Source organism: Mytilus galloprovincialis, chromosome 7 (assembly GCF_965363235.1).
Source record: "Mytilus galloprovincialis chromosome 7, xbMytGall1.hap1.1, whole genome shotgun sequence".
In the NCBI taxonomy this organism is placed as follows: domain Eukaryota; kingdom Metazoa; phylum Mollusca; class Bivalvia; order Mytilida; family Mytilidae; genus Mytilus; species Mytilus galloprovincialis.
This window is the reverse complement of record NC_134844.1, coordinates 32998009-33058870: the sequence shown is the minus strand read 5'-3', so window position 1 is coordinate 33058870 and position 60862 is coordinate 32998009. Positions and strand designations below refer to the sequence as shown.

General features: G+C 31.7%; 1 protein-coding gene and 5 long non-coding RNA genes across 6 annotated transcripts; 3 read left to right on the top strand and 3 right to left on the bottom strand.

Annotated features, from left to right (window-relative positions):
- Positions 1–4827: 4827 nt before the first annotated feature.
- Positions 4828–9294, bottom strand: LOC143082801 (uncharacterized). Its single transcript, XR_012980476.1, has 3 exons — positions 9093–9294; positions 5906–5993; positions 4828–5032 (listed from the first exon to the last, which is right to left on the bottom strand). It is a non-coding gene; the product is annotated as an uncharacterized LOC143082801 (long non-coding RNA).
- Positions 9295–10252: 958 nt separating this feature from the next.
- Positions 10253–11362, top strand: LOC143081641 (uncharacterized). Its single transcript, XR_012980004.1, has 2 exons — positions 10253–10498; positions 11242–11362. It is a non-coding gene; the product is annotated as an uncharacterized LOC143081641 (long non-coding RNA).
- A 7053-nt stretch (positions 11363–18415) lies between these two features.
- On the top strand, positions 18416–19528 carry LOC143082799 (uncharacterized). Its single transcript, XR_012980474.1, has 2 exons — positions 18416–18664; positions 19408–19528. It is a non-coding gene; the product is annotated as an uncharacterized LOC143082799 (long non-coding RNA).
- A 2540-nt stretch (positions 19529–22068) lies between these two features.
- On the top strand, positions 22069–26153 carry LOC143082800 (uncharacterized). The gene is made up of 3 exons (XR_012980475.1): positions 22069–22189; positions 24194–24392; positions 25764–26153. It is a non-coding gene; the product is annotated as an uncharacterized LOC143082800 (long non-coding RNA).
- A 5330-nt stretch (positions 26154–31483) lies between these two features.
- LOC143082798 (uncharacterized) lies at positions 31484–39048 on the bottom strand. Its single transcript, XR_012980473.1, has 4 exons — positions 38942–39048; positions 34774–34851; positions 33816–33929; positions 31484–31641 (listed from the first exon to the last, which is right to left on the bottom strand). It is a non-coding gene; the product is annotated as an uncharacterized LOC143082798 (long non-coding RNA).
- A 5359-nt stretch (positions 39049–44407) lies between these two features.
- LOC143084184 (excitatory amino acid transporter 1-like) lies at positions 44408–54488 on the bottom strand. The gene is made up of 9 exons (XM_076260595.1): positions 54479–54488; positions 53594–53672; positions 52046–52088; positions 50329–50455; positions 49739–49865; positions 48847–49080; positions 46175–46369; positions 45822–45956; positions 44408–45292 (listed from the first exon to the last, which is right to left on the bottom strand). Exons 1-9 carry the CDS (start codon positions 54486–54488, stop codon positions 45085–45087), a joined length of 1158 nt encoding a protein of 385 aa, XP_076116710.1. The 3' UTR covers positions 44408–45084.
- Positions 54489–60862: the final 6374 nt, after the last annotated feature.

Sequence of the window (60862 nt, the reverse complement as noted above, 5' to 3'; positions counted from 1 at the left end):
TATTATTTATATAAAGCTCTCCAACAAATGGGCGGTCCCTAATGACGTTAATTTATTTACTGAATTTACCCCTATAAGAGGATGTGGTATGAATGCCAATGAAACAACTCTCCATTCAAGTCATAATTTGTAGAAGTAAACCATTATAGGTCAAAGTACGCTCTTCAACACTGAACCTTGTCTCATACCGAACAGCAAGCTATGAAGGGCTAAAATGACTTTGTGTTAGACCATTCAAACTGGAAAATCAATGGTCTGATCTATGTAAAAAAAAACAAGAAACGTTTATGAGCTTCATCAACATCCAACAGGTTCAATTTCAGGTGTTTATTTTTTTAAAAACGTATTGATGTATTTTTTTTGTGTTTTTCTGTCGATTTGAGCATACAATCCATTTCTCACTGATTTTATAGTTTGTTCTGAAGTTATTCTGTCACACAGGCTGTTGAAAAGTTTGGGGATTTTGTAGCGCTCACAGACATGTTTAACCCAGCCTTATTCGGAATGCCTATAGATTAGATTTTATTTTATTTAAAGTGCAACCTGATACAATATACATGAAATTACAATTACATTTCAATACATTAGCAATAGTATACCATATCAGCCAGCCTTTAGAGGCTTATGAAGCACTAACAATATTCATACAAGATTATAAACATACAAAGAATATATATTAACTCGATTATTCATTCTGAGATCTGAGGTTGTTTTAAGTTTTTATAAAAATATTTCTCTCTTTTTAGTGTTTGTTCTTTTACATCATTGCATAAGTGGTGGTTTTAATATGTTAATTGTGAAATTCTCATTTAAAATAGATCTGTAATATAAATATGTATAATTTGAAAACATTTTAAGCTGGAATTGCTTCCCTTAAAATCAAGAGCAAAAATAATTTAGATGATGAATTCAATTAAAGTATGCATAAAATTTTTCTGTATGTGTTCAGTACTAGCTGCTGTTTGCACCTATATTGCAGTACTTGTTAATTTCTGTTTGTTAGGTCTGAATTTCCCTGTATAAATAGTGTTTTATTATAAATTAAGCCGTTGTTTTTTTTTTGCTTTAATCGAATCTCTTTTTGCCATTTCGACTTGGGCCTTTTAATTATTGTTGTGGGACGTATGCTGACGTATAATTATATGCTTAAATCCCAGCCGTTCCCCTCTGTTGAAAAATTGTCTCATGTCCTCTCATTGGTTCCCCTCTGATAAAAAGTTGTCTCATGTCCTCTCATTGGTTCCCTTCTGTTGAAAACTTGTCTCGTAATCTCTCATTGGTTTCCCTCTGTTGAAAAGTTGTCGCATGTCCTCTCATTGGCTCATTGCCAATCACACTTCATACCTTGAATAAGAATCATGTGCGAAATTGTAGTGTCAGCGATCATAATCTGCATATTATTATATCATCAAACCTTTCATAATTAAAAAAAAAAAAATGCCGACGATTCGTGTTTGTTTGGAATGCATTGGTCATATTTTTGTTATCGTTTACATATGAACAAAATATTGCATTTTTATGAGAAATAGAACAAGTACTGACAGTCGTATGGAAGGATATCTCGATAGTTTCAAAATGGATATCTGCTTTTCAGAGTTGCCGCCCCTAGCACACATACAGTATCATTAAGGAGCAGTGATTTTGATCAGTAACAAATTTCAATCGATATTGCAGTGTGTTTAAAGACAACAGGAAACTATTTGATAAATAATTATTTTCGCAACCTTTCATTGTTGTGGGTAAACAATAGTGTTCTAATTCATTTTGTGTTGTTGAATGTTACGTAACCTTACGTTGAGTTTCGTTTAATTACATTTCATGTGGGTTCGATTTATCTCCTTTATCCGTTATAAAAAAGAACATTTTTTTTTGTATTCAAATCGTTGTTTAAAAAAAAACCCAAACTGACACGAACTTATTATTGACTTCTGTTTTACCCGAAGTTGATTTGATTGACAAAAGCTATAAACATTCTTTTCTCATTCAGGTTTATAAATGTACATATGTAAACATGAATGTGTAAAGCACCGTTGATAAACATTTATACTAATGACAAATTGCTTCGCTGAGCGCAGCTAGATACGACAGCAGATGTCCAACCATGAAAAGTTGGAGCCAAAATGGACACAATATTCACTCTTGATACAGGTCTGAATTTGGATTGTAATTAAAGTTTTGACACATAATAGGTTTCTGACTCAGAATAACTGTAGTCAAAGGACTTTAAATTGGTTATATGATTTGAATTTATATTATTTTTTTTTGCCTTTTGTGCAATACACTATGCTGATGAATATTACCCCCCTCCCAAAAAAAAAAAAAAAAAAAAAAATATTTGAAGAAATTTTCTTATAATTTCTGAAATCAAAAATGGGATAAATTGTCCCCCTCTAATATCTTTTAACTCCCCGTTTCCCTTATCCCCCCAAAAAATTAACCCTTTCCTTCAAGTCATGGTCAGTATATCAATTCGAATTTATTATGGAGTTTGCAACCATAATTATGGTACCCATATGAATACATCATAAAGTTTTGAAATATTAAATGACATACATAGTCGTGGCTAAAACTATAATTAATTAATAGTAACTGCTAAAAATAAATTGACAGCTAATCACCTCAAGACAATCATCATTTCTTAATACATAATTTACAAGAAGTGTAAGGGAGGATTAAAACATTGTTCTTTAAATTGATTTGGATTAGCTCCCTTACACTGCTTTTAAATTGTCTCAATTGTCCTTTTTTCCCTCTTTTTTTGCCCCTAATTCCTAAATGGCTTGATCCATAACCACCCAAAGTCAATCCTAACCATCCCTTTGTAGTATAGAAACTTGTGGTATAATTCCAGAGAGATTCATACAATTTAACACAAGTTACTGTCTGGAAACTACAAAATGCTGATTTGGGCCCCCTTTTTGGTCCCTAATTCCTAAACATTTGGGACCATAACCCCAAAAATCAATTCTAACCTTCCTTTAGTGGTTATCACTCCTTACAGTAAGATAAGTCTTGTGCTTACTGGTATACACATGTCGTTACCACAACTATTTATTCAATTTTTAAAATGTTTTTGAGTATTATTTGATTTAATCAGGTGAAAAATAGTCTATATGGAAATTTTTAGAAAAATGTAAATACGGGATCAAAACTGTATCGTATGCCCTTAAATGTCTATAACAAGTACGATATGACAAGTGGGCATAACAGACGAACGTTCACCTAATCTAACCACGTCAATGATAACCTGAATGAGTCTAGACATGGTCTTGTCTACGCTGTTATGAATATGATTCTAATGTCCATGAAAAAAACAAAAATAAAATAAAACAATAAAAAACTAATCATAACTGAATATCTTTTTAAAATATTATTTTAATATTTCCCTTTATTTATCTTCTTGAGTTACAGTATAAAAGTATATAGCTAGAACACAAATCAGTTATAATCTTTTCAGGTGAAGAAGTGATAACTTGGTTTTTAGGGGCTGGGGACCACGAAGTTATCTAGAACCCGACGATATTTTTGTTTAATTTAAAAACTATTTTTTTCCTATAGGATCCTATAGGCGTTTCTCCTAGATTTGTTTACCTCATTTTACCGGAAACACTGGACACTTTTAATTTGCAAAACACTCATTTGCAAATCCGCCGCCGCCTCAAACAAGAGCTACAATATCATGTATATAACCAAAATGTGCGGAATTACATGGGATTCAATAATTTCATTGGTTTTATACTGTTACTTTCATATTTATTTTGCAATTTGAATTATAAAAACATGGGATTTTCAATATCCCATGGGACAGGGCAAAATCCCATGGGATTTACCATTATCCCATGGGATTTTGGTTAAATCCCATGGGATTTTTTTTTGGTCCCATGGGATTATTGTAAATCCCATGGGATTATTGTAGTCCCATGGGATATTTGTTGTCCCATGGGACAAAAAAAATCCCATGGGACTATAATTATCCCATGGGATTTTTAATATCCCATGGGACACAAAATAAAATCCTATGGGATTAAAATTATAAATATATATATATATATAAATATAAAGTTATGTGTATGTTACAATGAATGCTGTTTGGTAGTAAAATGTTTTAAATGTATACGAGTTTTTTTTATATTTTTTATATATACATATATATAATTTTTTTTAAATTTTGTCACAAACATGTTTTTTATTTGTTTATATGACAATAAAGATTATTCTTATTTTGGAATGTATAATAATAATATTTTACAGTCAAAGAATAAAGTCCTTTCACTGAAACAAAATGATGAAATTTCTAAATAAATGAAAAAATATTGTTTTGAAATCTTTGTCTTGTTTATTCTATTATGAAAAATAGAACTGAAAAAATATTTCATATTCTGACTGAATAGTTCACTCTTTTCATGAGATAAGATTTTCTTTGTTATAGGTTCATTGCAATACTTGTATAGGCAAACGATTTGAATTATAATATATAACTTTGTGGTGTACATAATAGTATGCTTATATTTGCAAATTTATAATATAAACACTTTTTGTTAAAGTTTTTGCTTTCTTTATTCACAACTTGCTATGTACAATTATTCAGTCCACTATATAAGAGTGAAGTCAATAAATAATTTCATTCACTAGAATATTCCTGCAATTCTTAGACAAAACATTTTTTCAATCTGTTCTTCAAAGATCTTCCTCTGTACATCTTTATTGAATCGAGAGATTCAAATGAGAAGACAAAGCAAGTTTATTTGGACAACAACATTCTAATAACTTGTTCATTCGTTCCATCTTTCAATTGATAATTACATTGTTGTATTTATATGATCAAGTTCTTGTGCATAAATGATCGTGATGATATGACTCCTTTTTGTTTATAGTCATCATGTTGAAATTTCCTCTTTCAAATAAATGTAGGAAAAAACATGTTCCATTTCAAATTAATAAAAAAGTCGCACTATGGAGAAAAATATCAGCTTTAAGTTTTCCGTTCAGTATTGATCTGTGAATGATGACCATGAAAATCCAGATTTCTGACCTACAAATACACAAACTCAAAAATTATCAGTGAAGAGATCAATAAAATGGCTATTTTATCATGTTTATGATTAATATGATAAACTTTCATTTAAATATTCAAGTACTGAATTACAGAAATCGCTTAAATTTTATAATAGTTTAGTTAAAGTACAGCTTATTTAAAATTATAATAAAAAATATAGGCCACCGTTGAGTTAAATAAGATATTACATTTTTAATGCCAAAAAATGGCATTTTTGCACCAAAGGGAGATAATTTGGAGCTTTTTCAATGATATATGCATTTTAAAAGTCATCTGGGGCCAAACCGAATTGATTGTTTTGAATGATTTGGTGTACCATATGATAAAGATATAGATAAATTGAGTAATGAAAAAAAAATATTAAAACATTTTTCTGAAATTGTTATACCCTAGAGCCTCCTTAAATGTCATTTGATCTCTATTGGAGAAATGTCTCATTGGAAATCAGACTGCTAAGTGTTTCTTATTTTTATATCAACCCAGCCATATTATACCTGTCTAATATCAGGAGCTTGTACATAGTTCAGTGGTTGTTGTTGGTTCATACCGTCATTTTTATTTTTCATAATTTTTTGTTTTTATAAATTAGTCTGGTATATTTGACGTTTGAATTGATGCTCTGTTTCAAATTTGGTTAGTGTTGACTTTTATAGATTACTATAACATGTATAGGGTATGGGTTTTCTCATTACTTACAGGTCATCAATGGCCTCTAATAAGTAATTACAATGCTTACATCCACTAAATTGAACTCTGATGGATAGTTTTCTCTTTAATCATACCACATCTTATTTTAATAAATATTTAATTATTATTCAAGGACAAAATTTTTTATAACAGTGGACTTACCATTTAGGCTTTGTTGACCTCTGTAAATCTTATTTTGTTGATAATTTCTTCTGTTTATAGTTTCCCCTTTATCTTTCATGTTCTTGCCCTACACATAAAAGGGTAAACATCATTTAATGACAAAAATAACTACTACATGTATTACATAATTAGTAGGCAACTGAAAATTTTGTCTTATTTGTATATAACATCAACTTACTAATCATTCTTGCTGTTCAATATCATGAATATTATCATTATTCTATGAATATGAGGTCACAGTAAAATTAACCTTGGCAGGCAGACATCTTTTTTTATTTGATACCTTGTAGTCATTCCATACAACAAGTAGACCTATGCTTAAAAAATCTAAGGCCAAAATTAAAAATATGTTTGTTTCCCCTCCCCCCCACACGGGTCAAAAATAAGCGCCCGGGTCAAAAAATTATTTTCCACAAAAAAATCGAAATTATTTTTTTCCTGAAAATAATTTGTTTCCATTTTTGGAAAGTGCTTGAAAGCAGAAGGATTGATAATCTAAATAAATACACTCAAATTGAGCACAAACAACTGATAAGTGGCCTGGACTGGACAAGTCAAACCATTCATGTGACCATGCTATGACAATCACATCCAGTTAAAAAAAACTAGAGGCTCTCAAGAGCCTGTGTCGCTCACCTGTTAATGTGTTTACTGATGTCGGCCATCTTCGTTGGTAGGAGGGGTCATTAGACACTTTTTTTTAAATAGATACCCTAGTATTATGATTGTGGCCCAGTTTGGTTAAATTTGGCGAAGTAGTTTTAGAAATGATTTTTATACAAGTTACAAAAATGACGAAAAGTTGTTCAATATTGACTATAAAGGGCAATAACTCCTTAAGGGGTCCTCTAACAATTTTGATCATGCTGACTTATTTGTAGATCTTACTTTGCTGAACATTATTGCTGTCTACAGTTTATCTCTATCTATAATAGTATTCAAGATAATAACCAAAAACTGCAAAATTACCTTAAAATCACCAATTTTAGGGCAGCAACCCAACAACAGGTTGTCCAATTCAACTGAAAATTTGTGAGGGGATATATCTTATTATGATGGACATTTAAATCTTGAAAGATTTGCCCTAAATGTCTTAGTTTCAAAGATATAAAGCAAAACCTGCATTTTACCACTATGTTCTAATTTTAGCCATGTCGGCCATTTTGTTTGGTAGGCTGGGTCAGCGGACACATTTTTTAAACTACAAACCACAATGATAATTGTGGCCAAGTTTGGTTAAATTTGGCAAAGTAGTTTCAGAGAAGAAGATTTTTAAAAAAGTTACAAAAAATGATGAAAAGTTGTTAAAAATTGACTATAAAGGGCAATAACTCCTTAAGGGGTCGACTGACAATTTTGGTCATGTTGACTTATTTGTAGGTCTTACTTTGCTGAACATTCTTGCTTTTACAGTTTATCTCTATCTATAATAGTATTCAAGATAATAACCAAAAACTGCAAAATTTCCTTAAAATAACCATTTCACAGGCAGCAACCCATCAACAGGTTGTCCGATTCGTCTGAAAATTTCAGGGCAGATAGATCTTGACCTGATCAACAATTTTACCCCATGTCAGATTTGCTCTAAATGCTTTGGTTTTTGAGTTATAAGCCAAAAACTGCATTTTACCCCTATGTTCTATTTTTAGCCATGGCGGCCATCTTGGTTGGTTTGACAGGTCACGCCACACATTTTTTAAACTAGATACCCCAAGGATGATTGTGGCCAAGTTTGGTAGAATTTGGCCAAGTAGTTTCAGAGGAGAAGATTTTTGTAAAAGTTTACGGACGACGGACGCAGGACGACAGACGACGAACGCCAAGTGATGAGAAAAGCTCACTTGACCTTTCAGGTCAGAAGAGCTAAAAAAAAACCTGCCTTCCTGGTCTGTTTACAAAGGGTAGACCCGGGGGACGGGAAACAGACATTCTTTTAAATGTGGCCTGATAAAATGACAAAACCTAGAAAACTTATCATTGACCAAAGAACAATAAAATGCGGTCATGGTTTATATATGAATCTGCCATTCAGACATGCACACCTTACAATTGTTTCATATCTACCAAATATAATCTACCTGTAACTTTAAACATATGATAAACTGACAAAACAATGCAGTGTTTCATTGACCAATGAACCATGCATGAAAATGAGGTCAAGTTCATATAAAATATGACAGACAGCCAAGTGCATCTTACAATTATTTCATTCACTAAATAAAGGGGCCTTATTGCTTACAGTATCCAGAAAATAGACCAAACCACAAAAACTAAATATTTTCAAAGTTCCTTATACCCTGCCAATTTGTTATGGTTGTGCCTGTTCCAAGTCAGGATCCGATAATTCAGTGATTGTCGTTTGTTTATGTGTAACATATCTGTTTTTCAATTTTTTTGTACATAAATTAAAGCACAATACATTTGTACATGAAACACAAAGCTCATCACTGAGATAGTAGTCTCAGATAGCCTAGAGGGAGGCGGGGTCAACCAAACTCCCCTATTCAATCTGAATGCAGGACAGAAAGTCACAGTCAAAAAGTCACACACTGTCACAGGACAAAAAGTCACAATTTAGTTTTGAGATTATTTTTCTTTGAACAAGAAAACACTCTTTTTGTATTTTTCTTGAAGTTTTATACATGAACATGATGTAGCAACTTTTAAATTAAAATTTATTAAAAACAAATAAATAAGTTAATTAGGTTTGCACACATTACCATTACATTTGCACACAAAAATCATTACGTTTGTGTGCAGCTTTTGATTACGTTTGCACGCATTTTTTAACATGTAAATATAGAAAAAAGGTATAGTATGATTGCTTTTTACAGCTGACTATGCGGTATGGGCTTTACCTCAGGCGTTGCTCATTGTTGAAGGCTGTTTGGTGACCTATGGTTGTTAATGTCTGTGTCATTTTGGTCTCTTGTGGACAGTTGTCTCATTGGCAATCATACCACATCTTTTTTATATTATGAACAATTTCCTAAAATTAAAAATGAATATATGTAATAAAAAGAAGATATTTCAAAATCTTTTTTCATTTATATTCAATCAATTGTCAACAAATTGTTTGTGACTTTTTGTCCTATCAACTTTGTTACTTTATGCCTGAGTTTGACATGTGTTTGACTTTTTGTCCTGTGACTTTCTGTTCGTTTACCTTCCATCTAAATCAGTGAACTGAATAATTGTTTTTTGCAGAAGTCCGGGGAGTGTTAAAAAATCACATGTGCAAGTTGAGAGTCAACACTTACACAGGGACTACACAATACTTTTTCAGAATGTCAGCAAAAAAGAATCACTGGTGACAGGGGAGTGTAACCGATGAATTGATCCTGAATCAGATAAGATTTTCCCGGTACGTCTAAACACCGCTCAGGAGGACCTCCTGGGGGCACACATGCAGGACATACAAAGTGCACTCATGGCAGACCCTATATAGTCGCCGTCGTATCTGCACACATGATGGATGTATATATTCGTTATAGATCGTCAAACACTTCTCATTTTAGAGTTAAATTTGCAAGCAACCTCTTAAGATTTTAAAATAATAATGCTACTAAAAATATATTATTTCCCCCAATTTTCGCAATTTTTTCGCCATATAAAATATTTAGGCGACTGTGCTTTTAGTGAATATAAACGATTACGAGGCCTCACGAATAAATATTATAAATATGAAATAAACTGGAACATCGATTAGCATAGATCGAGCAGCAGAGTAAACTTCCACATAAATCTCGAAGTTATTTACGCCGGATAATATAGACTGTGCTCCTGAATAAAGTTGTCAAATACATTAATTTGTGTTTTTTACTTCTACAAGAAATTTGATTCAAATGCTAATTACGCACCATTTGCTGAGTAGAGAATCATTCTAAGCCAGGAACCGTCTATACTAACTGATAACAGTAAGAATAGAACTGAAGTCTCTGTAAAAAGGCAGTCAATCCTAACAGAACTGTATTAACTTAATGATACATGTACATCAAGTTCCAGCACCTCACCAAGCACCCTTGCCTTGCATACTGAGATGGCAAACTGGTGTGTGTCAGTATTTTATATAAAACTGCGTAGGTTCATATCGTTTGATTCAACGTTTGTTTGGTTATTTTTTAAGGATCGTTGTAAAATTATATCTAAATCTTTGTTAAAATACGATTTTAATTTGTTCAATTCTTTCTATTTCATAATTTTGTCAAAGTCTACTTTTTAAAGTTTTAAATTTTACAGAAAAAATGAATATTCCATTTTGATTTGAAGAAAATCTTTTTGAACTGTCATGACATGGTGTTGCAAAGCTGATTACAGGTAACTATAACCAGTCTGGGAATTCATGGCAAGCCATAACTCTACAATGTTATGGTAACCCATAACCTTTCAATGTTTTGAGATACCAATACCTAATCCTCTTTCATTTTATTACGGTGACGTCTTCATTGTCGCTTTCGATATATTCCGGATCTCAAACCGTTACCTCACCGAAGTCGGTATTTTGTTTACATTGACATCCGGGTCACTGTGTAAAAATGGACGAACAACAACCTTCGACATCGCATTCAAGGGGTACGTAAATACGCCGACTGCGGCAATATTATATGTTACACATGAATGAACTTGCATGTAGTGTTATACAAATGATTAATTTACATTTTGCAATACTCAAATACGCAATTACGCTTTTATTTAAAGAAATTACGCTTTTCCAAACTCGTTCAAAAAACAAAATATATACGAAAGTTATGGTTAACCCTAACTTTTTTCATCTGAATGGTTACGGTTTACCAAAACAAAAGAAAGGTTACGGATATCCGTAACTTTAATAGGGAGCAGTTGTTTATTTCATTGAACAAGCTGAACGAATAATTGACAAAATGATTGATACCCATAACAGATAAAGGCAGTTCTTGCAATGAAAAAAAGGGGGGTTGCCAACATGTAAATAAAATGAAATACAGCTCATGTTATATATCCATGGTATCTTGAAGAAGAGTAAAATTTCAAAGATATACTGGAGAACAGAAAAAGTTCAGACTAATAGTATTTTATTAGTTTTTAATTTTATTACTGTTAATTTTAGAATAAAATAGCCCTAGATAGACATCTTCATATATATAGCCTGGCATATTGCTCTCTTAACACGGTCAGCCATTTATCGTCCCCTTCTGACAGACTATCATCGTTATAATTTGTTTCAAAACTTTAAAGAGGAGGGGATGTACATGCTTTAGGCAACGTGAATTGTTCTCTATTAAAGGAATGTGCAAGAAGTTTATATATGAATATAAGATTATTTTTCTTTCTTTCAGAAGCATGGCACAGCAAGAAAAAGATATAAAGACACTACAAGACATTCCAAGTGATTTTGAATAAGACAATTGATTGACTTTTTCAATGTATTCTTAAATAAATCAAATAATTGATGTAAAATGGTGTTTTGTTCTCATTTAAGCCAATTATCAATGATTATTGACTTAAAATTTACCCCTTTTAGAAGTGTAACGTTTTAGTTTAGAAAGAGAAGTTGTATTGAAAAATCTGAATTTGGGACACAAGTTTTAGTCAATGTAATTTCAACTTATAATGTGTATAATGTTTGCATAATGTCCAATGGCAAATATGGCATGCATGTTCAGGTTGACATATGCATGTGTATAAGATAGGTAATAAAAGTTGAGAGTTAAAAACTAAACATTATACCATTGTGGTAGGAATGTGGGCTTTCTTGCGCTGTCCACCTATATTTGTTGATTTTGTCCAACAAATATTTTCATTACTGTTTTTCCCAAAACTGCTGATCAAGATGAGTTTATATTTGATAAGCTGCTTGATAGTGATAAACTGTGATGTGTGAACATTTTTGTATCTGGCACCTGTTTCCTGTTTGCTTATACATTGCATTTCAAAATGTTGAATATTCTCAAATTTTTCATTACTTTTATTAGTAATGCTGCTGAACATAATGACTTAATATTTGGTAAGTGGCTTGACCATGATGAGTTGTGTCTGCTATTTTGGATTAGTAAAAATTGATATTTCTTGTTTTTAGATTCTTTGAATTGTGAATTTTCATATGCTTAGCAAAACAACTGATTTATTCTTGTTTGTATATAGAATGAATCACTGTGTATAAATTAAACAAATGATTTGTTACTAAAAAAAGCAGGAAACTCAATCAAAAGTACAGAAATTTTTATATTGATATGATCTAGATATCAATCAAAAACATCTAAAAACATTTTGAAAACATTTTTATGGCACAGTCTCACTTGAAAGAAAACAAGTCGATTTTTTTGTGATATTTTCATGACATTAGACACAACATTTTAATAACATTTTAAAGATGTTTTGTGTTTGCTGGGTTTATACTCCAATCAAATTTTATAGGTCTAAAATTGAGAAGGGAAATGGGGAATGTGTCAAAGAGACAACAACCCGACCAAATAAAAAACAACAGCAGAGGGTCACCAACAGGTCTTCAATGTAGCGAGAAATTCCCGCACCCGGAGGCGTCCTTCAGCTGCTCCCTAAACAAATATATACTAGTCCAGTGATAATGAACGCCATACTAACTTCCAAATTGTACACAAGAAACTAAAATTAAAATAATACAAGACTAACAAAGGCTAGAGGCTCCTGACTTGGGACAGGCGCAAAAATGCGGCGGGGTTAAACATGTTTGTGATATCTCAACCCTCCCCCTATACCTCTAACCAATGTAGAAAATTAAACGCATAACAATACGCACATTAAAATGCAGTTCAAGAGAAGTCTGAGTCTGATGTCAGAAGATGTAACCAAAGAAAATAAACAAAATGACAATAATACACAAATAACAACAGACTACTAGCAGTTAACTGACATGCCAGCTCCAGACTTCAATTAAACTGACTGAAAGATTATGATTTCATCATATGAACATCAGGCACAATCCTTCCCGTTAGGGGTTTAGTATCATACCATCAGAACATATATGAGAAGAACATAACCCGTGTCATGCCAACAACTGTTTTTTGAATAAATGTGTTTAGTTCCGATGCAAAGACCTTATCAGTGACTCAATATTAACGCCAAAATATGCAATCTTTAATGGCTTGACAACAGTATCGTAATTATATCCCTTCTTAATAAGTCTATTCAAAGGTTTTGTAAGTTTCTGAGGTGAATACTGACATCTTTGTGCTTTATAAAGAATATTTCCATAAAAAATTGGATGTGAAATACCTGAACGTATTAGAAGTCTGCATGTTGAGCTATATTTACGAATGATGCGCATAGGCGGATCCAGGGGGGGCCTGGGGGGCCCGCCCCCCCCTTTCGTGGGAAAAATTTGGTTGATTATATAGGGAATCATTGAAGCATGACTGGAGCGGGCCCCCTCTTAGGTCAGTCAGCGGGCCCCCCCCTTAGGAAAAGTTCTGGATCCGCCACTGTCTGATGTCTTTATACCGAGGATAAAATTCTAACATTTATATTTTCTCTAATAATTGTATTGTATTCTGATATGGATGACATGATCAGCATGGATCAGGAAGACACGAAATACAGCCTTTTGTTTATGGTATGGACTACCAAAACCTTTTTATGACCGAAGGTTATGGTAAACCCTAACTAGAAAGGTAATGGATGCCCATAACCTTATCAAGATAAATGAAAAATAATTTCTCCCACCCTCAAAATGCACAGTTATGGATATCCATAACTATGAAGGTTATGGGTTACCATAACATTGTAGAGTTATGGCTTGCCATGAATTCCCAGACTGATAACATACAGTAATTTTCCATTTCGACAGTGCGTGTATTCTCGGGTGTGTATAACGTATAGTTTTCTAGAGAACATATCCTGTCTACGTGTAATACAGATTGATGACATTATACAACATTTCTTTGGTTAAATGTGATAAGGTATCTGTGTCCATTCCCTATTTCAACACCACTAATTTTTCGAAGAAAAAAAATTAAAAAAAAATTTATATGAAATTAAGAAGAAAAGTAGCAAATATAAACTTCAGTAATTGCGCATTGAGTAAACATAATTCCAATATTGCATGAACAAATCCGTGAGAAAACGTATATATACATGTATGAATAAAGATGTGTTTTAAAAGACCTATTGGCATTATTTCACACTAGGACCTAAGATAACTAGAACTAAGCAATGGTTGATCCAGAAATTTTCATAAGTGGGGACTCATTGACTGCCTTAGAGTGTTCACGTCCAGTCATGCTTCCGCGATTCCCTATATAATCTACCATTTGTTTCCAAAGATTTAGGAGGGGGGCTGGTACACACATATATATATAAATATACCTCTGCGGCGGAGCCAGCCATTTGAAAAGGAGGGGGGTCTCATTACCCAGGACAAAAGGGGGAGGGGGTGGTTCCAACCATATGTCCCCATTCAAATGCATTGATCGTTCAAAAAAAGGGGAGGTTCCAACCCCCGAAACCCTCCCCCTGGATCCGCCACTGATACCTAGTATGCATATAATTAAGAACAGCTTTGAATATATGCATATAAAATAATGGTACGTTTAAAAACCGTTCAGGATCTCCTGGTTGCACACAGGACATTAAGTAACTTAGGACATATATATATAATAGTAAGAGTTCAGGGTATACATTCGATAACTAACATATTTTATAATTTTGTTATTTTTGTTTTGATAAAATCAGAGACATATAATACATGTATTGAGACATATATAATACATGTGTCTCTGAAAAAATCAAACCATCTTTAAAGAAGTTATTTCAGTTTGAATCGACTGTCTTTTGCATTAGAATTCCAAAACGTTAATGTTATTTACAAATGCCTAAACCTGCAAGAAAGAAACATTTATATTCGGTGATTTTTACACTAAACGTTTTCGTAATTTGTTTTAAAAAATATTAAAAAGTACATGTACATCGTTTTTTTCAAGATTTGTATAGTAACTGGTTTAATTAAGTCCCCTTGATGAAATTTAAATTGCGAGACGCTAATTAATAAACTATGATCTATCTATCGGCATGCGTCGTTATTTGGGATACGTCACGGATGACCGATGATCATATTCAATACGATATACCAATCATCATTTGAATTTGGTCAATTGATCTTTAATAATTAGGACTAATTGGTGATGGCAGAGAATAAGTCGCTGGTGATGGTTAAAAACACATAGAAGTAAACTTTGCAAAAAAAAAGAGGTTTCCTCGGAAAAAATTATGAAAATATATGAATATGCTAAATATTTTTTTTTCCGAAATAATAATTAAAGACGTTTAGAAATAACAAATTTTCACAGTTGGGAAATTTTCAATTCAAGTTATTTCATTTTGAAAACGTTGAGAAATATAGATCTTATTATATGTTAAATGTGGGCCGCTTGGAGATCAACTTGTGAAACCCTGCATAATTAGGGTTTGTCTACTTTCGTCTTTTTCAATTGCCAAACATTCTATAATCAAGGATTTGTACAATGCCTTGTTATAATGAATATTATCGCCAATATCACCATAATTAAATAAAGAACAGATACAATATTCGCCTAAAGAGTTTGCCATCTAACAATTCAAAATGAAATGTTGAGTCGAAACTGAGGTACCAAATCTATAAAAAGAATCACTATTTTAGTCGAAATTACACTGTATATATTCTGTTTTTCAAAACTCCTGAAATAATATAACATTATCTATAGAGAGCTTACATATGCAAATCTGTTTAGAAGTATGTGAGCGTAAATAAAATTTGTTTATTACCCCCCCCTTTTTCCTTCTATAAAATTTAATTGTAAACAATTTTCGTTCTTAATTTGTGTTTGCTCATTAACTGGGGTTCATGCTGTCAAAAAACAAAAATGTCTCCTTGTGTAAAAGTTATTGAAAAAAAAAAATTGAAGCTTCCAGAAGAATAACGGTACGTCTAAACACCGCTTGAAGGACCTCCTGATTGCACTCATGACATAGGAAGTGCACTCAGGACCCTTTATAGTCATCGCACACAGGATGGATGCATATATTCTTTATACGCTTCTTATTTTAGAGTTAAATTTGGTAGAATTTGAAATCGAACTTAGATAGATATGTTACATTTGTAATTCTTAGAAAATAATAAGGGCACGTGTCACTGATTACACAACTACTGAGCCATGAATTATCCAATCAACAAAATTAATTGGATTATCTTTATTGTTGTTTTATACATTGTGTTGTTAGTACAGTGTGACCATGCGGGAAGTAATATTGTGACGTCTAGAATGAATATCACGATGTTTTAAGATTTTCGTCTTTTATTAAGATTTCGTTCCATAAATTTTTAAGTTTTATTCTTAATTTTATTATCATGTCCTGGACCAGTAATTAATTCTTTGCACGAGTTTGAAAAGGGAAATAAATGTTCATACTTTAAAAGAATTTATATTAATTAAAGTTTTGTGTATGGAATCCGCGTTCTAAACGGTAAAAGCCGTACTTTTCAAACAATCAAACTCATATACATGTAGTTAGATGTTATTTCTCATTTTTATCGAACTTGTCCAGGAATTTTATTTTTGAGTTATACGAATATTTTAAGAAATCCGTTTTTATTAAGTTTTTTTTCTCTAATTAAAGTCGTTTTGTCCAGTTTCACAAGCCTGAAACGAATTTCAATGCGAAAATAAATTCTGAAAATGAACTTGTCTCCGTTTTCGTCTCCGTTTTTTAAAAATTATGATATTTTGGGTATAATTATTTCTAAAAAAATATGTAAGTTAGATTGTAGTAGCGAGAAATTATAAAAAAAAGAAGATGTGGTATGATTGCTAATGAGACAACTATCCACAAAAGACCAAAATGACACAAACATTAACAAAGAAAGACTATTTCGAAGACAGTTTATTGACACGAAATCCGTTCAAACCACGACTAAGTCTTCGTGCACAGATTTCCGTTAAGGTTAAACTGAATATTGTACATAATTGTCTTCTCTTGTATAATGGTTTGTTGAGAATAAAGATATACAAATGTAATAAAATTTGATATTCAGTCAACATTGTGTTTGTTTAAAAACTTGATTTAGATAGAGAGAAAGAAAAGAATCACACTGAAAAACAAAAATCGAACTTGTTACAGAAAAAAAAAACTATAAAATAATTTTCTTTATTCGTGAACTGCAAAACACAACAAATTAATTTACCCGTCATCATGAAAAATAAACTGAAAAAGCACATCGAATGAGATATATATTTTATTTTTTTCTATATGCAAATTCATGTTAAAGGTAAAACTGAACTAAACAATACAATTCCTAAAAAAACAATAAAGATAATCCAATCAATTTTGTTGATTGGATAATTCATGGCTCAGTAGTTGTGTAATCAGTGACACGTGCCCTCATTATTTTATAAGAATTAACATATCTATCTAAGTTCGATTCAGGCGCGGATCCAGAGGGGGGAGGGGGTTCCGGGGGGGTGGGGTGGAACCCCCCTTTTTTGGCCGATCAATGCATTTGAATGGGGACATGTAGTTGACCCCCCCCTTTTTAAATTGGCTGGATCCGCCCCTGCGATTTCAACTTCTACCAAAATTTAACTCTAAAATAAGAAGCGTATAACGAATATAAACATCCATCATGTGTGCAGATATGATTACGGTAATGGGTCCTGAGTGCACTTTGTATGTCCTGAGCGGTTGTTTAGACGTACCCGAAGAATAAATCATTTCCTGAACCTAAAATACATTTATCTGTAATTAAAGAAAATTCGCCTAAAACATTCTCTCATATAAAAATTCGCCTAAAACATTCTCTCATATATTTAAACAATTAATTGTAAAATAATTAATTCAACGTCGGACTTTCTGTCTGTTTACTAATACTTTTCTTGTTCAGTTTAGTTTATACCCATAATAGATGAACGGAAATATGTACTTTTTTTAGGAAAATTTACAACTAGATGAACGGAATTAAGTACTTTTTAGGAAAATTTACAACTCAAATTTTCAAAAACAAAATTCTACACTTTTTACCTGGATGTTTTTCTCTGTCTCGAAGCCGCAACCTTTGACCCCGTATCTAACGTAGCGACCAACACCTCACATGACGTATTCTCGATGTTGAGGTATTGACAATATACAATCACATTTATCAATATACAGCAAGTAACTAAGTAATTTGGTGTTGAATGCCAGTAGATCAGAATTTGTTAATTGAACTTTACCTGTTTAAGGGGCACTAGCTGCCAAATTCATGTTCTTCATCGATTTTAATAAAATTCACATTAAACGTGTATATAGTGTTGAATTGTTTATTAAAATGTTGCGCACAATCTTGGCTGATATGCATAAAACCATTATATTTCATGACACTGCATGAAAAAGAAATTGACTTATCGTATAATACCAGAACCAGAGACATATATATTGTATCTAATATCTCTGCCAGAACTAAAAAATAAACTACAGTAAGTCCACATACACATAAGAGGGTATGGATGTGAATTAACAGAATAGAGAACAAACAGTCTGGGAATTCATGGCAAGCCATAACTCTACAATGTTATGGTAACCCATAACCTTTCAATGTTTTGAGATACCAATACCTAATCCTCTTTCATTTTATTACGGTGACGTCTTCATTGTCGCTTTCGATATATTCCGGATCTCAAACCGTTACCTCACCGAAGTCGGTATTTTGTTTACATTGACATCCGGGTCACTGTGTAAAAATGGACGAACAACAACCTTCGACATCGCATTCAAGGGGTACGTAAATACGCCGACTGCGGCAATATTATATGTTACACATGAATGAACTTGCATGTAGTGTTATACAAATGATTAATTTACATTTTGCAATACTCAAATACGCAATTACGCTTTTATTTAAAGAAATTACGCTTTTCCAAACTCGTTCAAAAAACAAAATATATACGAAAGTTATGGTTAACCCTAACTTTTTTCATCTGAATGGTTACGGTTTACCAAAACAAAAGAAAGGTTACGGATATCCGTAACTTTAATAGGGAGCAGTTGTTTATTTCATTGAACAAGCTGAACGAATAATTGACAAAATGATTGATACCCATAACAGATAAAGGCAGTTCTTGCAATGAAAAAAAGGGGGGTTGCCAACATGTAAATAAAATGAAATACAGCTCATGTTATATATCCATGGTATCTTGAAGAAGAGTAAAATTTCAAAGATATACTGGAGAACAGAAAAAGTTCAGACTAATAGTATTTTATTAGTTTTTAATTTTATTACTGTTAATTTTAGAATAAAATAGCCCTAGATAGACATCTTCATATATATAGCCTGGCATATTGCTCTCTTAACACGGTCAGCCATTTATCGTCCCCTTCTGACAGACTATCATCGTTATAATTTGTTTCAAAACTTTAAAGAGGAGGGGATGTACATGCTTTAGGCAACGTGAATTGTTCTCTATTAAAGGAATGTGCAAGAAGTTTATATATGAATATAAGATTATTTTTCTTTCTTTCAGAAGCATGGCACAGCAAGAAAAAGATATAAAGACACTACAAGACATTCCAAGTGATTTTGAATAAGACAATTGATTGACTTTTTCAATGTATTCTTAAATAAATCAAATAATTGATGTAAAATGGTGTTTTGTTCTCATTTAAGCCAATTATCAATGATTATTGACTTAAAATTTACCCCTTTTAGAAGTGTAACGTTTTAGTTTAGAAAGAGAAGTTGTATTGAAAAATCTGAATTTGGGACACAAGTTTTAGTCAATGTAATTTCAACTTATAATGTGTATAATGTTTGCATAATGTCCAATGGCAAATATGGCATGCATGTTCAGGTTGACATATGCATGTGTATAAGATAGGTAATAAAAGTTGAGAGTTAAAAACTAAACATTATACCATTGTGGTAGGAATGTGGGCTTTCTTGCGCTGTCCACCTATATTTGTTGATTTTGTCCAACAAATATTTTCATTACTGTTTTTCCCAAAACTGCTGATCAAGATGAGTTTATATTTGATAAGCTGCTTGATAGTGATAAACTGTGATGTGTGAACATTTTTGTATCTGGCACCTGTTTCCTGTTTGCTTATACATTGCATTTCAAAATGTTGAATATTCTCAAATTTTTCATTACTTTTATTAGTAATGCTGCTGAACATAATGACTTAATATTTGGTAAGTGGCTTGACCATGATGAGTTGTGTCTGCTATTTTGGATTAGTAAAAATTGATATTTCTTGTTTTTAGATTCTTTGAATTGTGAATTTTCATATGCTTAGCAAAACAACTGATTTATTCTTGTTTGTATATAGAATGAATCACTGTGTATAAATTAAACAAATGATTTGTTACTAAAAAAAGCAGGAAACTCAATCAAAAGTACAGAAATTTTTATATTGATATGATCTAGATATCAATCAAAAACATCTAAAAACATTTTGAAAACATTTTTATGGCACAGTCTCACTTGAAAGAAAACAAGTCGATTTTTTTGTGATATTTTCATGACATTAGACACAACATTTTAATAACATTTTAAAGATGTTTTGTGTTTGCTGGGTTTATACTCCAATCAAATTTTATAGGTCTAAAATTGAGAAGGGAAATGGGGAATGTGTCAAAGAGACAACAACCCGACCAAATAAAAAACAACAGCAGAGGGTCACCAACAGGTCTTCAATGTAGCGAGAAATTCCCGCACCCGGAGGCGTCCTTCAGCTGCTCCCTAAACAAATATATACTAGTCCAGTGATAATGAACGCCATACTAACTTCCAAATTGTACACAAGAAACTAAAATTAAAATAATACAAGACTAACAAAGGCTAGAGGCTCCTGACTTGGGACAGGCGCAAAAATGCGGCGGGGTTAAACATGTTTGTGATATCTCAACCCTCCCCCTATACCTCTAACCAATGTAGAAAATTAAACGCATAACAATACGCACATTAAAATGCAGTTCAAGAGAAGTCTGAGTCTGATGTCAGAAGATGTAACCAAAGAAAATAAACAAAATGACAATAATACACAAATAACAACAGACTACTAGCAGTTAACTGACATGCCAGCTCCAGACTTCAATTAAACTGACTGAAAGATTATGATTTCATCATATGAACATCAGGCACAATCCTTCCCGTTAGGGGTTTAGTATCATACCATCAGAACATATATGAGAAGAACATAACCCGTGTCATGCCAACAACTGTTTTTTGAATAAATGTGTTTAGTTCCGATGCAAAGACCTTATCAGTGACTCAATATTAACGCCAAAATATGCAATCTTTAATGGCTTGACAACAGTATCGTAATTATATCCCTTCTTAATAAGTCTATTCAAAGGTTTTGTAAGTTTCTGAGGTGAATACTGACATCTTTGTGCTTTATAAAGAATATTTCCATAAAAAATTGGATGTGAAATACCTGAACGTATTAGAAGTCTGCATGTTGAGCTATATTTACGAATGATGCGCATAGGCGGATCCAGGGGGGGCCTGGGGGGCCCGCCCCCCCCTTTCGTGGGAAAAATTTGGTTGATTATATAGGGAATCATTGAAGCATGACTGGAGCGGGCCCCCTCTTAGGTCAGTCAGCGGGCCCCCCCCTTAGGAAAAGTTCTGGATCCGCCACTGTCTGATGTCTTTATACCGAGGATAAAATTCTAACATTTATATTTTCTCTAATAATTGTATTGTATTCTGATATGGATGACATGATCAGCATGGATCAGGAAGACACGAAATACAGCCTTTTGTTTATGGTATGGACTACCAAAACCTTTTTATGACCGAAGGTTATGGTAAACCCTAACTAGAAAGGTAATGGATGCCCATAACCTTATCAAGATAAATGAAAAATAATTTCTCCCACCCTCAAAATGCACAGTTATGGATATCCATAACTATGAAGGTTATGGGTTACCATAACATTGTAGAGTTATGGCTTGCCATGAATTCCCAGACTGACAAAGGACAAAGAAAAAAAAAAGGAATAAAGAATAGTGAAAGAAAGAGAATAATGGAAAAAAGTGTAAGTTATTAAAAATATAACTAAAAAATAAGACAGAAAAAAGACACCCCTCCGAGACGAGCCTTACATGCACTGTTATTACCCAAGGTTAATTTTACGGCGGCTCATTTTATTTTGGCTTATAAATAAACAAAATTGACAAGTTTCCTTCCCCTGCATTCTCGATCCCACATGTAAATAGCACGGTGATTTTCAAAAAGACATTGATACATCATTACAACACACACTTGCCGTCAGTATTTGAATATATTGATTAAGAAGGTATAGAAGATTAATGCACGCACACTATTATCCACCACTGGCCTAAATAGTTAGTCCGCAAACAACGAGGGTAATAAAAACCCAGCACTTTGAACACAGCCACCGGCATGGTGTGAATCTGAAAGCTTCCCACTATCCATTTCTACCCAAAGAAAACTTTTGCCTTTCATTTATCAAAAATGAAATATGTTGATATTAATGGTATATAAGAATTATTGGGGAATTCAAACCATTCCTATTGTAAGTGATAAAACTAAATTTATATCAGGGTGATTGAAATGAGGAAAAAAAAGGGGGGATCAGGAGTTCAGGGCCCCCTGTTTGGGAAAAGAATTGGTTGATTATATATGGAATCACTGAGTCATGGCAGGAGCAGGCCCCTCTTAGGCAGTCGGTGGGCCCCACTTATGAAAAATTCTGGATCCACCACTGTGGTCAGGGTGGTCTTCAGTTGTATTATCTTTTTAAAAAAAAATTACACCTGTATAGTGTATATTCTTTAGTGTAAATCAAGGGAAAATACTGTGAACTATCTGTGCATTGGGGCTTATTAAAAGGTATTTCGGGGGGGAAGAAAGAAGGGAGGGTGAGTCCATGGGAGGTAATCCCCACCCCTTTCAATTTGAGAATATGCTATTATCTTGTAAACGGTCCAGATCCCCATCCCTAAACCATATATATTCTTGAATGGGACGATAAAACAAATCAAATGAAATTAAAAAGAGGTCTTTGGGGGTTTCACCACTCTGTTCAATTTGAGAATGTGCTATTATCTTGTGAACGATCCAGATCCCCACCCCTAAACCATATATATTCTTGTCGGGGACAATAAAATTAATAATGAAATAAAATAAAAGTGAAGTCCCACCCCCTCTAGTTTGAAAACTTGTAAACGGTCAAGATCCCCACCCCTAAACCATATTTATATATTCTTGTATAGAACAATAAAACAAATAAAAGGAAATATAGGGAGAGTCCATGGGGTTCACCCCCACCCCCACATGTTTGAGAAACTTTTAAATGGTTGAGATCCCCTGTCATCCAGTGGTTAGGTGAAAAAATTTCAGGATCCCTGATCCCCACCGTCAAACCATATATATTCTTGTATGAGACAATAAAACAAATCAAATGAATATAGGATCATCCCCTTTGTCTTGGGTTGGGAACCCCCCTTTTTAAAATGGCTGGATCCGCCCCGGCATACCATCTAGCTAGCTATAAAGGCTTTAAAAATATGAAATCAAACAAGGAAATTAACAGTGTAGGCAACTGTTTTGAATTTAAAAAAAAGTCTTTTACATATATAACAATGTTAAATTTTTTGTGCATTTATTTTTGCTTATCGTATTTTCAATAATGGACAAAATTGCGTGATTGAATATTGTAATTTAAGAAAAATCAGCATACATGATATAAAATGGGAAGTGGAAACTGGGAATTTGACAAAGAGACAACAACCCAATCAAAGAGCAGACAACGGCAGAAGGTCACCTATGGGTCTTCAATGCAGTGAGAAAAATTCGGCACTGGTCTTCAGCTCATAAATATGTATCAGAAATGAAAACGAGATACAGCTTTCAGTTGTATTAATAAAAACCTCACACATGTCACAATAAGTTCTGAATATCAGAATATACAGTATTGCAAGATTCTCTCAAAATGTACACATAGAGCTGAAAAACTGTCAGTGACTGTAAAATTAATCATGCTAACATTAAAGTCCATGGAGTCCATCTTAATATGCATACTCTCGTACAAAGGAATATAAGTATGCAATAGACATCAAGTTTTCAAAAATAAGAGTATCTATGCCATTAATTTACGACAAGATCTTAATCAAGTAATAATTTCGGTTTGTTTAAATATTTCGGAGGTTAGTATGACCTCCTCTTTGGTGATGATGTTTTCGTTTTAAAGTTGGGAAAATTGTTTGTACATGTACCAACAAAAATAAAAACACAAAGTCAATCTAGAATTATGTTTTTATCATTTTTTTATGTTTAGGTTGTCAGCAAGATGAAAAGGACAAGTATGCAGTTCAAAATTCAAAATGTGGATAAGTTGAGGTTCTAGGTCTTACCTTTGCAGATTTTCATATTTTGCATGAATGAAATCAAAGGTTATATGATGGACAGCAGAGAAAGAAAAAAAAAACTTTTCAATTATCCTGCTCCTGGATAAATGTAAAACATCTTGTTTTTCGGTAAGTTTTATGCTCTGTTTTGATAGTGTTAGTGCATTCATCTTTCCAGTCTTTTCTCAATTGTAAGTTTTTGGTGAGTGTTCACCATGAATTTCAGTAAGTAACTTGTGGATTTAAATGTATATACTCAAAATTTAGTACTAATATTAATGGGATTTTAGCATGACATCCTGCCAAATGCTTGTTAATCATGTTTATGTTCCAGAACAAACAAGTATTTGGACTGTACGCTTGCCCAATTTTAAGAAGTTGGTCAAGTTTATTACAAACAAATGTACAGTACAGATCAACATAACTGAAATCTTTAATAGATTAATACAAAAAGTTTAATTGCAGTTAAAATAAAAACACAGGTTTGGTCGAGCTGGTACCAGACAGTACAAATATACTTAAATGGTCTGACTGTACACATATGGTGGGACTGTAAGTTCTGGACCGTAAAAGTAACATCCGAATACTGATATGGTCTGGAACATTTATACATGTCTTAAAATTAATATCAAACACATTGGTGTTTGATAGAACTATAATGTTTTGGGATATCAAAATCAAAAATATCCCATTTTTACTTTTAATAAAGAAGAAGATTATTGATGTATATTTAAATGTATATTAAAATGAGACAGCAAGCCAACAACACAAAAAAATAAGGATAAAACATACATATTTTTTTTGTATCAATGTTATAATTTCCAATATGTTCAAGGTATTTTTTCATTGAAATAAAACACAAATTGAAATCTGTCTGAACTTCAAAAGCTTAAAGAAATATTGTTTCTGTTGTCTGCATTTTGTATAATATATTGCAAATTCTTGTGAATAATGGAATGTTATTATAGTTGTCTAAAGTTTTAACATTGATCTTTATACTGTAAATTCATAAATTATTGCGTGCATTTATTATTGCGATTCTGTCATTTTAAACTTAAATGCGATTTTAAATTTTACGATTTTGAGAAAAATCCTGTTTAATCCATATAAAATATTTCATAATGCGAGTTTAAATTATTGCGTTTACAACTCCGTTGCATTTTTCGCAATAAAAAAAAACTTGCATTAATTCCGAATTTACAGTATATATATATATTATGTATATAACTTGGGAAAATACCCAAATGTTATAAAGAAGAATAAATTAATTGATTGTTATATGGTATTAGAATAGGAAGATATGGTATATTGCTAATTTGACAACCCTCCATCAGAGACCAAAGGATGTAGGCCGTTAGCAACTGATGACACTGGACAACCTTTAACAATCAGTAAAATCCATATCGCATAGCTATTTTTATTGAAAATCATATTATTGCTACATGTATGAAAACAATTTTGTATAATCCATTACTTTAGATTTTATTGGTTCTTTTTCAGAAGGATTGAAATTCACCACCTAGAATAAATGGAGAAAACATAGAAACAAGACCAGAATAAATTCAAAGACAAAAGTTGGATCAGTTATTATTTTCATCACTCAGTCAATGATTTGAAGTTCTTTTAAATTCAAAAAAATATTGAAACCACAATAATGTCAAAGTTCTGTGCTGAATGTCCAAAAAGTGGACTATACCATCAAACAATGCTGGATGATAAGAAACTATTAATGTTTTGTGTTGAGGGATATTGTGAAAAAAATAGATTTACTTAAATAGCTACTAGTATGTTAAGCCTAACAATAGAGTTTTTATTGATTTCAAATGGCAAATAATTGTGTTTCAAGAAAGTATTCTATAATTCATGAATAAACATATATTGATACTTACATTATCTGCTTTGTTGTTTAAAAGTTTAGTTTTGAACAGTTAAAGAACAATATGCTAAATTAACATTTCCCAAGAAAAAAAGATATTCAATTAAAAAGATTCATCTTATAATAATTTACTACCAAATAGAAAACATTGTAACATACACATTACTGTTTATTTATATCTATATATTTACAATTAGAATCCCATAGGATTTTAATTTGTCCCATGGGATATTAAAAATCCCATGGGATAATAAAAATCCCATGGGATTTTTTTTGTCCCATGGGACAACAAATATCCCATGGGACTACAATAATCCCATGGGACAAAAAAAAATCCCATGGGATTTAACCAAAATCCCATGGGATAATGGTAAATCCCATGGGATTTTGCCCTGTCCCATGGGATATTGAAAATCCCATGTTTTTATAATTCAAATTGCAAAATAAATATGAAAGTAACCGTAGAAAACCAATGAAATTATTGAATCCCATGTAATTCTGCACATTTTGGTTATATACATGATATTGTAGCTCTTGTTTGAGGCGGCGGCGGATTTGCAAATGAGTGTTTTGCAAATTAAAAGTGTCCAGTGTTCGGAGGACTTTTACCTTTGATCTGAGACTAGATAAGTTTTTAGACATTCATATCCAAAAGTTCTGCATTAGCCACAGCGGGCACATGTGAACCATTAACTGCTTTCATTTCTGATTTTTTTGATAGGGCTTTTGTTACTCAGTCTTCAGTTTTTATGTAGTCTTTATACACTTAATGTTTGCCTTTTTACTGTTTTTTGTCAAATTGTTGCCAGTTTGATATGTAAGTTTGATCATCCCTTTTGTATTTGCAGCAACCCTTTAAACGCGTTAAATTTGTTATTAATCTTGGTAAGACAAATCAAGGGCATTGACGTGGGAGATATGACATCTACTAGTATGTCATGATTATTCATGCAATCATTGTGTAAGCCTTTGCTATCAGTGTTGTTCGTTGAACGAGTTGAATATTTATCGATATTTTAATTCTAGGAGCTATTCTTTTTTATTACATTGACCCTGGACTTTTTAATGGAAATAAAGTCAAAGATGAAAGGAACTATTATATTCTTTTCTCAGTTGGAAAGCAGGTCACGGTTTGACCCCAAGTTTATCAGCAACAATAGAGTCACGTGACCGTGAAAATTCAGTAAAACTACGGATGAGACAAACCTCATTGTAACCCACTACTTTACCAAAAATACTTGGAAAAATAAATGAAATTCGATTTACAACATTGTTATTATAATATTAAGAAGTACTTTCCTGCTTTTCAGAGAAGAATTTAATGTAAAAATTATAAGACAAAATATGAGTAAAATTAAGAAATTTAAACATATTCATAATTTTTCTAAAGCTTTAAATAAGCTTTCAACCTTTGGCTGATGAAATTTACTTTACAATTTTTATAAAGGTTTATATATACTGGACCACTTCTTGTAGCATGTGTTTTAAACCACTTCTAATAATGTTTAATGCAATAAACCATCTTTTATACAATTTAAATAATCTTTCTGAAAATGAAAATAATAAATAATACTTATCATTAATATTTTATATTCTAAAAGTGGGACCAAGAGTCAGACAATAAGTTTCTTCAAAGATAAAAAGCATTTAACTCAATCCTTTGTTTCTTAGTTACAGTACTGCCTAGAAAATATCCTAATATTACAGAAAAGGGATAAGTTTACCAAAGATTTTGACAGAAATTTCTATCAGAAATAATACTTTAATTGAAAGTGACATAATTTTGAATTTTAAAATCATAATTATTATAATAAAGTTCAATTATTAGGAAAGCTAGCACAGCTAGTAGCACTTGCTTAATTTCTCAAGTGTATTTAATTTATGTTGAAAGTAAACTTTTTGAGAGAAAAATGGGGCTTTTAGCAGCTGCTTTACATATTTATAAACAAAGTATTGTATATTTTACCTGAATAATTGGATATTAGTCTCAGAAATGAAATGAAATTGGTGGGACAAATCTTGTGCATTTTACTTTAATAATGATAAATGATGATTAAATTTTACAAGAATTTGCCATTGGAATAAATTCAATTTTGTAAGAATAAATCTCAATGAATTAACTTCTTGTTTGGCTTGATAAGCTAGTTTTTGCTCTTATTACTGTAGCTTACTTAGTAAAGAGATAATAATATAACCAAGATTTTATTTTATAAAAGATAAATATAATTAACTGACCTTCATTTCCTGTTTTCATATGTTTTTTCCTACAGAATTTTCTTTGCAATGCATTTTCGATTGCTATTTTTTGGTGCTTTTAATGTCCATCCATACAGTAGCACTACAAACCATTAAAAGTCTGAAATGGCCTATATCTGTACTCGACTGTACTGATTTTTACTCGACCAGTCTGAATTCGTCTGAGATTTACTTGATAATACTCGACTGTAGTCTGAACCATACTTAACAGTCTGAATGTGTACTTGACCAGTACTTAACCGTTTTATACGAGTCTGAACTGTACTCGACCTAGTCTGAACCGTACTCGACCTAGTCTGAACCATACTCGACCAAGTCTTAACCAAACTAGACCTATTCTTTGTATCTATCAACTGAATTTTATCAATTTAGGATTTTTTCTAATAAAAATGAAATTTGAACAACTTGAAATTAAAAATGTATTCAATATAGTATAGAAATTAAAATTTCACAATAATCAATCATAGTATAACTTCAACTCAATATTAATCAACACTTACATAATTATATATATCAACTTTTAAAATATAAATAAAACAAGCTGATCAAATAATCTAACAAAATGAATTGTGGCTAATATTTTCAATATATTTCAAAATTTACTTTATGAATATTTGGGAAGTATTTTATGGTAACTGGACTATTTTCACCATTAACTTAAGCCTAGTAGATTTATGGTGTCAGTTGAGTTCAGGTAATAATGCAGTGAATGTTATTTTTATTAAGATATATATAAAATAGTATATAAAACAACTTAATAATTTTTTTAAAACATGAGAGCTTAATTGTTTTGTTTTATTAAACCAAGAATTTAATATAATCATTATAATAGAATTTTCATAGCAATCCATGACAACCTTTTTAAAACAGGAAATGTATTCCAAAGTAACAGTAACTAAAAAACAAATCAATTAATTTAAGTATTTTTTTGTCAAATTAACATGACATACATAAAGCACTTTAATATGTTCTTATTACCTCAGTACATGTGTGTTTTACAGGTAAAAAGAAAGCCCGATTTCCTTAAATTCGTGTATTACTTATCTAGTACATACATGTTTATTCGAAAGGCCTTGTTATTTAATCTAAACAGGATGTTGCAATTTTGAATCAATGTTATTTAGAATTTAATACCTCTGACCAGGTGTGATCTTATTTATGAGTTTGCCCCCAAGCAGAGGTTATACTTTATATTTCACCACTACATGCACTGATCAGAAAAACACTTTTATTTATTTATTTAATTTTATCCCTTTTTGATATAAGTTATATATAATTTATTTTTTTATCCTAAATATAATCAGAGATATATTTCTTTTATAAGGTTAAAATCTTTAATAAATTTTAATGGCTGTTGTTATATATGTCAGTTAAAAAGAAATTTATTTTAACAGTTAAAAAAGTAGAGGTTTTTTGGTCTAGTATGGTTCAGACTGGTCGAGTATTGTTCAGACCTTTGGTTAAGTATTGTTTAGACTGGAAAAATAGGTCGAGTACATGTCGAGAATGGGTTAAGACTGTTTCAGACTGGTCGAGTAATAGTTCAGACTATTTTGAAAGGCAAAGATAAGGGTCAAGTACTATTCAGTACAGTCAAGTATGGTTCAGACTGGGGTCGAGTAATGTCAAGTAAAAGTCAGACCAATTCAGACTGGTCGAGTAAAAATCAGTACAGTCGAGTACAGATATAGGCCATTTCAGACTTTAATGGTTTGTAGTGTAGGCTATCAATACTTTGTCAGATCTGTCAGAATTTTCCAAGACGTTTAGTTTCAAACGCAATGATCTTTGTTTGTTGTTTCACTTTTCCAATGTGTAAATTTTTACTATGTACATGACCCTGACACATATTTTGTTTTAAACGTTACATGACGTATGTTGAAAAAATAAAACAATGTCACCGTCAATTTGTGTAGGGGATCAAAAGGGGTTTTTGTTACTTTAAAATACAGGTATCGTATGGAATTGTGAAAATCCACAACTTTTAATCAAAATTTCATTCATGTCTTTCATAAAATCAGTATTTTAGAGCACTTTAAAACAGATATAATTAAAAGAAGCTAAATTTCACTGTTTTGAAGTAGAAACGCAGCTAAAACCAGATACAAATTGACATGGCTGGTATAGTCACTAAAATTGATATTTAAATTTAAAGTAAAAAATGATGGCTTCAAAAATGTGTAGAAATTTTAAATAGGTTTCCCGGTTTCATTTAAGATTATAACCGCTCTTTTCTGTATTTGGATACGCAAACGTCAAATTAGGAAAAATCGATTTTTTTTGGCGAACAAATAAGATGGCTAATTTTTCTAGAACGGACAGGATAAAGGAATAGGAATAACAAGCTATTGTTTGTAATGTACGTATGTCGTAAAGAAATTATATTGGTCACATTAAGTGCAGTATTGCGGAGCATGTATGGAACGGATATGAACTCTGCGCCGGAGATTGTCGAAGGACTTGCTTTCCAACTGTTCTGCACAATCTCAATTGTATTGATGCAACGTCGTCGACGACATCTTGACATCATCCATTGTTGTAGGGCTAAACAGGAGTGACATAATCAGGTTTATTTCACATATGAAATTATCTGTTTGGATTTTACTGAGAAATCACGGTAATTCAATGCAACCAATGTAAACGGATCTGTTATTTCTTTTTCTTTTCATTATAACATTGCGTTAGGCAGCAACCATTTGAATTAATGGGGGGCGGGGGGCTATGGATTGTCGAAAACAATTTTTTCTTTCAATTTTAGCATTACATATAGTGGCAACTGAGGGGGAAACAAACAATTTTTTTTCTCAGAATCAAAAACAAATTATTTTTTTCTCCAAAAACTGGAAACAAACTTTTTTTTCCCCAAAAAATCCATGGCCCCCCACAGAAAATCAAATGGTTGCCGCTTAATCTCTTTCTTGGTAATAAACCCGTAAAACAAAATTTGACAGTTCATTCAACAAGATAAACGATACGGCACTGAATATTCATATAATGAGACTCACTTCGGAGAGCTTTTCTACCCAAACAGACCTAGCAGGATGGAACCAGTTTGTTTGACAGTTACAATCAATAGATAAAAATCAAACATACTGATATTTCTTTATTATACAAGATTCAGTTCAAAAGATATACCATGGTATTCCCACAAAAATTGGCGAAGTTACGACTGATTTGGTTAATCGATTCCCTGTGAGTGATATGAGCAAGATGTGTAGCATTTGAAAGCAATGCTAGAACCGTCGACTACAAAATAAAATTATAGTATTAATACTAGTGATAAGTCTATGGAATAAAAGTGTGTAAATTTACTAATAGCCTTATTAAAAGTAGATGGTACATTTTATAAAAGTTGATAACATCTATCATAAAGCTTAATTTAAAGAAATATTAGGCTTTCAATAATTTGACCTTTTCCGTTCCTGGTGAAGGTAAATCCGGAAAAGCGTTTCATACGCGTGCGATTTATAGGTGTTGGTTTCATTTTTATGTATATCAATTTAAAAAAAACAAAAATATATATTATACTATATACAAATATCAAAATGGAATAAAGCTCTGAAACGAAAAATTAAAAAATCTGCTTTCATATGATTGGAATGATTTTTTTTTAAATTTGACTTGCATCTATATAATGCAATGTATGAGGTTAACGGTATTTCCATATTGTTTTTAAATGCACAATACTCAATCGGAACATCACAAGGTATATATTCTTGTTTTCGAAAATACAATCTCTTTTGCGTTAAATGTGGTTCTTATCACCAGCATGTTGATATTATTGTATAAACCCTCTCTGTAATAAACGGGTTCAATCGATTTTGTAGTCCAGAACAACACTGTTTATGTCACTAAACCTTTATCGTTCTAGGTTTGATTTTTAGGAACATCCGATGGTTGAATATCCTTAGGTGTCAGTATAAAACTATGCCCCAAACTAGTGGCGAGGTCGGTCATTGTTTGAATCCAATAACAATGTGCAACACTGGAGAAGCATCTATCAAGGTTATCTGAGTTTCGTTAAACTTTAGATTCATTTGGTTCTTCATTTCTGAGGTAAACAATTAACCATAGGCACCAATGTGTAGTTTTACCAATCGGCTTGTCATATTAGTCATTTATATAAAGGCAACACTAGTATACGGCTGTTTGAAAGTGATAAATCGATTGAGAGAAAATAAATCCGGATTTTATATCAAGTACCTCGTAAGGAATGTCACCGATCAAATGTAAGATGGATGACTCGTGTTACATTTTTTTAATATAGCATTCTATGTGAAATAATAAACACGAGTGTCATAATATCTACGTTTAGCTCCAAAATGACAACAAATCAATCAGTATGTTGGCACTAACATAAGTAGTTTCCATTTTGATTTTCATAGTTGATCGCAGATAGTTATCTAATTTCGTATTTAGGAGTTTATCTTTATTATTATCAGTAAGAATGTACATTGCTGTTTTTAACCAGTTTAGAGAACTTTGTCATTTGATAAAAGGACTTTTCCGAGTTTTCCTTGGAGTTTGTTATTTTTGTTAGTTTACCTTTTCCTCTACGACCAACGAAAATATAATTAGTACACCGGAACGAGGGACTAACTGGAAACAGGGAAACCAGTATACCTGATGATCAAGAGTCGAAATATTCATTTAATTATCGTTCTTTATGTTCTTCAAATCTCCGTTATCCTTAATGTCATTACAGGCAGAACGTTTGCTTCAATTATACCTTATTGTATACTAGTAAGAACGCTTGGTTTCGCTATATAACATCCAGTTAAATATGGTTACGTAATCGATACCTATCCACAAGGTCAACACGTCCTGCTGCTTATTACTCAATAGTGGTCATCGGCTTCAATGTTAACCAATGACGACTATATGAAATAGTCAAACAAGACAATTTAAAAAGAAGGCTACACATTACGCAAAAACTTTATGCAAACTTTTATGAGAGAACAATCCGGTACTCTGAAGACTGTTAGGTTTGGAGTGTGTGTGTAACAAAACTAAATGGACAGACAAGAACAGATCAACTTGTCTATGGTCAACATTTCATGGTAAAGCCCTAGTTTAAGTTTCAGTTGCAATATTCATAAAAAACTGAAGATAAGAATACCAGACCCAGACAGTATATATAATTTTCATGTAAAATATTTATAAAGACTGATTTTTTTATATAATAACAATTGATTACATTTAAACTGATCAACTTGATCAACATATATGTAATGGTTTTAGACTGATATTTAGATTTGAAACAATATTTGCATACTAAGGTCACCTAACATCTGTCTGAAAGTGTAATATAAATCGTCGTAAAACGAATCATACTCAAGGTTTTTTTTTTTTTTTTAGTTTTCCACTGTAAATTTACCTTATAATATTCTTGTTTATGGATTTATACCAATAAATTATACCTCTACTGATATCAAGCCTCCGGGGGTATGTATTAATGAATGCTCCGACTCCGTCATGTTATAAGCGTAGCACTGTCTCTTTCGGTGTACTGTAAATTTAACTCCAAACATTCTCTGAAACAAATATAGAATTATTATATTTAAATGTACCTGTGTACGTTGTTTGATTTAACGCCATTTTATCCTAGGTAAGCGTTGTCTAACTTACACTCTTCCTACATCTTTTTTATTACTACATCCAGCGTGTATGTTATATAAACACCTTTGTTTTAATATTGTATTTATATTGTGTCATAGATCAAACTTATTCATTCAGTGTATGTTTACTTGTTTTTTTGTATAAATGTCTTTTTGTAAGAGTAAAGCCATTTCAATTGATATTTTAGTGTGTATTTTTATGTTGTAATGTTACACCACTGTCTCAGATTAAGGAGCAGATTGTCGCCTGTTAAAATGATTAGACTCGCTGCTTTTTTATGCACCTTATCTAAGTCAGGCATCTATAGTATAGGGGTTGTTGTTTGTTGTTTGTTGATGTGGTCCCAAGTTTTTCTTGCTTCTCGTTTTTTTACCGTTGGTTTTCCTGTTTGAATGGTTTTACACTAGTCATTTTGGGGTCCTTTATAGCTTGCTTTACATGTATACATATGTATGTGTATTACGCCGCTGCTCTGGTGTTACGTAAAAGTGTGAGCTATTGTGCACAGTAATAATGTGCATTGGTAAGTAAGGACTAATCAAGTATGATCAATTCTTCTCCAATAGTTCTCCCAATGACAAATTTTCGATTGCTGTTGAATGATAAATTAAGAGAAATTTTCCAATAATTTTTGTCTGGCATTGTTTTGAATGTGACACCTGTAATATAACAGAGTTGAAAAATCCACAATTTTTATATTTCCCCCCTTCTATTTAGCTACATTGTTCCCATTTTACCATCATTACAACTTCTACTTACAGAATCAGGCTCATATTTAAATGATAGATCTGTGTGTTCTGGGTGATCTGACAAGCATGTTTTGAAACCATATCCAACCTTTAATACAGAAATATTAATGGTTTACATGTTTGAAATTCATAAACAATAAGTGTGATATAATTCATTTAAACTTTGGAACAGACATCAGTAGCTTGTTGTTCAGTGTTTGTCATTTGTTGGTGTGGTTCAAATAAAAGGTGTTTCTCGTTTCTCGTTTTTTATATAGATTATACCGTTGATTTTCCAGTTAGAATAGTTTTACAGTAATCATTTTGAGGCCCTTTATAGCTTGCTATTCGATGTGAGCCTTACTTTGACATATAACTGTTTACTTTTCATACATTGAGACTTGGATGGAGAGCTGTCTCCTGGGCACTCATACCACATCTTCTTATTTATTTCATTTGATATTTTGTATGAGAATACACCTTTTGTTGGTGTCCAATTTTCTTCAACTTCGTTCTTTATATGACATTTTTTTTTATAAGGACATCTCTGATAAAAAAGAGCGTCAGGCGTAAACAACTACATGTATAAGCCTAGGATCATCGATGAGTTATTTTTACATGTGATAATTTGTATCTTAAAAATTAGGTTCCACGGGTATTTTAAATAGGAAGTGTTTTTATTTTACCGAATAATTGGTATACACTATTTATGACATTTATTTGATTCATTTATTAGCTACAGGCGACGGACTAAACGCAAAAAGAACACTCTTTCTATATGGGTTATGGCTGCAGGTCGTTGACTTAAAATGCAATTAAAAAACTAAATCGGTCAATGAAACTTATACTTCATCGACCATCAAGGATCTATTAAATATTGCGTGGCATCCCTTGAATCTCCTTCACAAATGAGCTATCGTCTCCGCAGATTAGCCTCATGGACTCCTCTTGCAGACTTGTTCCTTTATTTATATCAGGTAGACTTATTGCTAGAGCTTCTTTGGAAGAATAAAAGAAGAAGAGATTTCATGTTCCGTTATATAGATGATGGCCTCCTGTTAATTAGTTTACAGTCAAGTGACTATGCCTATTTTTTGGACTTACATCTATAAACTGACAATAAGTGGCGGCTGAAAATGAAACTTTATGACAAAAAATTTGATTTATTTTCATAATTCTGAACTATTCACAGTTATGTATAAACATTTGAGCAGCGCCTCCATATGTGTTATACATATCTTCAAGTTGGTACTCTTTTTAGAGCTTGCGTTTCATTAATGAACTGAACTAAACAACTCTTAAAAGACCAAATAAAAAAATAAACCGTTATGATCAGTCTTTCAGTCAATTTTCAGTCCTGTCCATTGTGGGAAAATCAGACAATTTGTTTGTAGTTATTTATGACATGTTCAGTCTGTGTTTTGACTGTTCAGTGGTTGTTATTTACCAGTAGAAAATCACACCGTGTAATAATTTCGAACTATCAGCAAGAAAATGTCGGTAAAAACTTAAACTCCTTTAAAAGACTTAACGTTCTCAGATGATGTTAAAATCAAATTGATCGGTTAGCCCTTACATTAATTGCCCTGCTTTTGCTATCATGATTTCCATGATAGAATGTTGATGCTTAAAAGGAATCATTAAATAAAAGGTTTTCAAGTGGTAATGTTGAAGTAATCTCTTAAGCGACATGGGTCATTTTTTAGTAGCAATAAACAAAAAAAACTATGTCAATTGGACATGCTTTGATACTATATCTGCCCTTGAATTTTTACTAGATAACATTTTTGTTCGCTTTGGAGATTCCGTGTATATCGTCAGGTTATTGGAATTCCAATGGGGACTAACTGTGCACCACTTGTTGCGGACCTGTTTTTGTATTGCTATGAGTTACAATTTATGACATAAATCAGCAAAGACCCATCGAAACAACATCTGATACACAAATTTAATAATACTTTTAGATATTTGGATGATATTTTGGCTCTCAATAATGACGACTTCAGTATGTATACTAAAGAAATTTATCCTGTTGAACTTACTTTAAATAAATCTAATACTAACAATGACCACTGCCCTTTCCTCGATCTTGATATATATATCATTAACGGAAAACTTAATACTGAAATTTATGATAAAAGAGATGATTTCTCATTTCCTATCGTTAATTATCCATTTTTAAATCGTGACGTTCCCTTGTCACCATCTTACGGTGTTTATATATCTCAACTTGTACGATTCGCTCGTGTTAACAATGTTTTAGATTTTAACGAGAGAAATTTATGTATAACTGAAAAATTATTACACCAGGGTTTTCGATATCACAAAGTAGTCAAAACATTTACTAAATTTTAAAATCGGTTTAAGGACAGCATTATGAAATATAGCTCAACATGCAGACTGCTTATACGATCAGGTATTCCACATTCAATATTTTATGGAAATATTCTTTATAAAGCACAAACATGTCAGTATTCACCTCAGAAGCTAACAAAACCTTTAAATAGACTTATTAAGAAGGGATATAGTTACGATACTGTTGTCAGGTCATTAAAGATTGCATATTTTGGAGTTAATATTGATTCACTTATAGGGTCTTTGCATCGGAACTAAACACATTTATTATTAATAAACCAGTTGTTGGCATGACACGGTTATGTTCTTCTTCATATATATGTTATGATGGTATGATACTAAACCCCTCACAGAGAGGATTGTGCCTGATATTCATATGATGTAGACATAATTTTTCAATCAGTTTAATTGAAGTCTGGAGCTGGCATGTCAGTTAACTGCTAGTAGTCTGATGTTATTTATGTATTATTGTCATTTTGTTTATTTTCTTTGGTTACATCTTCTAACATCAGACTCGGACTTCTCTTGAACTGAATTTTAATGTGCGTATTGTTATGCGTTTACTTTTCTGCATTGGCTAGAGGTATACGGGGAGGGTTGAGATCTCACAAACATGCTTAACCCCGCCGCATTTATGCGCCTGTCCCAAGTCAGGAGCCTCTGGCCTTTGTTAGTCTTGTATTATTTTAACTTTTAGTTTCTTGTGTACAATTTGGAGTTAAGTATGGCGTTCATTATCACTGAACTAGTATATATTTAATTAGGGGCCAGCTGAAGGACGCCTCCGGGTGCGGGAATTTCTCGTTGCATTGAAGACCTGTTGGTGACCTTCTGCTGTTGTCTGCTCTATGGTCGGGTTGTTGTCTCTTTGGCACATTCCCTATTTCCATTCTCAATTTTATGATGTGTTGGTTGACCTTTATGAAATATTTTTTTCAAAAATGTTGCATTATCGTAACTTGAATCCATTCTTTCCATTCTCAAATGTGACTTATTGCCAATTCTTTTCTTGTCTAAGAACCGAAATCGTAGAAACTGAGGTCATCTCCAGTTTTTGTTTGAGTTTGTGTTGCTAAGCCGTTAGTTTTCTGTGTTGTGATTTGTGAGCAGTTTTTTTTTTATCTTTGTTTTGTCTCTGTTTTTGCCCTGGCGTTGTCAGTTTTTTCTTTGAATATCTCTTTCGTATCCTTTGTCTCTTTTTGAATGATAGATTTAATTTTTTTCCGGGCGTGACCGTAATTGTAATTTAGAATTAACTTATCATACATATTTTATGCAAAAAGCTTCCCCTTTAAAATTGACAGCCATTTTTCACATATGAAAGTAAAATTACAAAAATTTTGAACTCCAAGGAAAAAACAAAACAGAAAGTCCCTAATCGACAGGCAAGATCAAAATCTCAGACACATCAAACGAATGGATAAAAATTGTCATATTGCTGACTTGGTACAGCAATTTTCTTATGTAGAAAATGGTAGATTGCACCTGGTTTTATAGCTAGATAGACCTATCACTTATATTACAGTCGCATCAAATTCAACTATATTGACAACGATGTGTAAACAAAACAAACAGGCATAAAAGGGAAAAATAAAAAAAATAGGGGTAAATCAGTTAACATTGTGTTATAATCTTAATCACTATAAAACAATTAAATATGTAATTATAAAAAGGCATGTATCAAATTAACCACTGTTAAGTCTATAAAGACAATACATAATTTAAACTGTAAAAAAGGAGAGTTGCAACAGTAACTGTAGTAGCTAAATGAAACATAACAGTTTTGGTAGTCAACTATATTCCCCATTCACAATTATCTATAGAAAAAAGGCTTCTATGCTTACCAATATAACTGTTAAGGACCAAAGAAAATATTCAAACTTCATTGTCAACTGAATGTTTATTTATGTATATCAAACGTTGTAGACTTGTGACCGTATTAAATACTGATAAGAAAGCTAACAAGATAAGTAAGAACCAAGTTCAGGTCAAGATCATCACGTTAAGTACAAATTTCAACAGAAAGAATTGAATTGAAGTCAACTAAAACTGCTATTTATTTTGAAGTTGTCTTTTGTTCTCACAGTCGCCCATCTAACTATCTGAGAAAAATAGATAATTTAAAGAAGTGCAAGGTTTTTATAATGCAACAATTACAAGCCAACTTTTTTTTTACAATCGGATTCATATTGTCTTAAAAAGTAAAATAACAAAATATGCAAAATCCAAGAATAAAAAATGGAAAGTCCCTTATCAAATGGCAAAAATCGAAAGCTGAAAGAATAAAACAATTGGAAAAGACTGTAAAATTCTCGACGTCATGTTGTAACAGATTTTTCCTTATGTAGAAAATGGTGGTTTGAATAATTGTTAACTGTGAATATAAGTGACTTTTACACGCAATGTATTCCAAACTGTTAACTCGCTAGAAATGCAGTAATATTTTAATAAGCTAAGTAGTCTATGAAATGGTTTAGGACTAGAATGTTGCAGTTGATTTCTCAACATCCCGTTTGTACAAATAAAACAACACTGATATAATTACAAATAATATAGAATGGTTCGGATAAATTCAAGACGTGTACGACTATATAGATATATGTTAGGCATTGTAGGAGAAATCTAACAGGTCAATAACAAAGATGAATTAAAAATTGTTATTTGCTTAATCTTAACATCACCAGGTATATATTTTAATACCATCGAGGTTGTAATCAAAGGCTCAGTAGGAAATATTTCTTCCTTTTACCAAAAATGAAAATTTCATCGAGGTTGTAGTTCGACTACCTGCAGTATCTGATCACATATAAATATGGCGTTCTTGATACACTATCGAATCATATTTACATTTTAAACTATTCCGCTTGTGACCTTAGATCTTAGTGAGTCAAAACTTTCAATTTCGTCTTAATGGACATAGTTGCAATGTTTCAAAGAACACAGCTCTCAGTTTGCCAAGAAATTAGACAGTCGGACCATAACTTCGATGACTGCAACTGCATGAGAACTTTGACTGAACATAACATTCACTAGAATAAAGTCATCATAGGTATCAGGATTAAATTTTGTATGTACGCCAGACGGGCGTTTTGTCTACAAAAGACTCACCAGTGACTCTCGAATCCAAAAATGTTAAAAAGGTCAAATTAAGTACGAAGATGAAGAGCAATGAGGACCAAAATTCCTAAACGTTTTGCCAAATACACCTAAGGTAATGATATTCTTTATGAGGATCGGGAAGATTAATTTGCGTCACTTAAAATAATATTGAATTACCAGAAAGAGAAAAGCTGTTTTTTCTATTCGTAAAATGTAAAAATAGAGGTTGTTGGACGTATTAGTACACGAACACTAGTATAAGACAAGCTCCACTGTGGCACTTGCTAATTAAAAATCAGATTTACCAGGTATATTCATTCTTTTTTTGGATTGGTAGATTTAGAATGACAACGTGGTATTTTGAGAAAGAAAAGGAAAACTTTCAAATGAAAACCTCGGAGTTAATTTAGGTAAACATGGTAAAAGCGTGCTTAATTTTTGGAAAATTGTATACGTCATTTTTACATGCCGACAAGAAATGAAAACGTTTACAGAAACTACAACCAAGTAAAATCACAAAAACACTGAACCCCAAGGACAATTCAAAAAAGGAAAGTCCTTAATCAAATGGCAAAATCAAAATCTCAAACACATCAGGCTTGGTAAACTAAACTGATTCAGAGTACTTTCATTATGATATAGAACTAATGATACATTTGATTCGCAGTTTTTTTTAATAAAAATATTACCATTGCATGTAGACGTTTATGTAACATCGCTTCACATGTACCTCCATTAAAAATAAGTACTGGGTGTTTAAGACATCGGCTACCCACCACAGTCTCATTTGGTCGGATATGAATAAATGAGCAAAAACTATTTATTATATATACGGTCTTATCCTTTTAGGCTGGAAAGTAATCTGATATGTCGCCCTTTTCCCAGATAATTTGTGTAAGATACAACTGAGATAACAAACTCGCTTCTAAATAAAAGCCATCTAAAACGAGGTTCTTGAAATAAATAAGTAAAAGAAATTTTCAAACCAATGCATGTTACTACTGAAATAACGAGGTCCAATTTTGTGAGCCAGCATGACGTAAAAAAAATTATACAAGGAATTCAACTTCATTTCTGTACTTCTTTAAAGGAAGAGACCACTTTCATTGAGCTGCAACTCCTCTAAAACAATACGAAGTCAAAATTATTTGTGATATGGCGTATTTATATAAATGTAGTGTTAGTACTTCCTAAATTATCTTTGAAACAATCTTTATTCCAAAGAAAACGCAAATTTTTTAAGAAAATATCCCAATTCAGAAACCGTTAGCGATCCGTGTTTAAACGTATTGTGCATGTTCAGTCGACGTTCTGCAGCGATATGTAAAAACTCTTTGTTTTAGCACTTGCCCAATATTGTACCGCAACTTCGCGGGAATCTTGTAGTATAACTAAAATTGATCAATATCGTTGATTAAAAATTGCACCACTCCATGCCCATTTGTGATCTACATAATTGATATTACCCATAATAAACCAGTTCCGGGTCGAATTCCATAACGAAAACAATACCACAAATTTAGCAAAAAATTTAGTTGATGAGATCTTTTCTTTATCTCTCTTGCCCAATTTCAGTTTTATTTTGGTTTCAGAGTTTCTGGTTAACGTAAATCCAACTTTGGACGCCCAAAATTCATAAATTGTTATTTCTATGCATCAGTATTGTAGACAAAAAGAAAATGATCTGATCGGGTTGGAAATGACAAACTTCACAGCCACTTATTTTAATTCGATGTTCTTTATCTTCACCAAATATTAAAACAAGGAAACGAATTTCGTCTCTCTGGAAACTGTTGCGGATAGATAGTTTTACTCATTTATTTCCTTCTTTAGATAAATAAAATAAAATAAAATAACTGATCATCGCAATTATGTTTTATTCGACTTCAAGTACTGTTTCGTCGACATGTTTTGCATATTGTTTTATATACATTTTAAGATTTTAAAGTGTAGATTGCCTACGTACAGACATGTAGTACACATATAAACAACTTGTACGTGTAATTGTAGTTCAATTTTAAAATTCAGTATGATACTTAATTCATGCTAATACAAACAATCTAGATCGAACTTGATGTTTCCTTCCTGCTTTTTAAATACATCTTTAGTCTGTAGTAGGTGGGAGTAAAATATGACGATTATCAGATAATCTTTTTGTATAAGTATTGGTCAGTCTGTTTAAACTCCGCCCACTGTAGCATATCATGGATCATTTTTTTTAAACATTTTTTTGTAAAGTACAAATGTTTAATGTGCAGTTTTGACACTTTATTCTTATTAATATATTAACATGATATCCGTACTTAAAAAAGTTAATTTTCATATTAATTATCAACCAAAGATGCATATAACAAGCAGCCTATTAGTAACAGAGTATCAAGTAAAATTGTTAAATAAAGATAGTAACAATCAATTGAAATAGTTATGTAGTGATTTTGTCAAATGAAAATTTGCAGAAATGGATGTTTTGACAAAAACAGTGATCTTAAAACAAAGCTGAAATGATCTGATTACATACATGTAAATGTTTATTCTTACACACACAATTGTTTATAAATATTTCAAATCAATGTCATGAATGAAAATTATCTGAAATATTTGTTTTCTGAAAATTAAAATTAGGGTATTCAAATTATTGACTAATTGACTTGATAAAATATAAACTTCACTGGGCTTGAGCAAAACGATAAGTGGTTGGATATTTATTTTTTTGTAAAATGTTTCTAAATATTTAGTAATAATCAAAAGTATCCAATTTTCCAAACAAAATCACATGCATTTAAACAATAACTTTATTTTGCTAAAGTGAAAAAGAATAATCGGTATTTGTCATTGATTCTACCTTTAAAAGAGTATTCTTACAAAAAGTGAAATTATTTCTATGTACGAAAGAAAACTCATCATTAATTCATTACTTATTTCTATAAAATCTAGACTTTAACAAACTGTTTCATTTACAAAAAATACAAAAAACATATCGAACTACATCATGTATATAAAACAAATAGTTTTTCTTGAATTATAAATTTATATTTTTTGGGATGAGGTCTATAAACACACCCCTCGAATTGCTTTTATAATATCCAACATAAGCTCTTAATAGAAATGTTTAACGATATTAACAATATATTTGGCGTAAATAAACCTGAATTTTCTAAACATATAAATGAGATTTTATACGTACTGTAAAGACCAGCTTCCTTTTGTAATAAAATTCCAATGGGTATCATCATACCAAAAGGGGACGACTTTTCCTTCCTTTTCGCTATAAAACCAGGTTCAATCCACCATTTTCTACTTTTGAAAATGACTGTACCAAGTCAGGACTTTCCGTTTTGAATATTCCTCGGAGTTCAGTATTTTTGTGATTTTTATGTTTTTGTTGTTTACTTTAGAAAATATAGTTTTTTACTTGAACGAGAGAACAAGTTCAACAAGAAATGTGTTAAATGATAAACGTATAGATTATTACGTATGAATGAAGTCAGGACTCAAATGACTCGCTTTGAACTAATTTGATAAAATAAAACACACACAAAAAAAAAAAAACCACAAAAAATAACCCCAAACCAAACAATTACTGTGGTTCGTTTAATAATCCATAATAAAGGACATTTCTCTTTGATATTTTATTTGGAAGGGAGAGTTACCAGTAAATACACGTAAATAGCGGTGAAATTGAAATCTCAGGAAGACCTTAAGTGATGGAAGGAGTAGTACATAATGTCTTTTTTGTTTAAGAACTAATTAAAGATATTCGGGGCATATGAATTATTCTAATTTGACGCACTGCCATATATTTTGACCTTTGAAAAAAAAATGTAGTGCATTAACATTTGATTAATTTTTGGTTTTATAGCTAGCTTAAGCTCTGATTTTTCATTCTAGGATGTATTTGTCACGATATTTCACAGGAAAAATGGTACAGTGCTCTTCAACTTTATACTTAGCATTATCACTATTTTATCTGAGCGTCACTGATGAGTCTTATGTAGACGAAACGCACGTCTGGCGTACGAAATAATAAGCCTGGTACCTTTAATATCAGTAATAGCCACAAAAGGATTTCCTATGGGAAATTGCATTATCTGTATTTTTAGAAGTACAACCTATATATCGTTCTTTATAAGGACTTCAACAAAATTCAGTATACAAGTTGGATATTTTTAGCTTTCTTGTTTATGCTAAAATCAAAGAAGAAATGAAAGCATTTGTGAATTTCAAAAAGGTCTCTTTCGTTATATGTGGGGTTGCAAAATTTGCGGAGAATTCCTTGTTCTTCGGTTATAATACTTTAAAAATATAACATTATAACAGTAGAAATTAGAAGAAACATATACATTGTCCTGTCTATTTCAATTTACACACCAGAAATAGTTATTATATTGCAAAATTTTCTTCTCGAAAGATTTACCATAGAATTTGAGTCGTTGACATTGATTAAGGGTGCAAAACATGACCTTGATTTTTTTTGTTGGAAAAGTGACTAGAAAATTTGTTTATAAATGAGTTCTGTAAACGAAGATGAGTGATCTTGACATGTCATTAATCTTATTATCAAACATTTTTGCTGATGTCATTTTTGTTTTATTTATTAAATATAAAAGTATTACGTTAAACATTACAATTTACACGAAACATTCAACAAAGTGCAATTTATTTATCAACACTAGTACAATTGGCTGTGTGTATAAATGAAGATTTACTGAGCTTAATACTTTGAGGCATTTATCTTTCAATATAAGGAAAAATGCATATGCGATATTTTTCAAACACATTGAATACATTGAAATACAATGTACCCAGTATGCGTGTTGTTCCCAAACCTGTGCAGACTTAAGCCTATATTCCGTTCGATATGGCGAAAGAAAAATATCCACGATATATTTCAAAGGAGTTGATTAAATGTGTCCTCTTTAAAACATTCTTCGTCGTCAACCATCTCAGCTATTTCAATTGTATTTCCTTTTTCATGAAGTGCCTGTAATGTTTCATCATTTTTGTTATCAGTTTTTAATGAGGATAAACACATCCTCTGTGTAAACACTACACATGTCACTTGTACGCTGTAGTTTGTAATTGTTCTCATCCTGTCTCTGAAACAAGAAATGTATTTACAAAGTAACACTAATACATTAACCAGTCTTTTAGAACATTTTTCTTAAAAAAAACCCAACATATTAATCAAACACATACATGTCATACTATCCGGCATAAAAAAATTGGTTCATATTAAATATTCGAAGATTAAGAAACAATTTGGATAAAAAGTAAAATCACAAAAATACTGAACTCCCAGGAAAATTCAAAACGGAAATTCCCTTATCAAATGGCAAAATATAAAGCTTAAAAACATCAAACGAATGGATTACAACTGTCATATTCCTATCTTGGAACAGACATTTTCTTATGTGGAAAATGGTGGATTGAACCTGGTTTAAACTCGCTAAACCTCTGACTTGTATGACAGTCGCATCAAATTTTATTATATTGACAACGATGCAGACATGATATGTACAAATGTCAAAAATACAGCAGTCAACATTGTGTTATAATCTTTATCACATAAAAAAACCAAACACATATGTAACAAAAAGCACAAACTACATCATACGATATACGTACAGAAGCCATTCGAATGTGTAAAGAAGTGCTGCCGCTTCTGGTGGAATATTTAAGGCAGTTAGTAGAATGATCACAGTAATCAAGCTAGCCCCTGTCACAGATGGTATAGCCAATGACGAAAATGTTGTTAAAATGCTGAAAAAATGTAAGTAATCAGTTATTGTTTTGGAGATTACACACATAATTACTAAAACTTTGTGGTTTCAATGTTCATGTGAAACATAGTATTTTTATGTTAGTATAATGCTATTCAAATACATTAGGCGTTCGTCTTTTCAAATGTACATGAGTGAATGAAATTTAATGTTAAAAAATGTAAGAATGTAACAAAAATTTACTAATAAGAAACTTACATGACTAAAATGACAGAAGCTGCGTTTACTTTCTGGTCAGTGATTTGCATTACAAACAAACATGATATACTTATGTAAATACAGCTCCCACAACGCCCAATGGCAGCAGATAATGGAATAATAAATCGAGTCACTCTACGGTCAAATTTGTTTGGTCCTTCTAATTGTCGTATACTTTCAGGAATAGTCAAAGCTCTGATACGACAAAATATAGTTAGGTTTATAATAAATGTTTGCTTCACATATTTGAACATGCACCAGTGCAACTGATGTTTTTTTTTTTTTTTTTTTTTTTTTTTTTACATCAGATCATTCTTTAATGAAATGTTTCACACTTATCATCAATGTTTAATTTAAAAAAAAAAAAAAAAATTGCTACCATGTTCCATATTTATAAATAAAACAATGAAATAATAAATATACTTATTATGTCAATGAAAATGAGAAAACGCATATATATAATACAAGAATAATGTTAATATAAAACCCAACAGACGTAGCTTTATTCCAATCATGAAGGCGAAATACATCATTGATTGTGCAAAATGTTCTAACGAATTTCATGAGTATTGTTACAGTTGTTAAGGTTATAAGTGTTTTGGTAATAAAGAACATCTAGTTCAATGATGCAAACATTTGTATTTTAATGCATCTTCTTTCGCGTCTTTCATATATAGACTTGCTTTCATAGAGCACTGACGCAGTTATCAATTATATATCTATCAATAAAGAGGTAGGGCCAATTTGCCGGGGATTTTTTTCACAGAAGGGCAAATTTTAAAAAGTGCAGACAGAATAAAATTTACTATAAAAACAAAAAATAAAAATGCTTTTTGATCAATATCTCGATTTACATATATTATGATATGTGTGATCAATAGTTAATTTAACCCTCAAAAAGGATGAAAGTCCAATATGCGGATTTTCGGGTGTTTTTAGTTGGGAAAAACAGGGAATCCCCCCAGAAGGACATTTCAAACCAAAAAAAAGTTATGCTTTTTATGACTGTTGTTATTCATACTACCTTTTCCCTCAAAAATGAAATTGGTTTAGTGTGTCCTTATAACATAAAAAACAACTTTTTAAAGAAAAAATTGTAACATCGATAAATTGTACCGATATAGCTTCTTAATAAGAGATATATGTACAAGCATCGCCGTAGCTCCACCAGTAGAGCACAGAACTACTAATAAATGATGGTTTTGAAGAAAGGGTTCGAATCTCGCTTAGAATATTTGCATTTTTTGTGTTGTTATATTAAATTTTAATGTTTCTATCATATATTTTCGGATGTTTGCTTAATTCATAGAGTCATTCTTGTTCATTTTGACTATATAGTTTACTAGTATATCATTTTACATGTATCAAAGAAAAAAATTATGTATCGTTTATTGTGTGCATTCCTATGACTGTCCATACTCTTGACTTACTTTCTATTCATGTGTTTACATTTGTTACATATATTCAAGGAACAACTGCCGTCACACTGATGTAGGTGCCTTTACATAACCAATAACACGAGAATTAATTCTATAGCAATGAAGCCTACATGTTGCGGGTGTAATATACACATAACTTAAAATAAGGCCATTGTATACAAGTTTCAAAACAACACAAACAATTTTTCGAAACCTTTTTTGAACATGGTATTATATTTAACAAATGCAGTCGAAAACAGTTTTGTCGCCAGTTCACAAACTGTATAGATACTAGTACTGAAATTTTTACGACCGTCCCTACACCGGTACCTAAGTCATCAGAAAATAAAACAACACAACAGAACAAATCAATTACACTACAAATCGTGATTGTAAGTAAAACATCAAGAAGCTGTTGCATCTGTATCACAACGAAGGTCCGATTTGTTAAAATGACAGAAAAGGCAATATAACATGTGTTAGTAACACAGGTTGATCTATGACCAACTGATGTAAGATGTTCTCCGGTTAAAATATATACATGTATTATCTTATCTTATCTTATAGACGATAAAACCTTAAAAGACCAGGACAAATACAGATATACATATATTCAGAATGAGAAAATCACGATTTGAATTTGTTCGATATTATTTGGCTCCTTGACAAGTTACGTGGTATAGCACCTTGCATTAAGGATGTTAATAATAAAATAAAATCAATATTAAAAAATCAATAGTCTTGGCCTTGTTTTTGTAGGAATACCTGTTCAAGGTATGAAAATAGATGATGTGACGTATGTTCATGTACTATAATTAACATCTATCGGGCTATTTAAAACATGATTTACCTATCTTATCGAATGAAACAAATTCCCGGCAAATTGGCTCTACCTCTGAATATCACACTTTTAGGATAAGGTACTGCAAATAACTTATTTTGTTTAAATATTTGTATTACAGATTTTATTTAAAGTTGTCGATTTAGATTTTTTATATATATGTCCGCTAATACTGTAACTATGTAAGGATTATCTGCATCAAATAACCACGAAATCTGAATTAACAGCGTATTCATGCTATCTGAATGCTACTTTAAATATTTTCTGTATATTAATTGTTGGTGCAGAAACATCTTAGTGCTCAACACTCACTATGACTTGTTTTATTTTCAATTTTACACTAGTAGTATTATCTGACAATTACTATCGAGCAAACGTGATTTAATGTACTATCAATAGTGTTCAGTACTTACGTCATAGAGGTAGCAAAAACTATTACAAAAGCATGAATCAGAGTGAAAAAAAATGTAAACGGATTCCTTTTCATCAATATAAAATTTGTAATTGGAACTGCTACTATCACGAAGATAACATAACCAATCATTTGAGTTGCTATGTATAAACCTAGTCTACTGAAATCATCCTCCAAGTTCTTTGTTCCTCCAATGGTTTTACCAATCAGACTCGCCACACCAATTGGTGTAAACCTGAAATAAATTTTCCCAATACGATTAACATAACTATCTGTAAAAACCAATGAGGTATAAATAATTATGCAGAATTTAACACATAGGCTAAAACATGCATATATCTTACTGAATAATTCACTACATATTATTTTAGATCTATGTGTGATCAACATCATCCTTATTCTTTATTTTTTAATATTTTTTTATCTTCTGGTAAAAATATATATAATCTAGTCGTTGTATGAAAATATACAAATTGATCTTTTCAATTTACTGGTTCCTGTTTTGTTGCATTAAATGGAACACAGTTACATAAAGACTTATGTATTAAATATAAATGTACATTTATTAAGCAAGTTGGTTACATAATTGTCTTACATTACACTTTGAATAGAATTATCCCTTGCAAATATGTTTGATCAAATCGGTTACTTAGTATACGTAACTACTGGTGATTTAAAATGTGTTAAAATCAATAAACAGCAAAGTTCGATCAACCCAACTTTTGTTTCAAAGTATTGATACGCATAAAGAAAGAGAAGATTCATCACAATGACCTTTGAAACGTTTTTAATTTGAGCGTCGCTCGCTGGTGAATCTTTTATAGATAAATTGCGCGTTTGGTGTTAAGCCTTGTGTCTATAATGAAGTTATTATCATTATTTTGAATCCTTACCAAATTAATTTTCCTAATATCACCAAGATAATTTCAGTAGCTGAGTAGAAGAACTTGAAGAATGGTTGTCCAATTTCTTTTGTTGACGCCGTGGCAATGCCAAATATAACACTGGCAATCAAAAGACCTAAATAAATAGTATAATAGACATTTCTTTATTATTCATTCAGAACGTAAAAAAGCTGGTTTATGTTTCCACACTTATGGATTGATATAAATGAAAGGCAATTGCTGTATAAATGTATAATGTACCAATCCAAAAACGTTGGAGCTTTCTTTCATGTGATTTTTATGGTATGAACAAGAACATTGCGGCATGTTCATATCGTGAAATAAGTATTTAAGTGATAACCATGTTGTTTGATTAAACACTGAAGCGTTTATGAAAGGTTTATCACATCTGAAGGATGGTAAACTGAACATGGCTAGTATTACAATTGTAGGAACAGAATACAGTACTTCATATGATTTCTGTGTTTCTTTATTATTTAGTTTCAAAATAAATACAATTCATATTCGTTTATATATATTTATACATTGTTCACATGTTATATAACAAAATCAAACAAATCTATTTGGCAGGACTATACCTAGAATATTTGTACTATTAGCATTCGACAGATTTTTTCCAGTCACCATAGTCTTAAGTACTTCCACGATTGTCCCATTTACAGTTTCATTTGTTTTGTACATCTCTGTATCGTAGCTCGTTAGTGTCTGAAAAACAGCAAACAGACTTGTAGAAGTCCTCTGAGGATGTCTTCCCTATACAACTAATTCAATAAAGCCCAGGCTTAATATGTTAGTATGACATGCTGTTTATACTTTGTGTGTGTTGTTATGGCCTCAGTCACACCTTACCGGATAGCACGAACGGGCGCCTAACGGATGAAAATAAAAGTTGTCCGTTGACAAAATTGTTATCCGTTCGGAGTCCGTTGATGTACTGACCGAATAAAACGGACATGTAACGAATGCATAACAGACAAACACCGGATATACAACGTACGAGAAACGGAAACGTACCGAACAGAACGGATGTCGAACGTACATCCAACGGACAAGTACCGCATAAAACGGACACCTAAAGGAAGCGTACCGGATAAAACGGATGAACAAGATATACGGAAAAATTAAAGGCGACAATAATAATACATGTAAATCGCATAAATATTCAAAATGTTTCTGTGTAACTGGTTTTGGTTTGATCTTCAAAATGCCGCCAAAGGGCAGTGTCTGCATGAATAAGAGCTGCTTGATTATGAAGACGTGCCCTTACTTTAAGATCGATAATGAATAATAAGAATTCATGAACCTTAAGAAATCTGACATACCAATAATTGGCATTTCTGACGCGAAATTTTCAATTGGCATTTATCCGTTTCAGATCCGTTCATCATCCGTTTTATCCGTTATACGTCCGGTAGAAGTCCGTTTCTCATTCGTTCAACATCCGTTTTATCCGTTAAACGACCGGTAGAAGTCCGTTGGTGAATTTATCTTCCAGACCACCAACGAATGTATAACGGACACGTAACGGATATAAAACGGAAACAAAACGGACGAGTATCGTACAAAACGGACGCCTACCGGACGTTTAACGGACTTTTCATCCGTTTGACATCCGCTCAAAGTTTTGAACATGCTCAAAAATTTCCACCGGACAGAACGGACATCGACGGATAAAACGTACGCTAAACGGACATGCAACGGATATGGACGGATGTCTAACGGATAAGAACGGACGTCTAACGGACATGAACAGATTGAAAAAAAGTTATCCGTTAGGCATCCGTTCGAGCTATCCGTTAAGGTGTGACCGAGGCTTTAGCAAATGATTTTTTTTTATGTGAACATTTTTTTAAATACAGAATAATGAGGCCAAAAATCAGGTAAAAGAAAATCATGAGATAATCCAAAACATTTTTGGGTATCGTCATTCCATGAATATCCCACATAACATTTTATTCATTTAACATATGCAGTGACCTTAATATTTCACCATTATTAATCACTTCAACAAATTTGTGAAATTCGTTTTGATATTGAAATAATAAAAAAGCGATCAAAGGTCTTATGTATAGTCATTCGTTTTTTTGTTTCGAAAGATGATCAATTTCTAAATGAATAGTATTCTAAGAAGATATAAAATACAGAGTGGTTTTTTTATAATTATTTTTTGAATTATAAATAAACTGTATATATTGTTAGTGAGAGACACGTAACATTCTAAAATGGACGTTTATTGTTGCAACATCAAATCATAAAAATAGTCTGTCCGATCTTATAACTCTGTAAATAACTTACCTTACGAAAAGTTGCAGATATCAAATTGTCGGGAAAAATATTTCTGTAAAACGAAATCATATATTTGATAAATCGATAGATGTAAACGGATTGAATAAATAAAAATGCCCTCAACAGCCGCTGTATGTAATAGGAATATGAAAAATAAAGTCTGGAAAATTTAAACAATATTTGCAAATTTTTGATAAAATAAGATGTCGGGTAATCTTCAGCAACCAAACAACACAAAAATAAACCAACATTTATTCATGCAGAAAAAATGTTCTTATAGTTAACCTGATGTCATTAAAGTTGTCTGGCATTCATGCAAGAGTTTTGTTTGTATACGTTACAGAGATACAGGCCATTTATATTGTACTTTCAAGAAATAAATGAAGTCTTTTACTCGTTTTTAGTATAGAAGATATAGTTGTTGATAATGTTTAAAAAGGTGTGATCGTAAGAACATATTTCTTCCTTCAATTTTGATTAAAGTAAATGAAAATTTGCCATGGCAAAACCGTATAGTACTACACCTTTACAACTATTACACCTACAACTACATTACTACCATCACTACCACTACTAATGCTGATAATAATAATAAAAACACGAATTTGATTTTCAATCAGGACGTTGTTCTACTATTGTGAACGTATTTTTGTAGGAATTGATAGGATTTAAATATTTATAGATGTTTTACATATGGGCATTCCTGTTGACCATTGACTTTAAAAAAAGGGATTGTTAACTTGCATTTGATGCTATAGTGAACCTAAACTATACTTGCATTGTAAATTTTTTGATTTGAAAGTAAACTCTTATACAAAAAATGAAAACAACACGTAATAAATTTCATGCGTCCGAGGCCCTTTTTTCTGGATTTACCTATATTTGAAAGCAAAGGATCATCAGAACTGAAACAGTTGAGGAGTCATATGATTTAGAGGACATCATTTTTTTTTTTATAAAAATCCTTTAATGGTCAACTTTGCTTATACAGTATAACAACCGTCAAACGTTACATGAGTTATTAGTGGAAACAACGTTTAACAAAACTTTTAATAGAACAAAATTCATTTTTTCATAAACATACCAAAGTACTGAGTTACTGATACAGGTAGTAATGACATTAAATGTTTTCAATTTTACTGTATCAATTGAGCATTTCGACACTTGTACCGGGCTTCACTTAAAATTAGATGGGTTTGAGTAGCTCAATCTTGAGTTTATTGTAGTGTTTTTCGTACTGTTATTTATTCTTTCGTCTGGAATAGTGTCGTCTGTCCTGATTTGAATATTTTGACTGTCGCTTGGTATCTTATTTTTTGCAACTGCATAAGTCTTGTTTTCGTTTATCCACTAGAACTAACCAATACATTTTCGGATGAACAAACTGGTATCCATTATAATTTCATAGAAATATGTATCAGTCGACATAAACTAATTACACCCCTTTTTATAAGGTGTAAAACAATGTGTTTATACTCTTATTTCATGTGTAGGAATACACGTATTCAGTTCAATATCTACTATAAAAACTAAGTCTAAGTTTGCGCCTTATGTTACCTCATTAAATCAGCGAAAATGTCCTCCGTTTGTAAAGGAACCGAGTTAAATGCTTTAACTTCTGTTTTGGCGATTTCACCTGTAATGAAACCACTAACATACTTTTCAAGACTATTAAATATACTAGATTCTGTGTTATCGTTTTTACCGTTTTTTGTTTATCAACATGTTGCATATTTTCAAAATAAGATGTCTCGCGAGAAAGTAAAGCAAATGACAGATTTTAGGAGAGGTAACAATTTACCCATATAACATACTGTAGAAAGTCCTTAAAATTTATGACTATCGTATTCAAAAGGGTAACAAGTACGAAATTTGTTGATTTTGAATAGATGTTAAGTACTTTTAATTTTGTTCATTGTGAATCATTAAATGTGCAAATTCTCCAGCGGTTTGATTGTGATTTTTCGTTCGTAAATAGACTAAATCATTTGCGTGAAGTATTTATTGCCTTTGAATATGAATATCTTACCAGGTCGGATGATCACACAAAGTATACTGCCAACTAAGCATCCAAGGAAGTTCGTAATCATAATATAACCAAAACTAACGAAGCCAATTTTTCCATTTGATTTAGCGTCTAGGGTAGCTGTTCCTGTTTAATCAAATATCATATAAATTATGAATGAATTTAATTTAACATGAGTTCCTAATGTACTGCATTCTTTTTATATTTATGTCAAGTTACGAGTCTGATATTTTTGGTCGTTTGTAGCTGCATATCAGATTTGATTTTCGTTTACTCAAGGAGATTGTATGACCCTTGGTTTAATGTTTTGCTCATACATCTTGCTGTGAGTTTGTTTTTTGTTTTGAATGTTTTAACATGTTTTAGGCCTGTAATTAGTTGCGGTATAGACTTCGGCTCATTGTTGAAGACCGTACCTGTCGCCATGTCTTGTTTACATCTACGTCATATGGTCTGTTATGGAAAGTTTTCTCATTAGCAGCCATACCCTGATTGTTGTATTCAATTGAATCATCAATAAAACAAACAAGAATGTGTCCATAGTACACGGATGCCCCACTCGCATTATCATTTTCTATGTTCAGTGGACCCTGAAATTGAGGTCAAAAGTCTAATTTGGCAATTAAATTAGAAAGATCATATCATAGGGAACAAGTGTACTAAGTTTGAAGTTGATTGGACTTCAACTTCATCAAAAACTACCTTGACCAAAACTTTAACCTGCACGAACGGATGGACGCATAGACCAGAAAACATAATGCCCCTCTACTATCGTAGGTGGGGCATAAAAACCAATAACTAGCCAATGATTTAGTCTCTGCATGTACAGTAATATAGCTTTTATGAAATCAATTTGATGGCAGTCAACATACGCCACTAAAATTTCATTCCAAACATTTCCAGAATGTGGCAAGTTGAAATTTATAACATTAACAGTAAAAATTTAACTGCAACAAATGCACGATTCCACAAGTCTATTCAATGATGTGCTAGTCAAAATGTTTTAGAGTACAAAAGCTAACAAAAAAGTTGGAACTGTTTACCCCATAAAGGACAAAGGTTAATGCAAAACCATGATAATAATCAGAACCATACACGAGGGATTCGTTTATAGTCATGACGCAATTATCCACACTTTACAAACATATCGTTTTTCCGGCTCTTGCAACACAAAACGTGATTGATCTTTTAGCATAGATAGCTTAAATCTATTCTGTTCATTCATTTATTCAAAGTTAATGTAATTAAAAAATAAAAATTCTATGTTATAAATTTCTTTAGAAACAAGTCAAAATTTTCATATATATACATATAAAAATGTTTAATTAATGTATAAACATATAATTATACGACATAAGTTTTGGATAATAATTTTAATATAACGGAAGACAAACATTTATTAAATATGATAGGATCAAATCACATTTAATTAATAAAAAAAAACTTTTACCCCGATGTATAGAAAACTCTGTGTGCATGGTTCTCATTTATTAGGTCCTTTATTTGAAATAAAATGCTATTGATTGGATATTTGAAATAAAATGCTATTGATTGGACCCTTCCTGAATTTTCACTTCAATTTCAATTAAAAAAAAACCCGCTTGTTATCACAATCATTCAATCTGATTACCTGTTATAACTGAGGCTACTATCAAGGGAACTATCATCATTTTCAGCATGTTTAGAAAAATTTCTCCTAGGATACCTACAACACAAACCCTAACTTTATTAATAATTTGCTATACACTTTGCAACTAAATATGTTTATTACATTTGATGAGCAATCATGTTATAAACATAAATATTAGAGTATACCACTGTGAATAAGATTCTGTAAAAGTACCTCAATACAGTCCGTGGTTGAAGACAATTGAAGACTAGACAAAGTCCATCATCTAGGTGCACAAGCCATTATAAGGAAAAATATGAAAAAATCATTAAGTCAGAATAGCAGAATCGGAATACGTTATAAAATAAATTAATCGTTTGATTGAAAATAAACTCATCATAGCTGCAGACATAGCTTTTGCGTGGACTATCTTCAATAACAGAATGAATAATTATACATATGAATTGCGATGTTGGAAGAAGTAACAACATTGAATGTACCTTTTCATTTGTCCCAAACAAATTTTTGATTCATGTTCTAATTATCTGGTATTAGAACAAATAAGTATTATCGTTGATAACTAAGAATAAGGTAGAACGAATTAGATGATATATGTTGTACCCTGTTAAAAAATATTGTTATCTCATCAACTTTTGCAGAATATTTCTGTTTTTTAATGTATCACCCTGTTTCATTGTCAGGTGAATGTCCACTTTTTTTTTTTATACCCATCGCCTGTTAAACCTTATGCTGATAATACATCTGATATGCAAAATGTCATGTAATAATCTGATATTATCAAAAATTGATGCTGATCTTAATAGATATATTTTTTGTCGTTACCAACTTCCGTGTCGGATAATCTAGCTAGTTCAAGTTTTGGAAGATTATATCTGATTAACATATACTAATTGATAAATAAACTTTGTATCTTTTCTGCTACTCTAAAAATAGCAATTAGTTTTTACAAAATGCGAAAAGCGTCATTACCCCAAATTGTCAAGATGCAGTAACACTTTCAGAAGACAGTTTGCGTGTACTTGTGGATTGATTTAGAATGAAATCTTTATTGCATTTATAATTTTGTCAACAAATTGATCACTGCCGTTGCATGACAATATGAATCGCTGTACTATCTTGTATTTTCGATTTTTATTGTCAAAATCCGCTCCATTTGCTGATAAATTTAAACACTTCTATGTAAAAAATCACAAAATTACAGGACGCAGTGCTAATTGAAAACGGGAATTCCCCAATCAAATGGCAAAATTAAAAGCTCATACACATTAAAGAAATAGATAACAACAGTTACTGTTAACTATTGTTTGTTTGTTTTAAAGCTTGAGGATTGTTCAGAATCAATAAAAACTGAAAAAAAAAATGGCATTGGTAAAAAAATATACCAGAGTTTCTTTAATTTACTTACCAACCCACATGAGTGTGCTGTCCGTTGGGTTTGTATTCCGAACAACTACACCTATAATAAATCCAACTGCAGCACCAACTAAGGTCAAAAGTACCAACAAGTTTGCTTTTAAAATCTCCAAGCATTTTTCTTTTCCTACTGCCATGTTGCAATACAAAGACACTCAAAGATTTAGACAATCCTACTTGTTTTTCATCGAAAAATATGAACTTTTGAAATAATGAGATACAAGTAAATATACATCTTTTTAATAAGTGCTTGATTCGAAGTGTCGAGGTAAGCGTAGGCTTTTCATTAAAAATAAATGTCAGATTAAATCTTTACATATCAATGATAACAATCTATTTAAACTGAATACGCATTATGAATACGCTATGGTACATTTATTACTTTGATGAGATAAAAAAAAAGATGTGGGTATCCGTATATGAAATAGAACATTATAATTATATCACCATTTTATATGTTTTTTACGCACTAAATAGTAACCCTGGCATACTAAAAAAAATAATCAACATGAAAATACAAAATTTATTGGTATTTTAGTCCGTCTATCTAACTAATGATCAACAATGAATTATTAGAAATCCGATTTTTTTAAATTACTTTGCCGGATAGGTTGTGTTTGTTACGTATATATTTTGGGTGAAAATTTTTGAAATAACCGAAATTGCCGGAAAGGAAATTCGCCTATTTGCCTTTAAAATATGAATTTGATAAGAAAATAACACTAGACCAATTACACAATTATTTACCTTGGTACAGTGTATTAAATTTCCTTATATATGAAGAAACACATTGCCTTGTATCGTTTCTATTGTTCACTTGTATATCAGTTTTAGTTTGTAACCCGGATTTGTTTTTTTTTCTCAATCGATTTATGAATTTCGAACAGCGGTATACTACTGTTGCCTTCATATATGTTAGGCACTGGGATATAACTACTAGCTTATATGAATGTACGGTCTTATCTGATTTGTAGATACAATTAATCAGAGGATAGAAATTAGATTTAGAAACCAACATATGATATTCTCATATATCCGCAGCAATTTATAAATAGCAAAAACATTATATAGGTAAACTTGTCTTTTGTTGAAACATGCTAGTTATCTCATGTTTTTTGGAGTGGTTGACGATATTTGATTGTCTTTGATATATGTTAGTCAACAAAAGAAACGATACACGATTTTTTTTTTCGAATTCAAGATGAAGTTTTCATTATATACGATCATTATTGAAGATGGTAAAACTGAATGACCACTGAACTATAAATCTGTTTACAAAATTTTGTTTTGCTTCCATGACGTCATTCGGCGAAATTATTTATTTTTTGCCAAAATCTGCAAAAAACGACAATTTTGTAAACAGAAGTTCCAACTAATGATGTCAACCTCTCATTTAAAGGTAAGGACCATGTTTGCCATCAATTTATTTTTAAAAATCATAAAGTTTCTTCGTTTATTTGTAAAGCGAAATTCGGCCCCATAACAAATCGGTAATATGCATACATTATCCTTTCATTTACCATATATACAGTATTTGTAAAATGAAATTAAAATACACTGTATCAAACTTAAAACTAATCTGAAAGATTACAAACTTGCAGTGTTGTCTTTTCATATCTAAAGCATTGATTTTTCTTATTTTTTTTTAGATTTCAAAAAAAAAGTTGTACAAAAAAGAATTAAAAAAAAATATTTCAACCCATAATTGATTAGCATATTGCATATTTTTAAACAAATTTTACATATTGCATATTTTTAAACAAATTTTATTTTTTGTTAGTGCTTTGAAAAGTGTGTGTCGATTTTTATCCAATTTTCCGCAAAATTAAATTGAATCCTGTGATCATTTACGCGGAATATAGTCTCTTTCCGAAAGGGGTTTTATTTTCATAATCATATGCACATACATGGCAAATGAAAAGTTTTTAAAATGGTGCAGCTTATTTTGTTTCATATCAAATACTTTTTGATCAATTTGATTCCAAAGTAGTGTATCGTTTCTTTTGTTGACTAGTATATATTAATCATTTTCTAGTCTTATAGCGATTGGCCATTTCTAGACCTGCTTTACTTGACTGAACATCATTTTTTTTTCTGAGTGCAAAGATGGATGCGGACATCGAGAATAATGTTATGCGGATTGTGGGGGAAGAAATCCGAAAATCACAGAACAATTGTTTTTGGTCACAAATGGAGGGATGTTATCAATAAAACTATAGGAATTCGATCATCAACAGAAGGATGGATCTGAGTTAAAAATCAGCAGATTACAAAATGAACTTTTGTTGAACGATGACTACAGGTTTTAAAGAAAGTCGTGTGAAGATCAATTCAAATTCAATCGCAAACTTAGCGTAACTTTGAAGGAAGCCGATGCTAGTTTTGAGTCCAGGGACCCAAGTGCCTGTTTAGCCAATCAGAAAATAGCAGAAAATAAACAACTTATACGGTACAGACAGAAGTTAGTTAAAATGGCAGATTCGTCCGAGATGGGATGGAAAGTGTACATGTACAGGAATATACTGCGAATTCCACTCGCAGATGATTCCGAGGACGATCCTAAGATTCTGAGAGCGCAGATACCAGCGGAGAGAAAAACAAAAGCAGAGAAAGCTAAGAAGAAAAGACAAACGCCGTATAGCAGACCAACTTCAACTGCAACTTCTGGTGGGAACGACACTAATGGAAAAGTAAGTGGAAGGCCCGGAGTTTGCTACAACTGCTACAAGCCTGGTCACTGAAAAGTTGAATGTCCAGAGAGAAAACGAAAGATAAATTCCACTAGTAATTTATTTAATGTTAATAAATTAAGTAGCATTTGCTCAGATTTACTGCAAGTCAATACGAATCACCTAACTAATAAGTCTTTAAAAGATGTCATGAATGATGATAGTCTTTGTTTGCTTGAGCGTGAACGTATCGAACAGGTGTCTAGCCAGTTAACGGTAACTACCAGTTTAATTACACCTGTAGGTAAATTGAAAAAGGCAATACGCAAATGGGAGATACAGGCACAAGCATATATATTTTAAGTTTTATAGATAAGAGATACGGTATTCCATTTAAAGTACTACCAGAAAATGCTATTTTGAGAAATAATAAATCTGCAAGGGATAACGGGGAATTCGTTATTTGCGAGATTTTAAAATTGACCGAAAAAGGTTGCATTTCAGAAGTTAACGATATACCTTCTGTGGTTAATCCTTGAACAGTAGCTTTTAGTAGACCAGAGAAGCCCCGTTTAGTTTTGGATTGTTGGTATTTCAACGAATGTATACACCAGTTTATGTTAAGATTTGAAGATGGTGCAGTTGCAAGAGAATTGTTTAAAAAAGGCATTTGTTTGTTTAGATATGACCTTAAAAGTGCATATCACCATCTGGAAATATTAGAGGAACATAGAACTTATTAGGGTGTCAGTTAAGATTTCAAATGTAAAACAAAGTACGTTGTATTTAATGTTCTTCCTTTTGGTCTGACCAGTGCAGGTCATATCTTTACCAAAGTGCTTAAGGAAGTGATAGAATACTGGTGAAATTAGGGGTTGAAGATACTAATGTATCTTGATGATGGGCTTGGAGGTGCAAATTATTTTTAATCAGCTGAAAAAAAACTAGCTGGTATATAAGATCTAGTTTGTCTGAATTTGTTTTTTTTTAATAGCTGAAGAAAAGTGTGTTTGGTATCCACAGCAAAATATGACCTGGATAGGTTTGGTTTGGGATATGGAGTTTTGGAAACTTAGAGTTTCCAGTGA

What these genes read in the sequence shown, in the direction of transcription:
- LOC143084184 (XM_076260595.1), bottom strand. An exon ending in GTTTTTGCTACCTCTATGAC is followed by an intron (nt 46,370 to 48,846) that starts GTAAGTACTGAA and finishes TTGTCGTATCAG; the next exon opens with AGCTTTGACTATTCCTGAAA. An exon ending in GCTTCTGTCATTTTAGTCAT is followed by an intron (nt 45,957 to 46,174) that starts GTAAGTTTCTTA and finishes ACATTTTTTCAG; the next exon opens with CATTTTAACAACATTTTCGT.